Source organism: Rhipicephalus microplus, unplaced genomic scaffold (genome assembly GCF_043290135.1).
Source record: "Rhipicephalus microplus isolate Deutch F79 unplaced genomic scaffold, USDA_Rmic scaffold_22, whole genome shotgun sequence".
Lineage (NCBI taxonomy): Eukaryota > Metazoa > Arthropoda > Arachnida > Ixodida > Ixodidae > Rhipicephalus > Rhipicephalus microplus.
In genome coordinates, this window is record NW_027464595.1 from 2552769 (window position 1) to 2624857 (window position 72089).

Sequence of the window (72089 nt, forward strand, 5' to 3'; positions counted from 1 at the left end):
CCGGTCTGTTGGAAAGATGACCAAACTTGATCATTTAGAGGAAGTAAAAGTCGTAACAAGTAACATGGTGCCAGTCGTGGTATTTCGTGCACCCCACAAATGTTCTCTGATGCCGACAATACTTGCTTGGCCTCTGCAACGATACGAGGAAGCCACCGTCTACGTCAGACCACAGAAAATGACAATTGAACCTGTATACTCAGATGAGCGCACACCTTTACTTAAAACCAAATTAAAATATCCTATAGGCAACGCTCGTTACTAATAATTAGTCGGAACGTAGAAGTGGCCCTGCATGCAGGACTATCACTAACACAAGCACCTTTTGTTTTCGTATTTGGTGTCAGGGGTCCTTTAATCGAGTTATATATATTTTTGACACACTGTATGGAGAGTACAGGTTTAACCTAAGGGAGCACATCTTACTGCAGAAATTTACCACATCCAGAACAAAACAATACAGCCATATTACAACACTTAGCCACAGCACAGATTTATTCAAGCATTTTTTTGGTTCAGAGTATCGATGAATGGAATCAATTACCTTAGTAAATAGCCGAACGTTGCAATTTACAAAGTTTTGAAAAGGCTTTTTAACAATATTGGTAACCAAATTGCATTGCTCTTTCACATGTTTGCCCTTTAGTTGTTTTGTTGTAGGCGACTTATTGCTTGAACATGTTCAATCTACTATAAAACCTAATTTACTATAACCTAATCTTTTTTCGTGGTGTGAATAGAATGTATTCAAATATATTTTTTTTTTCTTTTTGGATCGGTAAAGCTGTCATAAATGCTGTTTGTAAAGATGGCACATTCTTTTCTATGTGGAAATTCTTCCATGGAGTGACAATATTTCGCAAGAAATGCTTCATGAGCAAGATAAAAAAGTAGTCAGCTCTAGCAGAAAGATTAGTGTTGTTGCAGACGGTGGTGTTGCAAACAAGCAGTTCAACATTGTTTGAAGTGCAAATATTGGATAGAAAAAAGCCTTAGAGAAGAAAAAAGTTGAACGATACGGCTTATCAGACACTGGAAGAAGGAAGAGAATCATGTTCTTGCGAAAGAGCTTGATTCACAAGAACAAAAAGTGATGGAAGGCACTATGCTTCATGGTCTCTACTGCTGCAGCAACGAGGTCGATCTTTGAAACTGTAAAACGATTGCCAATGCGAATAAGCCAGCTTTTCTTTTTGTAGATGCACATTTACTGTATTTATTAGTGTACTTATTATGAAGGATGGTATCAGCCTTCAGGGCATTATAAAATCGCATGGTCTGCATTTTCCCCAAGTGCTCCGTTTTTTTTCTGTTGGAAGGTTTTTTTGTGCTTACTGACCACAAAATTTCTGTCAAACTATCCTGGAACACCTGAAAAAGTCGGAAAAATTAAAAAAATAATTGGTTGAAACCCTGGTTTTTTAATTATAAAATTGTGAAAAGTATATTCTGTTGTAAAACCTTTACTTGTGTTTCACATGTTTCAGTTACAACAAAGGTTCTACTCCGTGGCCATGACGGAAGACAAGACTAGGTTCTAAGGAGCTTCGCCCCAGAAGGGGTGCGTCAGTCTATATTCAGTACGGAGTTAGTGACAATAAAACTTGCTTGATTGGACTCGTATCAATGTTTACTTTCTGCCCAGGAAGAGAATGAGGAGACATGAATGGAAATTCAAGTGTAAGCTACCGCTCTGCTAATCAGCCTAGTGGCTTGTCCATCATGGTATATCTCTCAGTGCCATCTGTGAGGACTTCAGTCTATCAGTTGCTTTACCGCAGCTTGAGTTTGCCAACTACTTTGCACGATAAGCTTCTGAGTGCCCTGCTGAATCTTCGGCAATCCAAGCACTGCGCTATGTCTCTTCAGTACCAAGTGCCTCATGCCGTGTTCTCTGTGTGATATGGTTTTGTCTGCATCAACTTTGCTCCTAGTACTCGTACAAATTTGTTCTCAACTTCCAAGTGCTCCCCATAATTGAGCCCAATGCTGTGTTTTTGTGCATTGCGCCTCACATGTGGTGTATATTTTTTAGTGCATTTTAAATACGTAAACGGGGAAACTCTTTAAACCAGCCATAATCTGTCCAATGCGAACGAAAAACGTCTGGCGAGTATGCATCACAGAAACTGGGTTATTACAGAAACCGGGTACAGCAGGTGCATGCATTGAACAAAAATGAACTCATTAACAAGAGAGAAAAAACAAAAAGATGAAAAAAAGAAAACTTATATAGGTGCTTTGAAGAAAGAGAAAAACAGAGAATAAGAAATGGAATAAAAAATGAAACATACGCAAAAAGAGAAAGAGATAAAAATGGGCCCAAGAATTTGTTAAAACAACAAAGCGAAATAGAAAGAGAAAAAAAGGAAGGGAACAAAGACAAAGATAGAAAGAATGATACTAAAAACAGAATAATTTAGAAGCCTACAAATTGAGGTAGAAGAAATGCAGAGAAAAAAAGAAGAAATCAAGAATCAAAGAAGGTCTCCAAAATCCACTCTTTTTTCAGGCTTTCCACTGCTACTATAATATTTAATGCACACTGTCATCTGAGACACTCGTTGGGGATTTTCGGTCATCTTCCTAGTCGCAATTTATGGGTTTTACATAGACTGTATGCTCACTAATTCGTGTGGCTGTATCTGAAGTTCAACGAACTTTACAAAATCGACAAACTATATTTCACTATCATCAATTTTGATGTGCTGGCTTTCTATATGTATACGTTTTTTTGCCATGCAATATTGTGGGAACCTAACTTTTTATGCTGCAACATGCATTACGTGAAAGCTAAAACTTCAAGACATACATAATGTGGGACTACGTATTCTGTTCATTTTGAAATCATTCGTGAAGCACGAAATATGACACAGAAAATACAAAAAGCTTATGAGGGTAGGACACCATGTATTCTTTGTTTTCGATTCCTTAGCTTGCTCTCTGCAAATAATTTCAAAATTAATCCTAACCAACAAGCCCAGCTGTCTCTTTTGTTATTCAATTTTGCAAGTTGTTTTTTTAAGCATTGCTGCTACACTTCATATATAACGTATATTTTTATTTTTCATTTCTCTGTTTCATATTTACTTGTGTTAAAAATTGGCAAGAATACCCTTCTGGCTTATTTGTGACAATACAACGTTGCTCGTTTTACTTTCCATCTTGTGCAAGGTTATAATTTCATGTGTAATTTTTACAATAAAGCTTCGCTGTGAAACCAAAGTTTCGATTCTAACATCATTTCTGTTCAAAATGTTCCAGGTAAACGTATACCACAATAAGTGAATTACATGTTTTCGCGCATTTTGTTTTAAAATTAAATGTCCAAATACTGTATCTGGCATTGACATCCATGCAACGTCCTTTTAGCCTAAAAACGTGTAAAAGCACATCGTTTTCCACATGAGGCATCACAATTCGGCTTTGCCGCTATGCTTGCACAAGTGTGGCATTCAGAATTGTCAGCTTAAATAGAGCAATAGTAATAGTTTTTCGGTAAATGTTGCGGAATATACTAGAGCTGAGTGCCCTGGTTCCGCTAAAACTATAAGACCAGAAAATGAACAGAAAATGGAAAGCACGGGTATGCATGAACGTAACATTAAACTACAGCTCCTACCTTCATAACTGCGCGAGATTCAACATAAAGTGAACCCATTTGCAAAGGAAGCGGCAAATGTGAACATTTACGCAATTGTTAGACCAAGAAATTGAGCCTTACGTGGCACATTGGGTCAAACCCAACGTTACGAATGTTACGGGTAACGCAGTATAACTTAAGTTGGGCCACACCACTTTGAAAACGACTGCGAAACGCGCGTAGCGCTGGTTGAGCTAGAGCCACCTGACTAGGGGCTAGGGACATCTCGCTCGGAATTTCCTACGGAAAGTGCCAAAAAAATTACAGCAAATCCACGGATTTCATGATGATGCGTGGGGCGAAGCATTTATCGGCCCGTCAGTGCTTCCGTCCGTCCATTCGTTATTGCTTCCACCCGTCCGCGCGACCATCTGTGCGTCCATCCATGCGTCCGTCTGTGAGGGCATCCATCCGTCTGTCCGTTTGTTCATGCGTCTATCCATCCGTACGTCCACGCGTCCGTCCATCACTCCGTCGGTCTTCTAGTCTGTCTGTCCATACGTCCACCTAGAGAACACTCCAAGTTCGCTATCTCGCATCTCGCATCCCCTGTGGCACATACCAACTCCGCGTGTCCGTCCATCCTCCCGTCCTTCTGCTAGCCTGTCTGTCCGTCCCTCCATGCGTTCGTCCGTGCGTTCATATAGTGAACACTTCAAGTACCGCCATCTCCCTTTTCGCATTCCCTGGGGCACATATCCATTCTAGAGTGGCTATGTGTCACTTTAGGCTACGTACGACATCGGAGAATCTACAGACCCGCGCCTTAAAGAGCTTCGCCCCAAAATGAGGTTTCGCAACTTGGGGATGTTTCGGTGGCTTTTTAGTCGCTCCACTGAAGTAGAGTGTACTAGAACAAGGGGAGTGCCCGGAACGGCCGCAGCACCAATGCATTAAAAGTGAAGCCCAAACAGGGTCAATCCGCTGTGCGCTGTGATCGGTAGTCTGGAATGTGTCATCGCTTTAAGAACCGCGAGCTCCTCCACCAAAGTGGTCGAGGGGTGGAATGCTCGCTTCAGACTCAAAACACCAAGGCAAGGGCTACCTCGTCTTCCACCAAGCGTCGCCGTGCTTGTCAGCGCGTGACTCCAGCTGCTGAGACATCGCCAGCGTCCGCCGCCTCAACTGACCAAGCCACTGGCACCATCAGCGCCACCGGTGACTGTTTATTTTCATAAGCATTATAGCTGGACAACTTACAGGACATGTTTTAGTTTGTCAGCTTAGACTAGGTGTATGTACATTGCAACTTAATCTCTTTTTTTTCCTCTTAATTATGCTTAAAGTTTCTACTTTTCTTTTCTTACATTAAACAGCTTCGTGATTTTTCAGCTCTGAGGCTTTCCCTCTGAGCAACAATTTATTAAACCGTAAACCTGCATCACACATATACAGTTTTGAGGGCAAACCGAGGAGAGCTAAGTTGAATAACATGGGAGATATCATGGAGCCCTGTGGAGTTCCTTCACTTCCTATGGATATCTCAGATGATGTGAGTGCGCCCACTTTGACTACCCCTCCACTTGTTGGTTTGTTAGGAAGTCGCGAATATAGTTATAGGTTCAAATTCCGAGATTTAAGGCGTTAGCCCGTTGGAGTATTGTACTGTGCGTAACATTGTCGAATGCTTTCTTGAGATCCAAACCTTGTATAGCTTTGGTTGAGCGGGACGTGGTGTCTATGATTTGGTGCTTCAACTGAAGCATATTGTCCTGACATGAAAGGTGCCTTCGCAAACCTAACATAGTGCACGGAAGAACGTCATTGTCGTCAAGGTAATCTGTTAGTCGAGCTAAGAAGGCGTGCTCCATGAGTTTCCTTACGCAGGAAGTCAGAGAGATGGGTCTAAGGTCGTGAATGTTCAGTGGCTTCCCCGGTTTGGGGATAAGAATAATCTTGGCAACCTTCCATTGTGGGGGTAAATGTCCTGTATTCCAGCATGCGTTAATATAGTCCGTAAGGTGACTAATAGATTCATCGTCTAAGTTACGTAATGTCTTGTTCGTAATAGAGTCAAACTCAGGAGCGGATTTGATATTACGGCGGTGTAGTACAGCGCGAATCTCTGCTTCCGAAAATTCTTCGTCAAGAGTTCCATTTGTCTGACCGGTATAATCTGGGCTTAGTTGAGGAGGTGCTTGCGAGATATGTGTGGGTGCTATCTCTCGCAAAAGTTCCTCCTTTTTACCTCTGTAATCATGGATGAGCTTATTGATATGTGGACGGTGGACTGCTTTGTTGTTCTCAGGGTCTAATAGACGACGGAGAAGGTGCCATGTTTTCCCGAAACCTATTTGCTTGTCCATGGAGTTGCAAATGTCATGCCACTATTGCTGGCTTAAATCTTTAGCATATGTTTCGATCTCTCTGTTAGGAGCGCTATACGTTTCCGAAGGTTCCTGTTTAATTTCCGGGTTTTCCACCTCTTTTGGAGTGATTGTCTCGCTTCCCACCTATGTAGAAGTCGGCTATCGATCTCCTCAAGGTGTGCCTCTGGGGGCACTGTTTGTGTAGCGTGATCAATGTGCAGTCTTAAAGTGTTGGTGCAATGTTCAATCTCATCGATGGGTGAGACATTATTTTCTCGTGACTTGCGGAACTTTGCCCAGTCGACTAGCTTATGTTGTTTTCTTGCCGGTTTGGGAGGGCCCCCTTTGATGTGCATATCGATGATGTAGTGGTCGCTACCTAAAGCCTATAGTGTGTTACGCCATGTTGTTGTGGGTGCATGTTTGACGAATGTGAGATCTGGTGTAGTGTCATTGCTAGAACTGGTGCCGGCATGGGTAGGCGTGCTTGGATCCGTGATAAGAGGTAAGCCTTCATTTCGGGTGTCGAGCCGGAGATCGCGACTGTTTCGGTGAGCAAAAGAATATCCCCAAGCTGTATATGGGCATTAAAATGGCCTCCTATTATAATGGAATAGGAACCAGCGATGTGGAGAGCACTCTTAAAGAGGGTACCAAACCTTTGTTTTTTGTGTTTAGGGTTCCAGTATATGGTAAGTAAGAAGAGGCTAGCGTGTGTTTTGCGGTGTGGTATGAGTTCAATTAGAATGTTATCGATGCGCCTATTTTTGGTATCGTGTTGTATGACAGTATGGTCTCTACGGACTAGGGCTGTAAGGGTGGTAGTATCTCCAGTGGCACAGCCGCTTGTGCGGTACCCTGTTAACTTGGCCAAACCATGCGACTCCTGTAGAATAATAATATCTGGCTTGTTCTTATCACGTATGTATTGGGCTAAAACAGCTGTCTTATTTGCGTAGCTTCGACAATTCTACTGCCAAATGTTGTACGTAGGTTGCTTAGCCATGGTGAGGAGTGGGGGGTATAAATTTTGCCGGCTGAATCAAACCAGTGGGTGGCGAAATGAGTTGCTATAGTTGAGTTCCGGGCACCATTCCGTTCGATGGCTGCGAGGAGGTCCACGACTCCACTGCTATCATTCTTTGGCTAAAGTGCTCATTTTGCTGTTTTATTAATTAAGTTAGCGTATATACACGATCGGTGAGTGCAGATGAGGCGAGACGTTGTGGTCATCCACGCACTAAATTCTTTACCAGATTTCTTCAGGTCAATAAGAGTGAGATTACTGATAATAGTGCGTGTAGGCTTGTCCTGAGTATTCGAAGTTTCCGCTTTGCGTTTAGGGGGAGGGCGTTGCCGCCTCCTCCATTTGTACCAGAAGTGTTTCAGGCATAATTTTTTTTGGGGGGGGGGGTATTTATTGGGTGTTGTTTTGAGTTCTTAAATTTACGAAGCTCCTCCTTAAGCAGGCGGTTTTCCTCGCTTAAAGTGTTCATTTTCTGATTGCATTGACTAAGCCTTTGTTTGAGTTGAACTATCTCTGACATTAACTTTTTCAATGAGCTTTGAGATGCGGCCTCCTCATACCTATGCGGCGTTCCCACGACCACGTCTGCCCACCTCAATTCGTGTGGTCCTGGTGCTCGGTTCCGTGACTTGGACCCGGACCTTTAACGGGTGCGGGATTGGGGCCGGCCCCGGCCTCGTTGTGGTGGAGGAGGAAGAGTGTCCTGCTTATTTGCATCGTTGCTGCTGGCTGTAGGCTTAGGTGAAACTTGTTGTTGGCGCTCCCAGCGGCGACGTGTCACTATGTAAAGAGTCTTGTAGCGTGCCCTGCAGGTCCTGTCAGCCGTCTGGTGGTTGCTTCCGCAGAGTTGGCATGTGGGTGTACACTGGTGGTCTTCCGAGGGGCTTGGCAGCCCGCTTTCTCGACATATACGATCTTGGGGATTCGGACACACATCCGCGCGGTGTCTCAGTCTGCCGCAGCGATAACATGTATCGACTTGTTTCCGGTATAGGGTGCATCGCACTAGAGCTCTACCGTAGTGAACGTACGTCGGTACCGTGAATCCCTCGAACGGCACGATCACTGCCGTTGTGTTACTTAGCCTTTTAGCGGCCAATGCCGTGGGATTTCTGAGTGTGACAACGCTGGCGGTGATGTCGCGGGCGCTATCTACCAGGGGTATGCCGCAGATTACGCCTTTGGAAGTATATTCTGGCGCCGCCTCGTGGGCACTGGTCTCATATATGTTCTTGCCGACCGTGATGCGGGTTATATGTTGATATTTATCAGCATGTGTCTCAATGGGTGTACTCACGACGATAATAGTTTGTTCTAGATTAGGGCAGACCATGTCCTCATCTGGAGCTTCTTTCGGAATTTCTGCTGCTTGGTAGACGATGGTCGCTATGTGGACAGCTCCGTGAGCAGCTAGGAGACACTTTTGTGCCGTCTGTGGATTGGTGTGGCCTTTATGAATGCTTATTCGTTTCGAATCGGAATGGCCAGCAGCCCAACATGTGACACCTGTGACTGCGCAGAGACTTTTTCCCATCTTCTCTTCGAGAGTCCTCGCTTCAGCGTGCCAAGAAAAGAACTGTCGAAAGCTTTAGATAGACTAGACAATCGCTAATTGTCGAAAGAAAAGGTATTAAGACATTGGCCGAGACCGTCCTCTGCACGCAAGGCATTGAGAGCGTTGTTGCGCTTTCTGCGGGCAAGTGGTCTTAGAGACAGACTGTAAGCAGCGTCGTGGATCGTCTGATGACCTTCTCTCTTCTTTTTTTTCAACGTCTCTTTTCTCTCATCTTTTATCCCCCTTACCCCCTTCCCCAGTGCAAGGTAGTCAGCCGGTCTGAGAACTGGCTAACCTCTCTATCCTTCCTCTTTCAATCCTCCTCCTCCTCTTCCTCCGTGAGCAGCGATGCGGAGCCCCCTCTTGGATGTATAATTATCTTGTAGTCGCCTCGAGGTAAATGTGGCATGCGACTGGCTTTGATGAGTTGTCGTAGACGCTGCTCGCCTTGTTTCTAGTTGTAGTTGTCATCTGCAGTCTCCACGCGGGGAGCCAACGCTTGCCCGCGATTTGATTTACGTGAGCCTACTGTCCGCCAACCTGCGTTTTCTTCGAGATCATCGACGGTGACTTCCATCTTGTTAGAAAAATGCGGCGTTCAGGCGTGTCGACCGGTGCTTCCTTGATACCACCTATCTGCTCAGCAGCGTTCGTGGCAGCGGCAGCGGCGGCAGCCGTTTAAGGGCGCGTCCCAGCTCTCGATCCGCAGTCTCCGATGTTTAAATGGCCGTGCAGAAAAGAAAACTTGACTTCCCACCTTGATTGCGGTGTCAGATGAGTCCTGGTGACGAGCTGGATCTTGTAGTACCAAATACTTGTGGGTATTTGGTGATTTTTGCAGCAAACTTATGCGTTGAAATCAGAGCTGACTCGAACATGCGTTCGCTCGCTTCGGCAATCGCAGCACCCTCCAAAAAAAGAAAGAAGGTCAATTTATTTTTGACACGCCCTACGAAGGGAAATACTATGGCTTTCATTATATCAAAAAGGAAGTCGACTCATGTGAACTTGTTAAAAATGAACCGGACTGCTTTTCTCGGCATTCCCTCCAAGCCATTGATGGTAGTTTGAGTGTATGGGTCTCATAGTTCTCTCCTGTATTCTACTTTATGTCCTAATAAAAAGTATTAGGACGTTATTTTAACTTTGATTGGGGCATCACAAAGGTTATTTTCTAGAAATGAGAGCTTTCTGAATGCAGTAAACAAAATAATTTTGATATGTTTATTGCACGATAAGGTAGCATTTATAGCTATCGACTTGCCTAAGTAGCGAAGAACCAAGCCGGTAAGTAAAAGGCAGGGGTGCTTTTTTTTACACGTTATAGGGAGGAGTACGGTTTTATCAGCGTTCAGAACTATTCCCGGTGTTTTGCGCCATTACAATAAGTTATTTAAATTGCTATTATCTCAAAGTGATGATCGGGGTGAAAAATTTCTTTCACTTTGGGAGCTCTTTTGTATACTTAACACATGTCACATTCTTGTATTCGCACCAATAAAAAAATCTCCAAGCTGAAATCTGAAATCTGAACAATACGCAGTCGTCTGCAGATAATCGGATTTGAACACCAGGCCATGCTACGCTCACAATATCATTATTATAAACCAAGAAAAGTAGTGAGCCTAGGGCACTGCCTCGGGGCTCCACTGAAGGGAGTGCTAAACTTTCAGAAAGTTGACTTCCAATGTCGCTATATTGCTTCCTGTCAGTCACGTATGCACAAAGCCATCTGATGAAGTGTTGAGGGACGCCAAGGATTCTAAGCTATATGATTAGTTTATCATGTAGAACCTTGTCAAAAGATTCGCCAGAATCAAGAAATACTACGCCTACTTGGCCATTAAAGTCAAGACACAAAGCGAATAAATGAACTATCGTTATGAGTTGGGTTATCGTCGAATACCTCTTTCGAAAGCCGTGTTGATGTTCTGTTATTGCAGCATTATTTTTCAGCAATTCACCTGCACAATCAACTATAATATGCTCCACTAGTGTGCAGCTTTGGGATGTCAGTGAAATTAGACGACAATTTTGTATAAACGTCCTGTCACCTTTCCAGAATGCAGAACCAACCCGGGCTGTCTTCCAGTCATTGGGCAGTTGTTCGGTAATGGCTGAGATGCGAAACAAATTTACAAGAAAGTTGGCAAGAAGCTCGGCATGTGGTTTGAGAAATATATTAGGGATTTCATCGCGACCACAAGAACCCTTAGTTTTCAAGTTAAGTAGCATAATAAATACCCCAGCATACGATACAAAACTCGCATCTGATAGTTCGGGCAATGTGCCGTCACAAGCGCATACAGTTGCACTAGAGATAGCACTTCTAAAGTAGTTATTGAATAGCTGAGCATTGTCTCACCAATCTGTCACCGGCTTCCCATCAACTGATATTTGAGTGACTGGTTTTTCGCTATCATTTATGTGCTGCCAAAACTTATCAGGCTCATTTTAATGAGGTTAGAAAGCGATATGTTGAAGTAATAATTGTTTGCTGGGCGAAGTGCACATGCGAACTAATCTTCACTCTGTCTTATTTTGTCATTCTGTGCATCTTTCTTTTTATATCTCTTTATCCTGAGTGTCAGGTAAATTATTTTTAGATTCACCAAGTAGTTTGCTTTTCGACTTTCTTCATTTTATTGGGGATAAAATTTTCGACGCAATAGTGACACACTTCTTTAAAGTAGTTCTAAAGCAATTAAGCATCGTTGCCCTCGAAGTCAATCAAACAGTTTTTATGTAATCAATAATGCTTGGGTCTTTGGCATGTGCAAAGTCTTTAAGGGAACGTGCAGAGACGTGCTTTACACTTTTGTAGTGACTGAAGCGGCAAAAATATGCTGACAAGATTTTGATGAGAGAGCCCTGGCTGGACTTCTACACTGCATCAGAAAAATCACGACTCATCAATGTCACGTCTTACACAGAGCTAGATGTATTCTGTACACCAGTTGGATCATGGACTCCCTGCATTAAATTATACCTTAAAACATTATTGAAGATAATGCTAGCGTATGTATTATATGAGCTACTAGCAGCAATGCTTTGTCAATCTACTCCCGGCAAGTTAAAATCACCGATAACATTTCTTTTTATTTTCGTGTGTTGAAATTTCACTATGCAGCATATTTGATACATCCGTTGTGGCATCTGGAGGCCTATAAAGTGCGTACATTTTAAAATTCTGGCCCCTGTTGGAAATTTTGACATGCAGGCTTTCGATACCTACTACGTCATCTAATAAAACCACCTGAACACTATCTTTATTGTATGACAGCCACACCACCGCCCCTAGCCGGTCAATCTTTACGACATACTGTGTAATTGATTGATGTGTGAGGTTTAACATCCCATAAACACCATATGATTATGAGAGATGCCGTAGTGGAGGGCTCCAGAAATTTTGACCACCTGGGGTTCTTTACCGTGCACCCAAATCTGAGCACACGGGCCTACAGCACTTTCGCCTCCATCAAAAATGTAGCCGCCACAACCGGGATTTGATCCCGCGACCTGCGGGTCAGCAGCTGAGTACCTTAGCCACTAGACCACCACAGCGGGTCAATTTTGTGTAAGAAAGGGGATTGTCACATATCTCTTCATTCAGCCAGGTTTCTCTTAAAACAGTCACATGAAGATCATACTGTTGCCACAAAGTTTCTATGAATTCAGTTCTGTTTCTTCGCACTGCGGGCGTTTACAATCAATATTCGGACTTGTTTAGGGCTATTACAATGCAGGCATCGTGCAAGTCGCAAAATAATGCCGACGTATCATCGCACTGACCTTTCACGTGCGTGGACTGTATGGTTTTTGTTGCTTTAACCCGTTTGTTCAGCGTTTGATCCAAATAAAAGTATTCCTCATCTATTCTTAGTCTGTCGTGAAGAGCTAGAGAGCTTCTTTCCGGGTTTCTTTTCACCCTTATGGCTTTCCAAGAGTAGTTTTGGTTTTCTTAATGTTGATGCAGAGTAGTCATTCTGTACGAATATCGAGCTGCATTTTAGCGTTTTTACATCAGCGAATATTGCCTCTGTTTTGTTGAAATCTTGGAGGTATATGATCACTGGGCACTCGCCTTTGTGATGTCCAAGTCGATTAATGTGACGAATGGATCTACATTTCATGTCAACTTTATCTTCGAACACGTGAGGCATTGAAATGAAAAATATGTGAAGCACTGAAATACAGTGTTCAAATCTATTTGTTTGATTTCGCAATACTTCCGACTGAAGTACCCGCTTGTTTAAACGCAGTTTTAGCCATAGAAGTTGGAAGGTGTTTAGGTGTGTTTCCCCTTTTGAAAGCTGGGAAAATGAAATTTTTGAAGCTGAATTTTTTTCTAGCATATATATTCATTTGATAGTGAAGAGGTTAGGAATAATTCCTTCTTTTTTATGCTCCGCACTTATTCATTGCTTCGATAGTTATCAAATGTGCTTCTGAATGTATTACACTTCTCTTCATTATTTAACACACGTTTCACTGCAGTCTAAACAACAAAGGATATCATTCTGTATAAGATTTCCTATGCGTAACCTACCACATTATTACGCTCAATAAAGCGAGCCAGATGGAACATACGCCCCTTCAATCACTCACTGTTGATGCTCAACTACAACATTACCAGAAATGCAATCATGGACCGCTGAGTTTCGTTCTCCATATGAACTGCTGAAACGTTTCGGTGAGAGTGATGATCCCAAGAGACCCAATTCACAGCCTAGACGCAATTCCTACTGGAACAGAACATGCATCTCGTTGTACGTTGAGGGATTAAGCGGCAGGACAGCGCTATATTCTAGGGGGATGCAACTAAAGCGGTTGTTTTTAACGCTGATCCGATAATGGGACGCTATTCACGACAAATCGCTCTGCCGACGATATGGTGTAGCCACCTTGCAGTGGCCTTGGGGTCAGCACAAGCTCATATTTCCCAACGGCACAGCCCGTAGGCGTTTTTAATTTACACAGTGCCTCTTGTATATTATCAATGTCATCCAGATGCATCCGATTTAACCTGAATGGGGTGCTGTTTGGGACAAGGCAAAACATAAATGTTCGCTTTAACGGCAGAAGGCTATGGCACTTCGACCAAGATCACAGTGAGGCACGCAGATACGCAGCCATATTTTTTTATCCAGCCAACGTCCAGTAACCTTTTGCTGCTGGTTACAGACATGCACAATACAGATAGAGTTCAAGTCTAACAAACGAAACCAACAAGAAAATGTAAACGCCTGTATTATAAATTTGCCTCTCCTTTTACTTCATCTTATTGTTATCCCGTTCTGTAAGAATAAAGTGAGGGATGCTTGATAACTGGTGCATTTCTCTGTGATGCTGCAACTTTTGCTACAGTATTGTCTCTAAATATCCCTCAGACACAGCACACTAGTTATTAAGTATCACTTACTTTTCTCTTAGTTAATAGGATATCAATTACATGCTATAAATGCAGAGGCAAACTTATAAAATTATGTTTATAGTTTCATATTTATTTTTCGTTAGTTTCTTTTGTTAGACTTGAACTGCATCTATATTGGCCATACGCGCAGCCAACAGAAAAAGGTTACTGGCGGTTAGGTCTATAAAAATGGCAGCATATTGCCACGTTCCATTTCCCAAGTTTTTGTTATCGTCCCAAAACACCACACCATTCTCAGCGCGAACCGCGCCTGCAGTTTTCGAGAAGGTTCCGGACTGTAGTAGATCATTTCGATAAGATCACGCCCACTGTGTGAACGGTACAGATTGTTCTGGAACCTACGCCACCGCCAGCGATAACGCTGGAACATTCGACGGCAAGAGTATAAATGCCGACGCGATTCGCCACTTGTCAGTTGTTGATCGAAGGCCGACGCTCCGTTCGCCGCTATCAGTCCGAGACTGCTATCTGTGCGAGACTGCTGCTGTAATTGGACTTTCCGTTTACCGGGCACAGGTTCGCCCAAATAAACAGTTAAATCCCAACATGAAGTCTCCTGTCTTCGGCCACATCACGACCCCGTGACATCTGGTGGAGGCGCTGCTTCGTTCATGTACCGGACGCCCCCGTCAAGCCGTGAACCCAGCCCACGTCGCGGAGAAGACACCGACGCCAACTAGAAGCAGCGAACAAGCTGCCGACAGCAAGGGCTACCACCGGAGTACGGGATTCTAGAAGACAAGGAGCGGAAGACCATGGCCATGACCGCGACTGCAGCGAAAATGACAACCGCCGCATCCCAGCCCACGATGGTCATGCATCAACCCAGGGAACCACCAATTTTCCATAGGTCATCGTTCGAAGACCCGGAGTCCTGGCTAGAAACATACGACCGTGTGGCCGCCCTCAACCACTTGGACAAGAGAGAAAAGCTCCGTCATGTGTACTTCTACCTGGAAGACACCGCAAGGACCTGGCTAGAGAATCGTGAGTCCACGCTCCGAACGTGGGATGTCTTCTGCGGCGCATTTCGCAAACGTTCGCGAGCGTCGCTCGCAAAGAAAGGGCCGCTGCTCAACTAGAGACCCGGGTTCAGCTACCAAATGAGAAGGTTGAAATTTTCACAGAGGAGATGACCCGCCTATTTCGTCACGCTGACCCAGACATGCCTGAGGAGAAGAAAGTTCGTTTCCTCATGCGAGGGGTCAAACAGGAGCTCTTCGCGGGACTAATCAGGAATCCACCGAACACCGTCCAAGAATTTGTATCCGAGGCGACCACCATCGAAAAAACCCTTGACATGCGCACCAGACAGTATAATCGTCACCTGACTCCAGAATGCGCTGCTGCTCAAACCAGTGACTCCGAAAACCTGCGTGAAACGATCCGAGCGATCGTGCGGGAAAAGCTGCGCAAACTGTTGCCTTCGGCGCACCCTCAAGTGGATTCGATCGCCGACATTGTGCGAGAAGAAGTTCGGCAATCACTTCGAATTCCCCAAACACTGCTGCCCGAGCCAGAAACTAGGAGCTACGCCGCTGCAGTGCGCCACAACGCTCCTCCCCGTCCACGCCAAAACGCCGCCCCGTCGCACTTCCGTCGCCGGACACCACCGCCGCCACCACCCCCACCGACGACCTACCGTTCACCAGCGGGCCAGCGCAGTGCGCCGAGGAAAACCGACGTTTGGCGCACCCCTGACCACCGCCCACTGTGCTACCACTGCGGCGAGGCCGGGCACACTTACCGCCGTTGCCAGTACCGACAGATGGGACTGCGTGGCTTCGCCGTCGATGCACCACGTCCGCCGCTAGGGGAACGGCCACGTGACATCGCCGACTACCTAACACGAACTCAATGGACACCCCGAAGTCCTTCCCGTTCACCGTCGCCCAGCCGCCGCATGTCACCGCACCCCCGGCAGTACTCCGGCCCAACGCGGGGCCGGTCTTCTAGCCCGTATCCGGGAAACTAAGGGCAGCAACTGGTGGAGGTGCGGTTGCTGTGCGACGAACTACCGAAGATCCTCCGACGACGACGACGCCGCGACGGAGCTTTCCGAACACAATGCCAACCAGGCAAAGCCCTGACGGCGAAAGCTCACTTACCGGAGGTGGCCTGACGACGCAACACGGAAGCAGCGGATCAAGCCGACGCAGCCGTGACCCGACGCCACGCCCTAACTGTAATGCGAGACGGCGAACTAGCGACATCGACGTTCTTATTGACGGCCACAATGTGACCACTCTCGTCGATACTGGAGCCGACTATTCTGTCATCAGTGGGTCGTTCGCCGCGAAGTTAAAGAAAGTTAGGACAGCTTGGAAAGGCCCTGAAATCCGCACAGCCGGAGGTCATCTTGTAACGCCTGCAGGAATCTGCACAGCGAGAGTCACCATTAACAGCCATATTTATCCTACAGACTTCGTAGTCCTACAGCGTTGCTCGAGAGATGTCATCCTTGGCATGGACTTCTTATGCCTCCATGGTGCTGTCATCAACCTAAAAACAAAGTCGATAACGTTATCCACAGAAGAAGCACTACCACCGCGCACGCCGTCAGGACACCATGCCTTGAATGTGCTGGAAGAACAAGTCACCATTCCGCTTCGCTCAAGCGTCATTATTTCAGTAGGCGCTCCTAAATCACCTGACTTGGAAGGCGTCGTTGAAGGCAGTCGGCATCTGTTGGTCACCCGAAATATTTGCGTCGCAAGAAGAATACCAGAGCTAGGGGAGGCAAAGCAACGGTTATGCTCACGAATTTCAGCAATGAGTACAAACATGTGAACAAAGGAACAACGGTCGCATACATCGAAGAAATTGTCGAAGCCACCAGTGCTTTCGCCCTCGCCGATTCTGCGGAACCTGCTCAGAGGGACCAAGCCCCTCCCATAGCTTTCGACGTCAATCCCAGACTACCGAACGATAAGCAAGAACAGCTCAAGGCCCTGCTCCTGCAATACGAAGATTGCTTTTCGTCGTCATCGAAAATTCGGCAGACCCCAATCACGAAACATCGCATCATAACCGAAGAAAATGCCAGACCACTCCGTCAGAGTCCGTACAGGGTTTCGACGCGATAACGTGAGGCCATGAAGAGACAAGTTGATGAAATACTGCGGGATGACATTATCCAGCCGTCCAAGAGTCCGTGGGCATCCCCCGTGGTGTTAGTGAAGAAAAAGGATGGGACCCTACGTTTCTGCGTCGATTATCGCCGCCTGAACAAAATCACAAGAAAGGGCGTGTATACTCTCCCACGAATAGACGACGCACTTGATCGGCTCCATAACGCCAAGTACTTTTCGTCAATGGACCTCAAGACTGGCTATTGGCAAATCGAAGTCGACGAAAGAGACCGAGAGAAGACGGCGTTTATAACACCGGACGGCCTCTTCGAGTTTAAGGTGATGCCCTTCGGCCTTTGCTCAGCGCCTGCAACCTTTCAACGCGTTATGGATACAGTACTGGCAGGAATGAAGTGGCAATGTTGCCTTGTGTACTTGGACGACGTCGTCGTGTTTTCTTCGAGTTTCGACGAGCATCTTCGGCGCCTTGAAGCTGTACTGCAAGCCATCAAGACGTCCGGACTCACACTGAAGCCAGAAAAGTGCAGATTTGCGTATGAGGAGCTCTTGTTTCTGGGACACGTTATCAGCAAGTCTGGAGTTCGTCCCGATCCACAGAAAACAGCCGCCATCGCCGACTTCCCGCCGCCCACTGACAAGAAGGCCGTGCGCCGATTTCTGGGCCTGTGCGCCTATTATAGGCGGTTCGTGAAAAACTTCGCCCGCATCGCCGATCCTCTCACTAACCTTACCAAGGCCGACGTGGAGTTCAAGTGGGAAACGACACAGGAACACGCTTTCCAGCAGCTTAAACATGGCCTCCAGACGCCTCCGTTACTTGCCCATTTCGACGAATTCGCCGAGACAGAAATACATACTGACGCAAGCAGCGTAGGTCTTGGCGCTGTTCTTGTGCAGATGGCTGACAGACTTGAAAGGGTTATTAGTTACGCCAGCCGATCGCTATCCAAAGCAGAAGCAAATTATTCCACAACAGAAAAGGAGTGCTTCACCATCATCTGGGCTACGTCGAAATTTCGCCCCTACCTCTACGGCAGGCCCTTCAAAGTTGTGAGCGACCACCACGCCTTGTGTTGCCTAGCCACCTTGAAGGACCCTTCAGGTCGCCTCGCACGATGGAGCCTGAGACTTCAAGAGTATGACATTACTGTCATTTACAAGTCCGGCAAAAAACACTCTGACGCCGACTGTCTCTCTCGTGCGCCTGTCGACCAACCGCTATCCGACGACCCGGATGACGAGTACTTCTTGGGAACGATAACTACCGACGACTTCGCTGAACGACAGCGGGCCGACCCAGAACTTAAGGCCCTAATGGAATACCTCGAAGGCAGGACCGCCGAAGTCCCGAAGGTATTCAAGCGCGCACTTGCGTCGTTCTTTCTACGAAACGGTCTTCTACAAAAGAAAAACTTTTCACCGCTTCGAGCTAAGTACCTTCTTGTGGTGCCTTCAGCTCTGCGACCAGAACTCCTGCAGGCCCTGCACGACGATCCGACGGCAGGGCACCTCGGTGTTTCTCGCACGCTCGCGAGAATACAAGAAAGGTACTACTGGCCACGTCTTACCACCGACGTCACTCGTTACGTGAGGACATGCCGGGACTGTCAGCGACGCAAGACCCCGCCGACAAGGCCAGCGGGACTTCTGCAGCCAATTGATCCACCTTGCCGACCTTTCCAGCAGATTGGTATGGACCTACTGGGGCCGTTCCCGACGTCGACTATCGGAAACAAGTGGATCGTGGTAGCTACTGTTGCGAACGACGGACCGATCCCGCCGAAGCCACCACTGTTGCGAAAGACGGCGACGCCAACACGGTCCCGCTGGCGCCACTGCTTCCAACTCCGCCGGGAAGGTCACCAGCCGTTTGGTAGCGTATGTTTATCAGCTCGCGACTGCTTCTGCGCAGAGCTGATAAGACGAGCGGACGAGACGACGGTGAGTTAAACAAGGTTTATGTACAGCATATTTACAGAGGCGTTACAATTTCGACACTGGGGCCGACAGAGACTCGAAGAGCCGAGCTCTCCTCTCTAACACATAGGTCAGCTTTTCGCCTAAGACCGCTGATCGCGACACGCCGCAGGGCTTCTTTTATTTGCACCTGGTCCAACCAAAATGTCCAATCAGAAGCGCCGCTGGTCGTCAGGGCAGATTCCTCCAATGGGGGTCGCCGCGCCATGCGTCAGACCACCAGACACGAGGACGCCGGCTCGCTGTCACGTGCGCAGCTGACTCAATGCACGTGGGCCAGGGAGGCGCCGCGCGTGTTCACTCCGTCGAGTTGATCGCGCCAGGCGGACTGCGGGCTGGCCTTGACCCAGATTGCCTTTTTCAGAGGCACGGACGTTTGACGAGGACTCGCTGGCATAACAGCACCCCCGCCGCCAGACAATGCACCGGAAAGACGAGCTGCTTCCACGGGGCTCGGATGTCTGGTGCGCTCGTTCGCCAGGTCCCTCCAGGTTCGTCTCCGGGGCCATGGGGAGAATACCGCTCCAGACTGTTCCGGAAACACATCCCATTTTTGACGACGGATCCCAGCTTCACTGGCTTGTCGCCACAACTTGCTGGCCAACTTCGCTCGTCTCTTCTGACCATCTTCGGTTTCAGCACTTGACAATGGTTCTGCAGCTTGCTAAGAACGGTTCGACAACAAACAACACACGACACAAGCAAGTGCCCTCGGTCACCCGACAGAACACCAGACAAAGTATAGTACAACATATACCTATCTACGTGTCTATCGGAATTTTGTTCCCTCTACATCAAGAGGCACATGTGGGACACAAGACTCTTAAAGTAAGAACTTGAATTTTTCACAATTACAACAACGCAACGAATTAGAATACCACATAAAGTTGGCCCCTTGAGATCACTCTGAACGAGAGCGCTCGGCCCAGGTCGTGATGAGGTCAAAATTTTGCCCCGAAGCGCCAGCGAGAAACCGAAAGGTTGAGAAGGTACTAACTAAACGCACGGCTCAATGCGTCGGCATTAGCGTTTAGCCTTCCTTTTTTGTAGCGAACGTCAAAGTTGTGCTGTTGGAGTATCATGCTCCACCTCAGTAACCGGCCACTTTTAGGCGACATGTTATTTAACCAGGTTAGAGGACAGTGGTCCGTTTCAACCACAAACCTCGAACCGGAGACATAACAAACTAGCTTTTGAACGGCCCACACGAGGCAAGCGCATTCCTTTTCAGAGGTACTGTACGCCTCTTCCCTGCCGCTGAGTTTTCGACTTAAATACAAAACTGGCCTTTCGTTACCAGCACTGTCCTCCTGGCACAATACAGCACCCATGCCGCGATCACTCGCGTCGCATTGAATCACAAATCTCTTAGAGAAATCGGGTGCCATGAGAACAGGCTTTTCGCTTAGGGCCTGTTTTAGCTGGCAAAACGCAGTCTCCTTTTTTGAGTCCCATACTACTTTAACCGGCTCGGACTTTCAAAGCGCGTCAGTGAGGGGGCTGGCAATGCTAGAGTAATTTTGCACGTAATGCTGATAGTGTCCAGCCAGGCCCAAGAATGCCCTTATCTCTGATTTTGTGGTTGGTCGTGGATAGTTCACGACAGCGGCTACCTTAATTTCTGAAGGTCTACGCCGGCCACGCCCCACAACGTGCCCCAGGTAAGACACCTCGCCACACCCTAGGTGACATTTAGCAGGTTTCACGGTAAGGCCAGCCTTTCTCAACCTGTTCAGCACGACGCGTAGATGCTCGACATGTTCTTCCCAGTTGTTGGAGAAGATGGCGACATCGTCAATATACGGCAGAGCGAACTCGGAGAGGCCTTTAAGAACGCGGTCCATTAAGCCTGAAAAACAAAAGGGTGCATTTTTCAATCCAAAGCTCAGCTTAAGTGGGCGATACGTTCCAAATGAAGAAACAAATGTGGCATAGCGGCTGGCACGCTCTGTAAGGGGGACTTGCCAATACCCTCGCACGAGGTCTAACGTGGAAATATAGCTGGACTGTGACACAGTTTCCACCCTCTCCTCTAGGTTGGGTATCGGGTAAGTTTGGTCTCGAGTTATTGCGTTAAGACGCCGGTAATCGATGCATGGCCTCGGATCTTTTCCTGGCACCTGAACCAATATTAGAGGGGATGTATAGTCACTCTCGCCCGGTACTATGACTCCCAACTCCAGCATTTTATCGCGATGTGCCCTTCCTTTTTGCAGTTGTAGCAGATTAGTGGCTTCCGTGATTCAAACGCCCGTGTGGTATCAGTGCGTTGTTTAGAAACCTCACTCGATTTTTCCGCTTCTGTTTTCCCTTCCTCTACAGTGTCCTTCGTAAGAGACGGGTCCTTTTTGAAATTACGGTGCGGAGCGGGTTTCCGTTGATCAGGTTTCTTTGAAAAGCCCTCTTTTCTTTCATCCTTTTCAACGCGCACTGCCCTGCTATGCAACTTTCGGCGAGTATAATACTCCTCAGCTAACTCTGCTGCCTCGTTTAGCTGTACTTCACCAAGTTTGTCCTGCAGCCAAAGTTTGACATCCTCCTCGATGCAGCGGTAGAATTGCTCCAATGCAACGCATTCCACCACTTTATCGCGGTCGTCATAAACACCTTCGCCCTTGAGCCATTCAATCAAATCGGCTTTAAGACGAAACGCGAAGTCCACGTGTGACTCATTCCCCTTTTTAGCATACCGGAACCTTTGCCTGAAAGCCTCGGGTGACAACTTATAACGTCTCAAGAGCACTTCCTTAACCTCGTCATAGCTCTCAAACGCTTCCCTCGACAAGCAAGTTATCGCGTCGGACACTTCGCCGGGAAGAAGAGCTAGCAGGTTCCGCGCCCAAAGAGACCGCTCCAAAGCGTTTCGCTCACAGACGTGTTCAAACTTGACGAGATATTTCGCCATGTCCTCGCCTACTACGAACGGTGGCAGTTGGTCCCGAATTCTAAAACCGCTGACCTGAATCGTCGGAGAAGCTACGCTAGGCGCCTGCGAACACTGTAGGATTGCCAATTCTAGTCGTTTCATCTCAAGGCGCTCCTGTCCCTCGGCCTCCTCGCGCTCGCGACGTTCGCGCCTTTCAGCTTCTTCACGTTCGCGAGCTTCGCGCCTTTCAGCCTCCTCACGTTCGCGAGCTTCTACTTCTCGCCTTTCAGCCTCCTCACGGCGTGCTTTAATATCCACCCAGGCCTCATCGACTTCCTCAGCCGACACTCCCTCATCCTTCATGATCTCAAGGATCGCTTGCTTTCGTTTCGCACGGCCCAAAGTAATGCCGAGTTCCTCACAAATTTCGATGAGTTCCTTCACTTTAAGGTTCTCCATCGTTCACACTAGCCTCTTGCTGTTTGCCCCTGTTAAGAATCTACTTGCCGTACCCACTATAAGCCTACTAGCAAGACGCGCAAGCAATTTTGCACACTCCCGTGTTTACCCCCTCCGCATTAACTTTGGTTTCAAAGCGCTTCGACTTGGCTTGAAACGATCAAAGCTCCCTTCAATGCTTCACACAGCCCTTCTCTAAACTACTACAACCTGAGCTAGAGTAGTCTGGTGAACTAAGGGGAAAACATCAGGCACTCACCGCATCGATGTCGCTGACGCCGGTCGATCCCGCAGCTGCCAACCACTGTTGCGAACGACGGACCGATCCCGCCGAAGCCACCACTGTTGCGAACGACGGACCGATCCCGCCGAAGCCACCACTGTTGCGAAAGACGGCGACGCCAACACGGTCCCGATGGCGCCACTGCTTCCAACTCCGCCGGGAAGGTCACCAGCCGTTTGGTAGTGTATGTTTATCAGCTCGCGACTGCTTCTGCGCAGAGCTGATAAGACGAGCGGACGAGACGACGGTGAGTTAAACAAGGTTTATGTACAGCATATTTACAGAGGCGTTACAATTTCGGCACTGGGGACGACAGAGACTCGAAGAGCGGAGCTCTCCTCTCTAACACATAGGTCAGCCTTTCGCCTAAGACCGCTGATCGCGACACGCCGCAGGGCTTCTTTTATTTGCACCGGGTCCAACCAAAATGTCCAATCAGAAGCGCCGCTGGTCGTCAGGGCAGATTCCTCCAATTGGGGTCGCCGCGCCGTGCGTCAGACCACCAGACACGAGGACGCCGGCTCGCTGTCACGTGCGCAGCTGACTCAATGCACGTGGGCCAGGGAGGCGCCGCGCGTGTTCACTCCATCGAGTTGATCGCGCCAGGCGGACTGCGGGCTGGCCTTGACCCAGATTGCCTTTTTCAGAGGCACGGACGTTTGACGAGGACTCGCTGGCATAACACTACCGATTACCTCACCCGCTACACCGAGACAAAAGCCCTGCCAAAAGGCAGTGCATCCGAGGTAGCTAAGTTCTTCGTCGAAAAATATCGTCCTACGTCACGGCGCCCCGGAGGTCCTTACCACCGACAGAGGAACGGCATTCACTGCCGACTTAAGCGATCTTGGCATACAGCCAAACAAACCACCGCCGGACGACAGCGTACCACCCACAGACCGACGGCCTCACCGAGCGGCTTAAGACGATCGCCGACATGCTGTCAATGTACGTCGATGTCGAACACAAGACGTGGGACGCCATTCTTCCGTATGTGACCTTCGCATACAACACGGCGGTGCAGGAGACGACGCAGATATCTCCATACAAATCGGCCTACGGAAGGAGCCCGGCAACGACGCTCGATGCCATGTTACCCAACGTCACCGACGAAGAAAACCTTGATGTGAGAGAGTACCTTCAACGTTGTTGATCAAAGTTGTTGATCGAAGGCCGACGCTCCGTTCGCCGCTATCAGTCCGAGACTGCTATCTGTGCGAGACTGCTGCTGTAATTGGACTTTCCGTTTACCGGGCACAGGTTCGCCCAGTTAAATCCCAACACGAAGTCTCCTGTCTTCGGCCACGTCACGACCCCGTGACAATATCCATGGAGTGAACTAAGATGAGTGCGTCCGTCCTTTCGTGTGTCTGTCTGTCTGCCTGTCTGTCTGTCTGTCTGTCTGTCTCTCTGTCTGTCTGTCTGTCTGTCTGTCTGTATGTATGTCTGTCTGTCTGTCTGTCTGCGTTTCTGTCAGTCTGTCTGTCTGTCCTCCATCCTTCTGTCTGCCTGTCCGGCTGTGTGTCCGTGCATTGACCCGTCCAGGCGCCCATCCATGCATTCATCCGTGCTTCTGCCCATACTTCCATCCGTTCGTCCATTCGTGCATCTGTCCGTCTGTTTGTCTGTTCGTTGGCATATCTGTCTGTCTGTCTGCATGTATGTAAGTATGTATGTATGTATGTATGTATGTATGTATGTATGTGTGTATGTATGTATGTATGTATGTATGACTGTCTGTGTTTTCGTCAGTCTGTCTGTCTGTCCTCCGTCCTTCTGTCTGTCCGTCCGTGTGTCCGTGTGTTCATCCGTCCATGCGCCCATCCATGCATCCATCCGTGCTTCTGTCCATATTTCCGTCCGTCTGTCGGTTCATCTGTCTGTTCGTAGGCATATCTGTCTGTCTGTCTGTCTGTCTGTCTGTTCTCCGTCCTTCTCTCTGTCCGTCTGTGTGCCCGTGCGTTCATCCGTCCATGCGCCCATCCATGCATCCATCCGTGCTTCTGTCCATACTTTCATACATTCGTCCATTCGTGCATCCGTCTGTCTGTCTGTCTGTCTGTCTGTCTGTCTGTGTTTTCGTCAGTCTGTCTGTCTGTCCTCCATCCTTCTGTCTGTCCGTCTGTGTGTCCGTGCGTTCATCATTGCATCCGCCCGTCCATGCATCCATCCGTGCTTCTGTCTATATTCCCGTCCGTCTGCCCATTCGTCTGTCTGTTCGTTGGCATATGAGTCTGTTCATTGACATATCTGTCTGTCTGTCTGTGTGTCCGTGCGTTCATCCGTCCATGCGCCCGTCCATGCATTCATCCGTGCTTCTGATGATACTTCAATCCGTCCGTCCATTCGTGCATCTGTCCGTCCGTCTGTCTGTTCTTTGGCATATCTGTCTGTCTGTCTGTCTGTCTGTCTGTCTGTCTGTCTGTCTGTCCGTCTGTCTGTCTGTCTGTCTGTGTTTCCGTGAGTCTGCCTGTCTGACCTCCGTCCTTCTGTCTGCCTGTCCGTCTATGTGTCCGTGCATTCATCCGTCCGTGCGCCCATCCATGCATCCATCCATGATTCTGTCCATACTTCCATCCGTTCGTCCATTCGTGCATCTGTCCGTCTGTTCGTTGGCATATCTGTCTGTCTGTATGTATTTATGTATGTATGTATGTATGTATGACTGTCTGTCTGTCTGTGTTTCCGTGAGTCTGTCTGTCTGTCCTCCGTCCTTCTGTCTGCCTGTCCGTGTGTCCGTGAATTCATCCGTCCGTGCGCCCATCCATGCATCCATCCATGCTTCTGTCCATACTTCCAATTGTTCATCCATTCGTGCATCTGTCCGTCTGTCTGTCTGTTCGTTGGCATATCTGTCTGTCTGTCTGTCTCTATGTATGTATGTATGTATGTATGTATGTATGTATGTATGTATGTATGTATGTATGTATGTATGTATGTATGTATGTATGTATGTTTGTATGTATGTATGTATGTATGTATGTATGACTGTCTATGTTCTCGTCAGTCGGTCTGTCTGCCCTCCGTCCTTCTGTCTGTCCGTGCGTGTGTCCGTGTGTTCATCCGTCCATGCGCCCGTCCATGCATCCATCCGTGCTTCTGTACATATTTCTGTCCGTCTGTCGGTTCATCTGTCTGTTCATTGGCATATCTGTCTGTCTGTCTGTCCATCTGTGTTTCCGTCAGTCTGTCTGTCTGTCCTCCGTCCTTCTGTCTGGCCGTCCGTTTGTCCGTGTGTTCATCCGTCCATGCATCCATCCGTGCTTCTGTCCATCTTTCCGTCCGTCTGTCGGTTCATCTGTCTGTTCGTAGGCATATCAGTCTGTCTGTCTGTCTGGCTGTCTGTCTGTCTGTGTGTCTGTCTGTCTGTCTGTCTGTTCTCCTTCCTTCTGTCTGTTCGTCTGTGCTTCTGTCCATCTGTGCTTCCATCCGTGCTTCTGTCCATACTTTCATACGTTCGTCCATTCGTGCATCTGTCTGTCTGTCTGTCTGTCTGTCCGTCTGTCTGTCTGTCTGTCTGTCTGTCTGCCTGTCTGTCTCTCTGTTTGTTTGTCTGTCTGTCTGTGTTTTCGTAAGTCTGTCTGTCAGTCGTCCATCATTCTGTCTGTCTGTCTGTGTGTCCGTGTGTTCATCAGTGCATCCGCCCGTCCATGCATCCATCCGTGCTTCTGTCTATATTCCCGTCCGTCTGCCCATTCGTCTGTCTGTTCATTGGCATATCAGTCTGTTCGTTGACATATCTGTCTGTCTGTCTGTCTGCCTGTCTGTGTTTTCGTCAGTCTGTCTGTCTGTCCTGCGCCCTTCTGTCTGTCCGTCTGTGTGTCCGTGCGTTCATCGGTGCATCCGCCTGTCCGTGCATCCATCCGTGCTTCTGTCTATATTCCCGTCCGTCTGCCCATTCGTCTGTCTGTTCGTTGGCATATCAGTGTGTTCGTTGACTTATCTGTCTGTCTGTCTGTTTGTCTATCTGTCTGTCTGTCTGTCTGTCTGTCTGTCTGTCTGTGCGTCCGTGCGTTCATCCGACCATGCGCCCGTTCATGCATCCATCCGTGCTTCTGATCATACTTCAATCCGTCCGTCCATTCGTGCATCTGTCCATCGGTCTGTCTGTTCGTTGCCATATCTGTCTGTCTGTCTGTCTGTCTGTCTGTCTGTCTCTCTGTCTGTCTGTCTGTCTGTCTGTGTTTCCTTGAGTCTGCCTGTCTGTCCTCCGTTCTTTTGTCTGCCTATACGTCTGTGTGTCCGTGCATTCATCCGTCCGTGCGCCCATCTATGCATCCACCCATAATTCTGTCCATACTTCCATCTGTTCGTCCATTCGTGCATCTGTCCGTCTGTTCGTTGGCATATCTGCCTGTCTGTCTGTCTGTCGGTCTGTCTGTCTGTCTGTATGTATGTCTGTATGTTTGTCTGTCTGTCTGTCTGTCTGTCTGTCTGTCTGTGTTTCCGTGAGTCTGTCTGTCTGTCCTCCGTCCTTCTGTCTGCCTGTCCGTGTGTCCGTGAATTCATCCGTCCGTGCGCCCATCCATGCATCCATCCATGCTTCTGTCCATACTTCCAATTGTTCATCCATTCGTGCATCTGTCCGTCTGTCTGTCTGTTCGTTGGCATATCTGTCTGTCTGTCTGTATGTATGTATGTATGTATGTATGTATGTATGTATGTATGTATGTATGTATGTATGTATGTATGTATGTATGTATGTATGTATGTATGTATGTATGTATGTATGTATGTATTTATGACTGCCTATGTTCTCGTCAGTCGGTCTGTCTGCCCTCCGTCCTTCTGTCTGTCCGTCCGCGTGTCCGTGTATACATCCGTCCATGCGCCCGTCCATGCATCCATCCGTGCTTCTGTACATATTTCTGTCTGTCTGTCGGTTCATCTGTCTATTCGTTGGCATATCTGCCTGTCTGTCTGCCCATCTGTGTTTCCGTCAGTCTGTCTGTCTGTCCTCCGTCCTTCTGTCTGTCCGTCCGTGTGTCCGTGTGTTCATCCGTCCATGCGCCCATCCATGCATCCATCCGTGCTTCGGTCCATCTTTCCGTCCGTCTGTCGGTTCATCTGTCTGTTCGTAGGCATATCTGTCTGTCTGTCTGTCTGGCTGTCTGTCTGTGTGTCTGTCTGTCTGTCTGTCTGTCTGTTCTCCGTCCTTCTGTCTGTCCGTCTGTGCTTCTGTCCATCTGTGCTTCCATCCGTGCTTCTGTCCATACTTTCATACGTTCGTCCATTCGTGCATCTGTCTGTCTGTCTGTCTGTCTGTCTGTCTGTCCGTATGTCTGTCTGTCTGTTTGTTTGTCTGTCTGTCTGTCTGTGTTTTCGTAAGTCTGTCTGTCCGTCCTCCATCCTTCTGTCTGTCTGTCAGGGTGTCCGTGTGTTCATCAGTGCATCCGCCCGTCCATGCATCCATCCGTGCTTCTGTCTATATTCCCGTCCGTCTGCCCATTCGTCTGTCTGTTCGTTGGCATATCAGTCTGTTCGTTGACATATCTGTCTGTCTGTGTTTTCGTCAGTCTGTCTGTCCTGCGCCTTTCTGTCTGTCCGTCTGTGTGTCCGTGCGTTCATCGGTGCATCCGCCTGTCCATGCATCCATCCGTGCTTCTGTCTATATTCCCGTCCGTCTGCCCATTCGTCTGTCTGTTCGTTGGCATATCAGTCTGTTCGTTGACTTATCTGCCTGCCTGTCTGTCTGTCTGTTTGTCTATCTGTCTGTCTGTCTGTCTGTCTGTCTGTCTGTCTGTCTGTCTGTGTGTCCGTGCATTCATCCGTCCATGCGCCCGTTCATGCATTCATCCGTGCTTCTGATCATACTTCAATCCGTCCGTCCATTCGTGCATCTGTCCATCGGTCTGTCTGTTCGTTGCCATATCTGTCTGTCTGTCTGTATGTATGTATGTCTGCCTGTCTGTCTGTCTGTCTGTCTGTCTGCCTGTCTGTCTGTCTGTCTGTCTGTCTGTCTGTCTGTCTGTCTGTCTGTCTGTGTTTCCTTGAGTCTGCCTGTCTGTCCTCCGTTTTTTTGTCTGCCTATCCGTCTGTGTGTCCGTGCATTCATCAGTCCGTGCGCCCATCCATGCATCCACCCATGATTCTGTCCATACTTCCATCCGTTCGTCCATTCGTGCATCTGTCCGTCTGTTCGTTGGCATATCTGCCTGTCTGTCTGTCTGTCTGTCTGTATGTATGTATGTATGTATGTATGTATGTATGTAGTTATGTATGTATGTATGTATGTATGTATGTATGTATGTATGTATGTATGTATGTTTGTATGTATGTATGTATGTATGTATGTATGTATGTATGACTGTCTGTCTGTGTTTCCGTGAGTCTGTCTGTCCTCCGTCCTTCTGTCTGCCTGTCCGTGTGTCCGCGCATTCATCCGTCCGTGCGCCCATCCATGCATCCATCCGTGCTTCTGTCCATACTTCCGATTGTTCATCCATTCGTGCATCTGTCCGTCTGTCTGTCTGTTCGTTGGCATATCTGTCTGTCTGTCTGTATGTATGTATGTATGTATGCATGTATGTATGTATGTATGTATGTATGTATGTATGTACGTCAGTCTGTCTGTCTGCCCTCCGTCCTTCTGTCCGTCCATCCGTGATTCCGTGTGTTCATCCGTCCATGCGCCCGTCCATGCATCCATCCGTGCTTCTGTACATATTTCCGTCCGTCTGTCCGTTCATCTGTCTGTTCGTTGCCATACCTGTCTGTCTGTCTGTCTGTCTGTCTGTCCATCTGTGTTTCCGTCAGTCTGTCTGTCTGTCCTCCGTCCTTCTGTCTGTCCGTCCGTGTGTCCGTGTGTTCATCCGTCCATAGGCCCGTCCATGCATCCATCCGTGCTTCTGTCCATATTTTCGTCCGTCTGTCGGTCTGTCGGTTCATCTGTCTGTTCGTAGGCATATCTGTCTGTCTGTCTGTCTGTCTGTCTGCCTGTCTGTCTGTCTGTCTGTCTGTCTGTCTGTTCTCCGTCCTTCTGTCTGTCCGTCTGTGTGCCCGGCGTTCATCCGTCCATGCGCCCATCAATGCATCCATCCGTGCTTCTGTCCATACTTTCATACGTTCTTCCATTCGTGCATCTGTCTGCCTGTCTGTCTGTCTGTTTGTCTGTCTGTGTGTCTGTCTGTGTTTTCGTCTGTCTGTCTGTCTGTCCTCCGCCCTTCTGTCTGTCCGTCTGTGTGTCCGTGCGTTCATCGGTGCATCCGCCTGTCCATGCATCCATCCGTGCTTCTGTCTATATTCCCGTCCGTCTGCCCATTCGTCTGTCTGTTCGTTGGCATATCAGTCTGCTCGTTGACATATCTGTCTGTCTGTCTGTCTGTCTGTCTGTCTGTCTATCTATCTATCTGTTTGTCTGTCTGTCTGTATTTCTGTCTGTCTGTGTGTCCGTGCGTTCATCCGTCCATGTGCCCGTCCATGCATCCATCCGTGCTTCTGATCATACTTCAATCCGTCCGTCCATTCGTGCATCTGTCCGTCCGTCTGTCTGTTCGTTGGCATATCTGTCTGTCTGTCTGTATGTATGTGTCTGTCTGTCTGTCTGTCTCTCTGTCTGTCTGCCTGTCTGTCTGTGTTTCCGTGAGTCTGCCTGTCTGTCCTCCGTCCTTCTGTCTGCCTGTCCATCTGTGTGTCCGTGCATTCATCCGTCCGTGCGCCCATCCATGCATCCATCCATTATTCTGTCCATACTTTCATCCTTTCGTCCATTCGTGCATCTGTCCGTCTGTTCGTTGGCATATCTGTCTTATGTATTTATGTATGTATGTATGTACGTATGTATGTATGACTGTCTGTCTGTCTGTGTTTCCGTGAGTCTTTCTGTCTGTCCTCCGTCCTTCTGTCTGCCTGTCCGTGTGTCCGTGCATTCATCCGTCCGTGCGCCCATCCATGCATCCATTCGTGCTTCTGTCCATACTTCCAATTGTTCGTCCATTCGTGCATCTGTCTGTCTGTCTGTCTGTTCGTTGGCATATCTGTCTGTCTGTCTGTCTGTCTGTCTGTCTGTCTGTCTGCCTGTCTGTCTGTCTGTGTTTCCGTGAGTCTGCCTGTCTGTCCTCCGTCCTTCTGTCTGCCTGTCCGAATGTGTGTCCGTGCATTCATCCGTCCGTGCGCCCATCCATGCGTCCATCCATTATTCTGTCCATACTTCCATCCGTTCGTCCATTCGTGCATCTGTCCGTCTGTTCGTGTGCATATCTGTCTGTCTGTATGTATTTATGTATGTATGTATGTATGTATTTATGTATGTATGACTGTCTATGTTTTCGTCAGTCTGTCTGTCTGTCTGCCCTCCGTTCTTCTGTCTGTCCTTCCGTGTGTCCGTGTGTTCATCCATCCATGCGCCCGTCCATGCATCCATCCGTGCTTCTGTCCATAGTTCCGTCCGTCTGTTGGTTCATCTGTCTTTTCGTTGGCATATCTGTCTGTCAGTCTGTCCATCTGTGTTTCCGTCAGTCTGTCTGTTCTCCATCCTTCAGTCTGTCCGTCTGTGTGTCCGTGCGTTTATCCGTCCATGTGCCCATCTATGCATCCATCCGTGCTTCTGTCCATACTTTCATCCGTTCGTCCATTCGTGCATCTGTCTGTCTGTCTGTCTGTTCGTTGGCATATCTGTCTGTCTGTCTGTCTCTCTGTTTGTCTGTTTGTCTGTGTTTTCGTCAGTCAGTCTGTCTGTCCTCCGTCCTTCTGTCTGTCCGTCTGTGTGTCCGTGCGTTCATCGGTGCATCCGCCTGTCGATGCATCTATCCGTGCTTTTGTCTTTATTCCCGTCTGTCTGCCCATTCGTCCGCCTGTTCGTTGGCATGTCAGTATGTTCGTTGACATGTCTCTCTGTCTGTCTGTCTGTCTGTCTGTCTGTCTGTCTGTCTGTCTGTCTGTCTGTCTGTCTGTCTGTCTGTCCATCTGTGAGTCCATGCGTTCATCCGTCCATGCATCCATCCTTGCTTCTGATCATACTTCAATCCGTCTGTCCATTCGTGCATCTGTCCGTCCGTCTGTCTGTTCGTTGGCATATCTGTCTGTCTGTCTGTCTGTCTGTCTGTCTGTCTGTCTGTCTGTCTGTCTGTCTGTCTGTCTGTCTCTCTGTCTGTGTTCCCGTCAGTCTGTCGGTCTGTCCTCCGTCCTTCTGTCTGTCTGTCCGTCAGTGTGTCCGTGCGTTCATCCGTCCATGTTCCCGTTCATGCATCGATCCGTTCTTTCTTCCATACTTCCGTCTGTCTGTCTGTTCGTTGGTATATCTGTCTGTCTGTCTGTCTGTCTGTCTGTCTGTCTGTCTGTCTTCCTGCCTGTCTGTCTGTCTGTCTGTCTGTCTGCCTGTCTGTCTGTCTGCCTGTCTGTCTGTCTGCCTGTCTGTCTGTCTGTTGATCTGATTCTGGCGGTTACGCCTTACGCATGACAAGGTTAGACTAAGAGGACCTTTGCCCCTAAATTTGGCCGTGCATCTGCGCGCTTCTCTGCAAATGTCATAAGGAGATTGTCTTCTGCCTGCCAAGCAATGATTTATGTTTTGCCTTGCCTCAGGCAGCGCATCCCTTATGTTGAATTGGCTCACTGGCTGGCTTGGATAAACTAGAGGAGGCGCTGCATAAAATTGGGAAGCCTTCTGGCAGTTCCCTCGGGAAGGGTGGCTTTGCTCGTTACGACAAAAAAATTAATTGCCACGTCGTCCCTGATTTCAGTAAGATAGAAGATGATTATGAAATACTGACAGTGTAGTTTAAAGATGAGCTGATCTCCGTAATTTACCGCCGAAGCATGGCAAGTGTCATGCAGTTTTATGGTAACTTTTTGAAGTATGCTTGTTGTAATAACAACCTCCTTATTTCTGCTGAAGATTTTAATATTAACGTACTGGAGCAAAACTGTGTCACCCGCGAGCTAAATAACCTTTTACTCTCTAGTGGAATTAAAAATCTAATAATTTCGCCTACACAAACACCGTGCTCCACTGCATCAGCACTAGATGTTGTCATTTCCAATATTAACACAGTAATTTATAGCGCAGGTACATTACCATCTGATATAAGTGACCATTGTCCTGTGTTCATGAACTATTTATGCAAACCTCTTGATAAAGGGACACTGCAACTGCTGCATATCATACATGGCAGTACATCTCGAATTCTTGAATCTTTCACTCTCGATATATTTAATCAATCCTGATCATCTGTATTTAAAGAAAAAATAACGATAGCGATAATGATGCGTTCATACACATTTTTCAATTCACTTACGCAAAGCATATTCCTTTCAAAACATTAAAATCTTCAAGAAAAGCAAGAAAATCCTGGGTCACGCGCGAACATTTCACAATGATAAAGTGTAGGCACATCTGTTATCACATTTGTTTAGGTACGCGCTCTGCTGAAGTTATGAAAATATCTACAAAACTTCGAAATAGAGTAAATGCTGAACTTCAGCGTGCGGAGAAAACCTAATATCAGCGTATTTTTAACACATCCATCGGCATTGGTCAAGTGCAACGTGGAAGCTAATTAATACAATACTCGGTCGTGATAATAAAAATGTTTTGCCTTAGTTTATACAATTTTTGGATAAATATTTAAATGGCGTGACACTCGCAAATCATTTTAATGAATACTTCATAAATGCAGTTGCAGTGTGCAATGATAACGCGGAATTCGTCGCCAGTTGTAGTCACGTAAGCCGAAGTGCCTTTCTCGACGCAACAAATGAAAGGGAAGTATGCAAAATCTTCAAGAATCTAATAACTATAAATCTCTTGATGCAGATGATTTGCTGATCACACCAATAAAATACGTCTTATATTCACTTAGTGATGTACTAACCTAAATATATAACTTAGCTCTATACCATGGCTTTTTTTCCAGAAGCCACGAAAAAAGCTGGAGTACCAGTAATTTTTAAAGGTGGTGACCGCAGCACAGAAAGTAACTACATGCCTATATTGGTCTTTCCCGTTTTCTCTAAATGTTAAGAAAAAATTGTTCATGTCCGCATTACGAAATTTTTCAATAAACATGATGGGTTAACAGATACGCAGTTGGGCTTTAGATGCTATAAGTCCACTGAAACTGCGTTGGTGACATTAACGGAAGCTATACGTCAAAACTTAGAACAAAATAAATTAGCACTTGGCATTTTTCTGGATTTCAGTAATGCATTTGACTCGCTTCATCATAATATATTGTTAGAGAAATTAGAATCATAAGACATTCGTGATGTTGGCAAATCTTTAACTCAATCATATCTTAGCAATAGGTGCCAAAGTATTAACAAGAATGGAAATAGCTCGCCATTTTTGCCCTTCGCTTGTGGTGTACCGAAAGGCAGTATACTCTGTCCGCTGATGTTCAATGTTTATATTAATGATATTGTTCAAGTCGACACCAAAGTCAAATACGTGATATATGCGGACGATTCAGCAATAATCCTTGATGGCGTTAATTTAGATGATAAGTAAAGCAAATAATATACTATCAAGGATTTCATTGTGAGCCAGAATAAACCGGCCTAATATAATCAAAATAAAACCAAAGCCATTGTTTTTCGTGCCAAAAATAAAGTACTCACTTCTCATCAACCTTTAGTTCTTTAATCAGTGCCGATAGATATTGTTGATATCCACAAGATACTTGGAGTTAATTGTTCTTCCAACAGTGGCTGGGATAAACATGTAAATTATGTTTGTAAGAAGCTTTTTTATGTAGGAGGAGTGATGTCTTTTTGTCATAACATTTTGCCTCCCATGCTCAAACTTCAGATATAATACGCGCCGTTCAATTCACAACACATGTGTTGTACTCTTGTATGAGCCACGACAAGCAAAGCAAACATAAATAAAATCATCACTACGCAAAAAAAAAGATTGTCCGGCAAATTGTAAATATTGACCCGTTCAGAACGACGCGCGAAGCTTTCCAAGAATTCAATATAGTACGAGCTGACAACCTTTATACATTTCGCTTATTGCACACACTTTATTTCTCAAATAGGGAGCTCTCCAACCTCATTAAATCGCTTTCATGTCTCGAGCGTCGTGTCATTTCAGTTCCCACAATAAATACAGACATTTGGTATGTACCGCATTTCCGCACCACGTATAAATGCCAAGCCTTGGCCTACAACGTTCCCAAAACACTTAATATGCATGAAAGTAAGATCACCTGCAACAAGAAACAATTACACTCTCATTTCTGCTCTCTGGCGTCATAGGAACATGTGCAACAACCTTTTCTCGTAATCTCTTATTTTTTATAGTTTCGTCTTGTGCTAAATACATTGCATCATGCTACATCTTGTTTTCTTGCATATGTATGTGTTTAGTGTTTCACGAAATGTATATAGGTGTGCTTCAAAGTGCATAAGTGTCAGTGTATGTGATGGTTTATGCATGATGTACCTTGCTTCTGCGAGACTCTTTTTTTTATTGCACATTTATAACATTTGTTTTAAAATATACAATCGTGAAATCATTTTTGAGTTAGTGTGTAGTTTTCATGGTTTATATTAGTACTTGCAAGTTATGTACCTCTAATCATTTCCGCGCTGCTGACATGTGTATGTACAGGGTCTTCGTCAAGCCGTTCTCACGGCTTTTAGCATTGGCGACCTTCCAGTTTTGGTCTGGTAAGTAAAGTTTGAAAGAAAGTTTTAAGTTTGAAATGTGAACCTGTGCAGAACTGAGGGCCACTGCCAGGTGGCCACATCATACCTTTGGCAGAACGCATTTTCGTGCATAGCTTCTCGTTATCCCAGCTTGGGGACAAATATTATCTGCAAGCTCTGATATCCACATTATGAACTTGGGGATAATTTTGACAACGCAGAGATGTATTGACACGAAACAGAGGAGCTGTAGCTCAGATGAACTATCAGTTCAGTAAAGTAATCGCCTTGAAGTGATTTGTCGTGATATGGAGAAGGTAGGCAATCTTTAAGAGTGCGTCAGTATTAAAGTTGACAACAAAGAGACAATCAGGCATGTACAGTGTGGCTTGTACAGTGATCAATGAAAGGGCTAACCACAACCACGCAGATATCGCATGAACCTACAATGAAATTCTTCCAGCTTTCTCAGGGAGACAGCTTTTTATTCGCCAAAAAAGTTGTCCTGGTTCTAAATCTAAGCAGGAACTGCATTCTTCCTGAAGTTGTTTTAATACCACATCCGCTAACCAGGAAGATAGCGATGAACGTGACTCCCTCTACCACTGGAATCACATGGAAGCATTACATAGCACATGTATTAACGGAATTCTGCAATATGGCGGAAAATAGTGAAATATCGTAAGCTCCTTGGCTGTAGTAATATATGTTTAACATCAGCATAGTTCGTTTAATGCTGTAATGCGAGTGTTCTGCAAGTATTCAAGAAACAGATAAAAACTATTGGCCCAGTGCAAATTTCTGAAAAGGTAATGAAAGTACGATGAATGAGAGTGAAATAATCTTCTCAATAGAGTACTGACGTAACTGGAAATGCTTTGGTAAGTTGTTACACTGGGACTCACTTCATGAAAAAATGGTCATGTGTTGAAGTAGAATGCCATGAATCAGCGTGATTGTGAAAGTCACAAGACAAAAGTCAACCTTCGTGTTGCATGTTCCTGATAATAACCAACTATTGGGGCGTGGAATCGTGGAATGGAAGCACAACGTAAACGTTTATCACAGCTATCTACTTCTTCTCGTCTAGTTATATCATTTTTTTTCTGGTTCCGCAGAGTAGTATTGACATAGGCATGAGGAACTAGGTGGGCCGACAGTGGTGTCTCCATTTGACAGATGTGGCGTATAATCGAGGAGTCGTGAAGCTTTCCTTAATACCCCGTGCCATTAGTCATCCTTTCCGGCTTTAAAAAGAGACACAAAAAGTAGTGACAACAGTGTACTGGCTTTCAGTTGCACATCTCATCTCTATTGTGCTATCACCGCTCTTCGCCACGCTTACAAGCTTTCCTCTTTGTGTGTATAGAACGGAGGGGGGCGTTACATGACTGTGAAGACTCCCGACCCCGGACATAAAGTAAATGTCAAATAGGAGAGCAAGGCAGAGAACTGCCTAGTGCCGGGAGGTCACCGATGTTAGACTGGTACGGTCGCTAGTGTGCCGTATATTCCATCTCCCAAGTGGTGTGTATGTTACCAGCCCTCCTTGCGGAACTCTATGGTTTGTGGGGTTGGCCTTCTCTTTAAGAGTAGTTCTGGGTCATTAAGAAGTTGTGCAATTTTGTATTCGAGTTGCACAGCGTCCTTCCTTCAAATATACCTTAGACCTCTTTATCATTTCAGATTTTCCTATTTCCGCAGTAGAGATTCTTGCCACGTATTTATTTAGCTCATATTGTCACTGCTTTTTTTCTTAATACGAGTCTCACTTTCAAGCGCAGTAAGCCGCATGCTGCATGAAAGATACACGACAAATAAAATAACAAATCAATTGAGCTATTACCTGTGTGCTCCCTCCTGATAGTCTGGGCAACAAAATATTGGATAAACGTTAGGAACTGTCTTTTCTATAACACATTACTTTTCTTGCATTGTCACATTTTTGAAAAGTTATTTTCTGGGTCATTTATTCTAGGAAAGTCTATCTATGACAAATATGAAGAATTGGGACAATACTGCATCACTGTGGCAGTATTATTTTGGCATTCCCCACGGTGAGTCCGAGTATGAAATGCGGAAGATGTGTCATTACTATGCCCTTTATAAGACAGGTTAGGATATGTTGCTTTCACATTTTTTCTGTGCCTCTTGCTTAAAGTCATATTATTTAATAGAACTTAAGACCATGAGAGAGGCCTCCACCAGATGGCTGAAGCGCTGCGGCCACTTACCTTTTCTCCGAGAAGGCTGAGTCACAAGCATTCCGGCTCCTGACGTCAGTGGAAAGTGAATGCTCATTGGTGCAGACTTGTTAGCTTCCGCCTTCGACGAGGAAACGGCTTGGGCTTTAAAGCTTGTACTGGGATATTGTTAGTTCAGATTGCCGATGGCTGCAGAGCCTCGTTAAAAATTATAAGAATAACATTAATTGAGGCATTAACTTCCTAAAGCCACGAAGTGATTAGTCCGGACGCTGCAAACTCGAGCTCCAAAAGCTTCGACCATCTGGTGTCCTTTTACGTGTACAGACATAGCATTGTACATCAGCCTCTAGCATCTGGCCACCAACAAATTGCGAGCAACTCGGTGGGGATGAAAATCTCTACCTTAGGGTCAGAAGCTGGGTACCATAACCACTACATTACTGCGGCAGACTCGAAGAATTGTCTTACGAGAACATTATTTTGTGTAATACTTCTGTAGTGAAATTCGCCAGATATATTACAAAGAAAGGTAACTTGCTTCACCACTGCGAATATTGCATCGCAGGCGCATTGCAGGTGCAACACAGGCGCATGGCAGTGCTAGCTGTGCAGCGAGTCACGTGCTCTGCATGCTCTACCACGCGCTCTGCATGCTCTACCACGCGCTCTGCATGAACTGCATAATAACGACAAGCGATTTATATACACCACTTGTCAACGGCGCTATGCAGATCTCGGAGGAGCTATAGCGTGTTCTGCGTCACTCTTGACTTTTACAATTTCTATCAAGTCGAAAACTATTTTAATGTGTGCACGGAATAGTGGTCTTTTTCTGTACCTATTGGCTATATGCAGCGAAAAAAAAAAGAAAAGGAGAATGGCAGACGCATCACGAGTTACTCTACATCACTCTCAATGAAGCATACACAGTAACTCTTCCCCATCTTGAGCCCATCTTGAGCTAGATGCCATCGCGTGGCTCTAGTGGCAGAGGGGTCACTTGAAGTACCACAGTTGAATGGAAAAGGCAATGTCTAAAAGCGTGACGTTCTGGATAGTTGACACTTGCCACATGCTGCTCAAAAAGAAGGATGTAATAAATGTGACAATCGCTAGTTCGCGCCTTTTCCAGTCAGTTCTTTTAAAGAAGCTTTGTGCTTGGGGAGCTTTAGGTGTGGTACTCCATTTTTTTGCTATCACGTTCCTTGCTGGGGCCTTGCTGCATAACTGACTTTTTTCAGGGGTGAAGCTCCTATAGCCATGGGTCTGTATATGCATGTGTTTCTTGCGACCGGTTTGTAGCCACCTAGTTGTATGACTCACTCAGTCGGTGGCGCTAATACGGCCAGCCGCATGAACGGACGGACAGACAGACAGACAGACAGACAGACAGACAGACAGACAGACAGACAGACAGACAGACAGACAGACAGACAAAAGGATGGATCGATGGATGGATGGATGGATGGTTGGATGGATGGATGGATGGATGGATGGATGGATGGATGGATGGATGGATGGATGGATGGATGGATGGATGGATGGATGGATGGATGGATATGTGGATGGATGGATGAATGAATGGATGGATGGATGGATGGATGGATGGATGGATGGATGGATGGATGGATGGATGGATGGATGGATGGATGGATGGATGGATGGATGGATGGATGGATGGATGGATGGATGGATGGATGGATGGATGGATGGACAGACACAAAGACCGACAGTCAGATGAACAGAGAGACAGACGGACGGACGGATGGATGGACAGAAGACAAACATACAGACGAACAGGTGGACAGACAGACAGATAGACAGACAGGCGCACAGACAGACAGACATACAAAGAGATTCATGAATTACCGATGAACCCTTCGAAGTTTTGCCCTACTCACCATCAATCACTCCTTGTATATGCTGTATTTTTTTACCTAAACACACAACTATGTCGAGGTATCTCGCATAGAGGCAAGCTATCTGACAAACTTCGAAAGCCATTCCATCACGCTCTGGTACTCCAGCGTGCCTTATCAGCAAACAATATTAAAGCAAATAAAAGCAGAACAGCGTTGGCACATAAACAGCGTACATACACAAACACTAAAGTGTGCTTGTGTGGATCAGCCCTGTCAACATTCATATTATGTGATTATGGGCTTGCTAGGGGTGGTACACGGTGAATGCTCGCCCGCCCTTAGAAGGACAAGGACACAGAACGTGCAGAAACGAAGAGCAAATCGTCAAAGCATGACTTTCTTCAAGAGCGTCCTTATTAGTGCTCTATAATTTTGCCCCCATGAACAGCTTCTCTGTAACTATCCGCCCTGGATGTCGGCACCATTGTATAAAGGCGAAGCATTTATTCGCGTACTGCCGGCTGTTTGAGCATCTATCTATCTATCTATCTATCTATCTATCTATCTATCTATCTATCTAGCCAGCCGCTTTCACCTAGGTGCCCTCATGATCAACCCCTTAACATGGCATTAATCACCCCTTTAACTCTAAGCGCCAGACAGTTGCAGATACCCAGCCGCGGGTATGTGCCACTGGTATGTGGGTATGTGCCAGGGCTTGCTGGCACTTCATATCTACCCAGGAACGAAAGAACACACATGGGTCATTTTAACACGTGAGCATTAAGGAAAAGCTGACGTCGGGTTCTCAGCAGGAATCAGGTCCCCAGCAGGAAGCGAACTCCAGCATTCTGCGAGGCATCCAAGTACTTTACTACAGAGCGACGCCAGGTCTCAGAACTACTTTTCAAACATAAAGCAATGTTCGGAGAACAAAAATTGCAGTTGCATTGCTGGCTGTCCAATTTTATGGACATTACATATGTACTACTATGATAGAAGGGTCAGGTCGGGTTAACGTCGATTGTAGTTAGGCGCCATTCATTGAAGTTGATTTACGTAGGATTGCCCTGGACCACCATTCTTGCGAGCACCCGCTCTTAATATCTGCTTACCACTTTCATGGTTGCTAACATTGCCACAGAAAATTGCCAATGCACCGCACAACGCGGACGTCGTGAACAAAGAAAAGCGCTGATGGCACAACTACGAGCGATGAAGCCAGCCGAAATGCAGCAGTCGGCCCTGCATGTGCACGGGACTCCACCGCACTGCCAACGCGCGTGAAGAAGAAGAGAACGAGGACTACTGACCTTCGGTTCTTCTTAAAGGGCCACTCACCACGTTTGACAATTTGAGCTGACAAGCGCAACGCGTAGACGAGGTGTTCATGGTCACGTCCGCTAAAATAAGTCAAATTTCAAATGAACACTCCTCCCCCTCCCCTCTGCCGGCGCACGCCTAAAGAATGAGGGCATGACGTGGGCGTATGAATGGCCCTAAGTACACGGCGAGGCCTTTACGTTGGTTCTTTACGTAGACGACTATGCTCTGACGTTGTCAATAGTATACCACGTGACATAGCAAAAATTATTTAACACAACATGCGTAGTTTATGTATTTGTTGCTTTAAGACATTATTAAAACTTCAAATAGATAATGAGACGCAATAGAAACTTGTGCGCATTTTTCTTTCAATTTTTCCCGTGGAATGCAACGGGATGCGGGGCTAATGTGCCAGCGTTTCGCATGCGTTCGTGTCCCCGCGGTCAGTGCATTGAGCAGACGACCACCATGGAACGCTTATACGCGTTCGCGCACTTATTGTGCTCATCTTCACTACCGCGTCTAAGCCAGCGTTTCCAAACCATCCCACAGAAACAGGCAGAAGACCACAAAATAACGCTGGTCAACAAAACAACGCCACTCACGTGCTCGGGGGTTGGACTTGTTTGGGCTCGTCATGCGCACGTCAACACTTGGTCGGATAACGAAGAGCATAGGGAAGAGATTTGGCTTGCGAAGGCTACGCGGAAGAGCGGCAAGGGTTTCAAGCTCACCTCCTCTCATCCTCGTTTCGCGCCGCTTCAAAAAACCTGTTTTCTCTGCTCGTGATGAACAAATTCAAAAAATTTTTGTGGCAAAATGTTCCTCATCGGGCACCCAACAACTTCCCCTCTCTAACTAAAATTCGGTGTGGGGCCTGGTGAGTGGCCCTTCAATTGTTGTGCGTCGTTCACTTTAGGCACAAGTTCGCCTCTTGATAAACAGTGTAAATTGAACATCCTTGTTGTGAGTCTGCTACATTTGTTAAGAAATCTTTGTTGCTGTTTCCATCGTTACGCAGCTTTAACAACTGGTTATGTAAAACTTATGCACATGTTTAGGGTGTGCCTGTGCTTGAAATTGTACATATAATAAGAGGCACTTTGTAACTTTTCGCTAAAAAATAAATAGAACAATGGTCTTACATCAAAAAGTAACATTGCAGTGGTCATGTTGTTTAGTATTCCTTCATGATTCTCATCTCTCTGCGCTTTTCCTATGTGAACATCTTCCATCCGCATGCTTCGCATGAAGTTGATTCTCAAGGTACGTGGAATCTGCCGAATTGTTTTTTCACAGTACACATTAACAAACTGCGCAGAATATTGTGTTTTTTTCGATTACTGCACTTTTTCAATATGTTTAGCTTGCCTAAATACAAGAAAAATCAGAAAAACGAATAACACGAGCGTTATTCCTGCTTCGAACCCGTTCTCAACGAGGGGCATTCTCCCCACGATGAAGTCATTTGGCGCGCCACCTACTTGCAGTCTCATGTGACACTCGGCCTTTGAGCATCTTAGCCTAAAATAGGGAGAGAGACATTTCAGTTATATGGTGCTCGGCTACCCAGCTACACCTCCCCCCCACCCACTTAGGGGTAAAATATAACTCATTAACGTGAACTACATTTTGTAACGTTTGGGTGTGTTCATTGAATGTTTAAACGGTTACTTTGAATGCTGATCACTTTATGGGCTTGGAATGACGTTTGCTCTCGTCCCTTGACGTGATTCTGGAAAAATTACGTATAAAGGGAAGAAAGCAAGCGAGAAGTTGAGAGAGAAATAAAAAGATGGATAGAAAGAATGAAGGTAGGAATTCAAAATTATTCGAGGGAAAAACGACAGCAAAAACTCGAGTAGGGACAAAGATAGAAAACTGGGAGCAAGGAAAGAAAAAAAATTGCGCCATCTTCCCCTAAAAGAAACCATGAGTAGCATGCAAAGCAACGCATGGGTCGACCTAAAGTTCCGTCTCTCATGAGCAATTTCCCCGATGTCAACACGTCCTTGCAAATGGGGCTCATCATGAATTCACTGTAGTTTTTAATCATATATACGCAAAACACAATAAAGAATATATTGGTTATAATAAATCTCCTGGTAACATAGGTAATCTAGCAATAGGTTCTTTGACGGATAGTATAGTATTATACAATAATGCATATATAAATATCAAAATACACCTTGGGCAAGTATCACCACAGGAATCACCACTAAGTCCTCTTTTTTGGAACGATGTAAATACAGATTTATCAAAAATGCACTTTCTCAAAAACGTTAAAACTCAAGCCTTCCCAGATGACTGATATATTCCAATAAACAACCCACAATTCGATAAACGAAACATCAAAACAGGCTTTAGGCTTAATTTATCAATAATAAAGAAATAACTTACATTTACCTTATCAAAAAAGTAATTTTCAAATAAAAGAAGATACTACCACAACAAGCCTCCGATCATCAATCTATGTGGAAGAAAAATAGTACGCGCCAACTCTTTTAAATATTAAGTCTTAATCACGACAGCAAAATTTCGTTCGGCCCTCACTAAGAATCGGTCAAACTCAAAGCAAAGAACTTACTAACCAATTTAGATAGATTTTCGGGAAACACATGGGACATGACAATCAAACAAATAGGAACATGTCATAGCGACAGACAGGATGATAACGTATGCGACACCCGCTTGGTACAGGCCACTCACATATAATCCACAAACTACAATCAATTTAATGCATACCTCTCTTCAATATAACAAAAGCCTTTCGTACAACACCAAACATAGCCTTGTCAGTCATCCGGAAAATCTTTGCTGCGCACTTTACTATACAAATAAAAGTCCAAATATATCAAAATATAAGGGATTCTTCTGATGAAGAACACATTTACTTGGGAGTGAAGTTTTTGAAAGCTATCGAAGAACTAGTAAATTTGATATTAGAAGAACTCACCCAGGGAACCTAATAGGTATGCCGACGAAACAAATAGACTATACATCAAACTCATTTTTAAATCTTATATATACCTACGGTTCCAAAACTGACAGAAATACTGGTACATTTTTTGTATACATGGACAACAATAATACAATTATAAACACATGCCAATATTCTTTAGCCATATACAGCTAAAATTTTGAAGCGGAGGCTGTACCAATATTTAGGTCACTACAATATATAGAAAGTTTACAAAAGAATGAAAGTTTTTGATTTAACACATAGAGCTTGTCATGTCTGAGGGGAAGAAACAATCGCATTAACACTACGCATTTACTAATAAAAAAGACACTTATTACCACTATAGAGCCAACAAACAAGGTCATATTTTCTTTTAGTAAAGGCCATTCAGGAGACTTCGGCGATGACTTAGCATTTGAGCTTGCCAGAGAGAGAAGAGAGAGAAATAACGTTTATTGCACCCGTCTAGAATGACGGGGGAGGAGGCTTCGGCCTCTGCCCCCAATCATCCCCCTAGCCATCGGCCGGAATCCCTTGGGACTCGGCGGCGGTCAGGGCGAGACCGATGACTTGACGCTGTTCTTCGGCGTCACGGCTGTGTAATAAGGCCTCCCAGTTTTCTACGTTTCTACTTGGATCATTTTAGGATGGGCAGGTTCATACCATGTGCACTAAACCCGCAGTGCTGTTGCAGTGCGCACATCTGGAGTTGAACACTTCCGGGTGCCATTTACTGTACAGGTGAGGGTTTGGAAACACCCCGGTTTGCAATTTTCGCCATGTAATTTCCTTCTTTTTGCTCAGCTGTTTAGCTGCCTCTGGATAAATGTTACGGTGGAGTTTATAGTGTGCGGTGATTTCCTGAAACGTTCGTAGTTCGTCTTTTGTGGAGAGGGGCTGCTCGCGCGAAGGTGGCGGGTCAGCGTCGATCGACCGGAAAGGGAGCCCTCGGGTGATCGCGTGCGCCTTCTCATTCCCCTTCAGACCTTGATGGGCCGGGGACCATTCTAGTGAGATTAGCTCTGCGGGTACTGGACCTTGTTTTAGAACTTTGGCGGCTGTTGAAAAGATCCTGCCCATATCGTAGTTTTTAATGGCTGACTTAGAGTCGCTAACAATCACTCGTGTGCCTTTTTGAGCTATTGCAAAAACAATCGCAAGTTCTTCTGCCTCTGTGGTGGTTGTGCTCTTAGAGGTGCAGCACGAGACCAGGTCCCCGTTCTCGCGAACCACTACCGCTGTGTGTGCTCCCTTTCTTTCGTATTCTGCAGCGTCCGTGTAAAGCACGCCAGAACGACCTTCAAGTTTCGCCTGCATGGCTACAGCTCTATCTTTGCGTCTCCCTTCATGAAACGCCGGATGCATGTTTTTCGGCAGCGGTATAATTTTCACTCTTCCCCTAGTTGATTTAGGTATGCTAGCGGTCTGCCTGGAACACTGCCTGGAACTGTCTGCCTGGAACACTGACCAGGGTAAGGTCTGGCGTCGTGTCTTGAGATACGCTATTTCCTTTCCTGGTTGGCTGCATTTGGTATGTTATAAGTATGAGCTCATGTTTTTCAATTTCGTTCCACAAATTTCTGCCCTTAACCTGGGTGAATTTATAACCCAATGCCGTATGATGCGCATAAGAGTCGCCCAAAATCAATAGTAGACCGTTTGCTGAAATAACCTTTGTTTTCGTGAAAAGATCACCAAAGTTGATTTTGCACTGCCTGGGGAAACTATACACATTCAGGATAAAAAGACTCTTGTCTTTGCGCTTGTGAGGCACAAGTTCGATTAAAACATGATCGATCTGCGAGTTCCCCGTCTCGTGCTGAAATGTCGTAATGTTTCTCTTTACGAAGGTCGTAACTTGGGTATCATTACCCGACCCGGCAAAAGATTTGTAACCTGCTAATTTTGCATTTTCCCACACTCCTGGATCGCAATAACCTCCGGTTGATCGGCGTTGGTAAGAAAAGATTGTAAAACCGCACGTTTGCACGAGAAACCCCTATGGTTCCACTGCCAAATCGTATTACTGTAAAGGTGCAGAGCCATCATGGTTTAGCTTGAGTGCTTGGCATAGCCATTCTATCTGTCGGTCCCTGCTAGCAAATTCAGCCTTAATTTGCTCAATAGCGTTCCCTACTTGTTTCCTCTGTTCTAGTACAGCTTGGAGCATACCTTGTAATGACTTTGTTTCCACCTCAAGCGCTTCAATTCAGGCTCCGTGATTTTCTTCAATTTCGGTTTCTTCAGCCTCTTCTTTTTTAAAGGCGGTTGGTTTGCTACCTGGGGTGTTTCCAACGCCTTCCCTGGTTTACTGGTTAGATGAGCCTTAATCTCATCAAGCTGTTTGCGTAATTCCGCATTTTGCTCCTGTAATATCCTGTTTTGCTCTTTAAGAGCATTAATCATCTCTGTATTAGCATCCTGGGGGACCTTAGGTAGCCAACCAACCTGTGGTCCTGTGGATTTTGACTTCTCCTGGGTGCAATCACCACCATCATGGGATGCCTTGTGAGAAACTCCCGGCTTCTCCTACGGTGGCAATCGAGAGAGGGATTCCCAGCGCCCTCTCCATCTACTTCGATGCTTGGGTTTGCGCCTCGAACGATCTTGAACCCCGTCTGTCCTGCTGTGCCGCTGCGTGCCCTCTTCGGCCTTGCGTCGTTCTTCTTGCTCCCGCGCTTCTTCAAGCTTTATTTCCCACTGTCGCTTCTTCACTATATAAGGTGTCCGAAAAAGCTCTTTGCACCTTTTGTTTCCGGTCACGTGCTTCTTGCCACACAGACGGCACCTCGGCGTACATTTATGGTCCTTGGGTGGGGAGGCCACCCCACAACCTCTGCATTTTTCGTGCGGGCTGTCACATACGTCGGATCGATGTCCCAGCTCAACACACTTGTAACACACTTCATATCTCTTCTTGTAGAGAAAACATTTCATCGGCGTCCTAAAGCAGATCATCCATCTCGGCACGTAGTCGTCAACAAAGATGATGATTACCGAAGTGGAGTTGCCCATCCTTCGCACACCAAGAATAGGACGATTCTCTTCGTGTGAGAAAGCCAGTTCCAACTCTCTCTCAGAGAGTCTGATATCAAGTCCACGTACCACACCTTTGCCACAGCTTTCAGGCGCAGCCATGTATGTCTTCACCTCGTACTCCTTGCCGTCGAACTTTATGACTTTCAGGTCCAACATTTTTTTGGCATCATCCTCCCTGGGCGTGCTGTATATCAATGTTCCTTGCTTCTCGTTGACAACGATCCTGTCCTCCTCCCGACCTTTCTGCCATGGAATGCCTGCTGCCAACCTTACTGCTCCACCAATCACAGGTGCCGAGTGTCTGGTGAGCGTCAGTCCTTCTTTGGGCCTGATAATAACGTTGTGATCCACGTTCGGAAGACGCGGTAGATGCGACGCTACTGACCACTCCGCGAGCTTTTTTCCCGCCGCTTTATATGAGGGTCTCCCGCTTACACCATGCTTGTCGCCATTGAAGCCGGCCGGCATCGTCCTGCCTTCTTTTCCGCATCCACTGCTGGTAGACGCCGCCCTGGTGGCGCCATCGCGTTCCCGTTGTTGACTCTCTTGGAGCTCCGCCACGCGTTTCGACACTTTCGTCACCCAGTTCGAGCTTTCGAATTCTTCTTGATCGGCATCTCTACCATTAACAGTCACTGCCATCGTCATAGTGCCTCCACAGACGCTCTATGAGCCGACGCCTGGAGCCTCGAACGCCGATCCGACCGCCTCGGCGCTAGGCCGAACGATGTAGTTGGCGAGACGCACACCGTAGCCGAACACCGAAGGCGCAATAAAATCCTTTAAAATCTACTTACAGTTCTCAGAATGGTAGCCACAGGATCCTGAGCACGTCCGCAACCACACACAGCACTTTATCAGCTGGCTGTTGTCCTTTCCGCGTGAAAAAGTGGTCATTTCACGGAGCCGACGCGGAGCCGTGTCTCACGCCATTGCGAGCCTCGCGCGTCTCCTTGAGCTTGCCAGTAGAGCTTTTAGGGCTGGGAGAGCTATTACGATACCCGTAACGCTTCATCAACGTCCAGCTAATGAAAGAAGCACAACATAAACGGAACGCAACGTTGTAAAGAGTGATTAAAAAACTGCACTTCATGATTAGATCAAAAATCACATCCCACAACATTTTCTAGCTGACTTTTATAAAAAGAAAATATAGAAAAAGAAAAGCAAAAAAGATGCAGGTAGGTTAACCCGGCTACACCGGTGTGCTACCCTACACAGGGGAAGTGGAAAACGGGAGGAGAAAATTAATTAGGAGAGTAGGAAAGAGAGCACAAGTTCTACAACGCTACTCACAGCAGTGCGCGTACCGCGCATGCCTAGACGCTCATGTGAGCAGTCACAGGTCGAATCGACTTCAGATGTCTTGACTAAAGGGCACTGCACACTATGATGTTAAAAAAGGTTTGCAGGGACTAGCTCCAAGGTATCCAGTACTTGCAGTGCGCTTCGCGCTGATGGGGTTGTCAATCCAGTGCGGAGGGGGCGTATTGTGCGAATCAATGACGTCAACAGATCGATGACACGCAGATCCTCGTTGCAGAGATCATTTGCAGAATCTTATGTCATCTATCTGTAGGCGTGCATTTGCGGCAACGACGGTCATGCGACATCCGCTACCATTTTCATCTCTTCTACGTCTTTTTGGCGCTTCGACTGATGGTGGTGGAAGCGAAGGCGTTGGTGGTGGTTTTCGGGAGAGATTAGTCTGATGGTCCACTGGAATATGACGCCGCTGTGGTCAAGTAAGAAACTTCACCAAGAGACTGTCCAGTGTGGAATAAAAATGGAGCGTAATAAAGCAGATAGTAACAGATGGCTCAACACACAAAAAAGCAGCTGACGTTGTCAAAAAGGAAAAAAACGTCCTTTGTGTTAACGACGAAGATATAGGAATACAGCTGCTCAATCTGAACAAACATTTATGCGAGGCAATTATTACCAGGACATCGATGATGTCCTGGTAATAATTTTACCTGCAAAAATAATTTTCCCTGCAAAACTTTTGAAAAATTGAACGTTGATGTACGTGTTTGCAGAGAAAATGTTATGAAAACTGGGTTTTACATCTGTACATCGAAAAACGCACTCAAATTTCCGCATCAAATAAGTAAAACCACGCGAAATATTTGCAACTATAAACCCGAAATAGTAGAAGACATACATCATTTTTGAACATTCAAACGTTTTCGCGATCTGGAAGTGTGATGAACCTAACGAGGCGGCATTGTCCCCCACTCTCTGCCAGCTTAGAAAGGACATCTTATTTGTTTATAAAACGAAAATCAACAAAAGCGTACGCCATCATAGGGTTCTTCTCATGCAAACACATTGATATGGATTCTGCAACTTCTCGCAGAACTCCAACAAATCGAGCAGTGAACAGCCACCGAAGGAAATTCATGGCTCAGGAGTCAGAACACCAACACCCGCAACCAAAAGACCCTTCTGTCTTCCTTTTTTTAAATATTTTTGTTATTTAACTACTTTCAATTAGTTTTCTCATTTTTTCTGTCCCTCTTTCTTGTCAGCAAATTCTTCTGGCCTCTCCCTATTCATTTATTTTACATGATTCACGTCTGGTATACTTATGGCAAGGAATGGAATAATTTCACTTATTTTTTTTCTTTGTGCCATACAATAAATGTGCGTATGTAGTTCCAGTTGCTATTGCTCGTCCCGAACTATTCTTGGAGCGCACCTCGTGGGCGCACGTGAGCTCATCGCACGCCTGCAGAATCTCGTTCCCCTAACCCCTCAAATAAATTTTGACAGATTGTAAGGAAAAGGGGCCACAGGACACACCGTCTTAGCCCCTTACACAAGCCGCAATGCGCTTGCAAGTGAGCACGTTCTGGTAGCGCTTGGAACAGATGTTGGTTGCTTGCGTGCAGTCACGGTGGTCACGCCGCACGCCGGATTCAACTCCGCCATAAGCTGCTTCACATCTAAACACAAAAATACAAAGGACGCTTCCAAACTACAATTTCCCTCTAGTGGAAGTGCCATTCGTAAAAAGCTGCCTTATTAGTATTTTTAAGAGGAAGCTCGTTAGGGTGTAGGTCGTTTCTTCGCAGTTGTATGTTGTAGCAGTAGCTACTTCTAGTTAGTTTGAAACTTGCTCACCAGATGGCGTTGTGTCAATATATTATTGTAATTAACATTCGTAGACGGCGTTAGGGGTTTTCGTATAGTTTCGTAAAGGGGTTTTGTAAAGAGGATAGCTGGCGTTGTTAAATAAAAAAAATCACAGCATATTGATGGAGGGAATGACGATGAGTGGGGCGAAGCTTCCGTCCATCCGTGCGTCCGTCTGTGTGTCCCAGACAAGCAAACTGATGAATGGGCGCTTCGTCCCCCTCATAATCATTCACTCCGTGGATATGCTTAGACTTGTTTACTAAACTTTAACGTTAGGGCATGCTATAGGCAATAACTGAGCCTAAATACATGCATTAGGCGGGAGGAGTGTTACGTTGTGATCAAATTGCTTTATAATTGCATACGCTGTGTTGAGTACCGTGGCTATGCGTCACTATTCGTGTTTAGAAATGCCCCGACCTCCAAGTAGGGAATCACGACGAATGCGAATGCATTGCATTGCATAGCATCCATCACGCCGCTTCGCACATGAGAATCCAGCGTTACAAGATTAATGTTCACTTTGTTTTCTTTCACCGGGTAGCCAATAGCGCCGTTCGCCGCACGTGGCATTTTTCTGCTGCTAGAAACGTGGTATGCCTTTCCAGCTTCAGTGCCTAGCGTGCCCTGTAAAAAATACTACGAATGGAGCAAAACGAACAGCGTTCTCGGCTTGGCGTTGGTGTTTCATAATGGTGTCTCGAGAACACATTTGCAGGTATTCTTGAGAGGCGCCAAGCCAGCGAATGGTTGAGAGAGAGGCGCAAGCGAACGGGAAATCAGGGCGCAAGAATGAGAGAGAGCAAATAGCGAGAAAAGGACTGAAGCAACGCCCCTACCCTTTTCTACACTATCTTGCACCACATGCTCTCGCTGCTGGTGGCGAGGATAAGCGCGCGCGCCCGAAGCTGTTGCAATGAAAAAAGCAGTGAAAGCAGAGAGATAACACCTGCTGCTGCGCCGACACCGTCGCAGACAACGCTGGATGCCTGACATAGCCCGATTAATAAATGCGTTCGCACTTAAAAGAATGTTCAGTGATGTATGGTATGACGTGCTGAACAGTTTGAGAGAATCGTATGAAGCCGTTTATGTTCTTAACTGTGAAAGTGCCTAACTCTGAACGCTTTAGAGCCCTATTACACATTTTACCACAGGTGAGCCATAAGCTGTCCCAGTCAGTTACAGAAAGGTTGTGGAATCATTGTGTGTTCAGAAACAGTGTTTAACACCTTCAAGTAATTTGTACTCAACTATGGGAGAGCAGTGAGCCGTCCAGATTGAGGAGAAAAATTGCGACATAAACTGACTGAGTCTCATCGCTGCCAATGTACGCATGGACCGTCGACAGGCAATACTTATCATCTCCTATAGAAGCCTTCATATTTTCTCTGGCTAGATGGCAGATTTTATCGCTGTTTCTAGCTTAGACTACAAGGAACGGCTGCGTACATTGTGGAATATGAATCTTTTTGTCACTTACATTTTTTTGAAACAAACATTTACACGCAGTGTTTATTTAAGGCTGCAGCGCCTTTATCATCATCATTATCATCATCCATTAGACCTCATACTACGCCTCTCGCGCTGCTCGTGCTCAGAGCTCGAGGAGCGTCCTATAAGAGATGCGAGGCCTCGCACCTGGCAGCTAGAATGCAGGTGGCCGTCGGTGCTCAGCGCGTCCTGCCAGCAACGACCAGTCTCGCCCTCACAGTCTCCCACAGCTGAAGTTAAAGCCACCAGTCATCAACCGTGGTCAAGCTTGCAAGATGCCCCACCACGGTGGTCTAGTGGCTAAGGTACACGGCTGCTCACCCGCAGGCCGCGGGATCAAATCCCGGCTGTGGCGGCTGCATTTCCGATGGAGGCGGAAATGTTGTAGGCCCGTGTACTCAGATTTGGGTGCACGTTAAAGAACCCCAGGTGGTCAAAATTTCCGGAGCCCTCCACTACGGCGTCTCTCATAATCAAATAGTGGTTTTGGGACGTTAAACCCCACAAAATCAAATCAAACTTGCAAGATGCTTTGACTATGACTGGCGCTCCTCAGAATGACGTGCCTGGTCCACCTGTGACACAGCAGACCACAGATGCGACGCTTGCGAGAGAGGCTGCCATCAGCCATGCCGACCTGCGCATGAGCCCTCGTGTGCCGACTACTGAATGCGCTGCCCCTATTCAATGGGTGCTAACTGATCTTCCTTCAGTGTCTACAACTACTGGGTCCTATGGCACGCCTTCTTAACCGAGGCCGCAGATCAGCAGGCGCGTAACTGAAACGCACACTTGCCCCTCTACACGCCACAGGCGTCATTCACCTCTCCCCAACACATACAACACTACTTACCCACTACCATCGTAAGCCATCAAGTCGGGCCGTTGTCGTACACAACTCAATTTATGCATGATACCTCCTTACTCACATCGGTGTCAGCGCTCTGCACACACAGGAAAGCACACTCGCAGCAGTTACTCGTCGATATTTAGTCTTCGAGAACTCACTGAGCCACTTATCATAGCTTCCCTCATAGGGCCCACAGCGGTTATTGTGCATCTGCCCTCACCTCCAGCTAGAACGACCGCTACCAAGAATGCTCACTCGCAACAACCGGTGCTCTCCTGACAGGCCCCATGAGGTCATCCTGACACCCGCTGCGTACGACCTCAGCATACTTTCGCCAAGGTCGTCGTTCACCCTACTTTTCCCAGAACCCCCCGCCAGAGATCCACCAGTTCCCTATTACCCATACACGCCGAAAACCGGCACTTCCCAAATGGACACCCTACGAATTGTCGTTCATGTATGTAATTTACATACATCAAGTCTTAGTAATATACCCTTCAAATCGCGCAAAGTGCTATGGAGGAGCCCTGTAGTGCCTTCATCCTCGTCATCAACATAACGCATTATACACTGCGCTGCGCCTCTCGCACTACTCGTGATAAGGGCTCGAGGAACGTGCTAGAAGAGAGAACTAGTCATCTTGCCTGGCGGCTAGAACGCAGGCAGCCGTCGCCACTTCACTTTGACCTTCAAGAATATAGTAGCGAGATTCCACACGTCTCTCTGCCTCTCGCTACAAGGCCATTGGTTACTATATGACTCGTCAAATATTTTTTGGGTATCTAAGCGCTTCTCTCAGTGCTCTTCGATTTTTTCGGTGAAACCTTCAGTTTTGTATGGTGCCTCGGCTCCACGTCTCGCGGCCATGAACTCGGCGCCTTCTGGAGGACTACGTGGCCAGTATTCATTTCGGCTGAGCACCGTGAAGAAGACAGGAACTTCACTCAGTGACAGCAAGGACACAGAAACATACTCAGCCGCCTCAAAAGTCGACTAATCCGACAATGATTTCATACCTGCCCGGAGAAAGAGGGCGAAAAGGAAGATCGTCAACGCGGCATCGCCTACCTCTGTGAGTACAGCGGCTATAAAGTCAAGGCATGAACGCTGGCCACACGTCATCATCTTTGTGGCAGAGGAGTCTTCAGGCAACCTGTGACGGCTGAACAGGCAAGTACTCTCCGCTTTTTTGGAACGTGTGCTACCTAATGAAATGAAGGAAATCAGAGTAAATACGCGAACGAATGTACTCGCCATAGACGTATTCCACGTCAATGTGCTTGGAGCACTCAAACAAAAGATTGAGCTAGGCGGCATCAAAGTGCGGCTCTTTACATCGATTGACAACTCATCCATAGCTGGTGTGATATACGACGTAGACATTGTGATTCCCGAAGCTGACTTGCCTACCCTCATAAAACCGGCAAATCAGGGCACTGTCATCACTCAGGTACACCGCCTTGGGAGGTCATGCTGTGTGAAACTGGTCTTCAAAGGCGATTGCACAACATCCTATGTCAAAGCCGGACATTTTCGTCATCCGGTTCGGCCTTGTGTGCAAAAGCCACTTCAATGCCAACAGTGCTTTAAACTAGGTCACGTCAAGGCCGTATGCCCGAACTGACTACGGCGCCCCCGGTGCACAGCGCCCCATTCGGAAGATGCGTGTCAGTCCACATTTCTTAAATGCGGTAACTGTAACGGCTCACCCACTGCCTCATCGAAAGACTGCCCTCGAATTAAGAAGGAGTGCGCGGTGCTTAAGCAAATGGTCACAGACAATTCGACCCACAGGGATGCTGCCGAAACAGTCTGGCAGTGGCGTTGGTGCCGTCGTTCGACCTCAAAGAGTGCACAAGCTCAAAACGACAGTGCCACCTCTACTGCTGTACCGTTAAGCCAAGCCGCAACAGGACCGACAAATTCAAAGAAGACTTTGAAGAGGAATATCTTTACAGAGCAATGGCCTATTCTTCCAAGTCATCCGCTAACCATAGAACGTCAGCAGACCACGCCCACTCAGGGTTCTTCACCAGCCACTGATGACACACATAAGAAAGATGGCAAAGTCATAACTATGCTTCGTTCTCTCATGGATGCCATCCGGGAGATCTTGTAGGACATGAGGAAAATGTCTGCTCGAAGCGCTCTCAAAGTACTGAACATCTAAAGCCCAGTACTTGAATCACTCGAGTAGAAAGATGGCTAACGATCACCATCATTTCTAAGAAGTCAAGGAAGCATCCATCATTCAGTGCAACTCCAGTAAACTAAAACCGCGTCTTTTCGGACTTTTGCCAATTAGTATGCGTCATTATGTTCCAAGTCATCAGCATTTGTGAACCCAACGCCTGTGCGAGCTCTCCTTTCTCTCATTTTTTCCATCTTTCAAACTCCCTCATCCCTATCCCCAGTGTAGGGTAGCATACCGGTCGCCCCTGACTGATTAACATCGCTGCCTCTCCCTCCTCCTCCTCCTCCTCCTCCTCCTCCTCCTCCTCCTTCTTCTTCTTCTTCTTCTTCTTTTCTTCTTTTTCTTTTTCCTCTTCTTCCTTTCCTTTTTTCTTGTCCTTCTTCTTCTTCTGCTTCTTTCCTTCTTCCTCTTCTTCTTCAAATATTTGCTATGAATGAATGTTATTATGAAATATACGTTGTTCGTTATCCAGCGTGGCACGAAGGGGTACCTCGGTGCTTGGTACTAGTCTTTGTGGGTGAAAAAAAAACACAGTATACTTCCGTGCCAGTTGTTGCGTAAGTATGGTATTATTAGATGTGAATCATCTCTTTCACTCACGTGTGTAACGCCGTATGAACGTCCGTAAGAACGCGCCGCAACGCGTTCCTGTCGCTGTAGGTGATGGAGTGGTGCCAAGTAGGTCAAGTCGCAGCTGCGTGGTGTCGTCACGCTCCCCTCGTACGCTTTTCTCGCAGGAACGTGCTCACGTCACGCTCTCCCTGACCCGCAGCACGCTTTCCGCAGCGCCCACAGCTGCTGGTTCCTCCGCCCACTCGTAACACCAATCCTCTGTCTTGCTTCACCCTCTTCCCTACCTGCACACTTGACTGCACGTTGCATGAAAACACTTTTTCGGCTTGTTTATCTGCGGTGAAACTTGCACGAAGCCCAACCAGCCTCGTGTGTCTTTGCGTTTCAAACAAACATTTACTCGAGTAAGTGCTACACAGAGTTTCACTTCAAACCGTTCTACGGGCCCCCGCATCGATGCCCGTTGCAGCCGTGTCAACGCTGTGCACACCGCTGCTGCCTCGCATACCATCAGGATTGCCTTGTAAGACATGGTTCATAATGTGTAGTAAAGTATGGCTGCGGCCCTTCCACGAATGTTGTTGTTGGCGTTGTTCGTGCTGTCTTTCCCATTATTTTTTTTCAACTTGAAAGTGTTTTATGCCGGGGTCCACCACAGCTGCGCTGACGTATTTCTGTCGTTGAAAAGTGACGTTGAAAAGGTATAATGAGAGAGTGCAAAGAAAGAAAAACAGCCACAAGAATCAGTCGCGCGAATTAGGGCCAGCGACCTTCACTTCAAAGCTTAAAGAACAGTGTATCACTTCTGTACTATTTGCGCACATAAGATATTCTGGAAAGTTAAAGCGATTTGACTTTCGGGCAAGTGTACAAAAACTATTCATAGAATAACTTGATCATTTTGGCTCTTCATTCTTTCGTTCTTAATCTCACTACAATCAGCAATTATTACAGTGAAACGTTAGACCACCAAAACAAACAAATATCTTCACCGAAAGTCACAAGTTTCTTACTGATTGCTTTCATTTAAGCGTAACACTGTTCATCAAATTTGTTTGGCCACTTGTTGAAGAAAACGAGAGAAAACTCCGATCTTTTGGAGATCGGAGAAGCCCTTGATGCTAAAACTGCCTCTTCAATTTCACTATATGCTGCTCCCTTACCTTCGTAACTCTTTTTCTAAATCAAATCTGCACTGGGTGTCGGAGCTGTGAATAGAATCGGGAAGGCTGAAACCTCTGGTTAAGTCAATTGCTGTAATCACGAAAGCATCTCCTTATATTGCTCTTTTTTTTTCAGCTGCACGTTGCAGCCTATATTAGGTGCAGTTGCAGTCGCAAATTCAAAAAAAATAATACATTGATAATAACACCAGTTACCCATTGACTGTCACCGTTCTTTGTCAACGTTGATCGGGGACTACACGCCGTTGTTTTTCTAACACACGCAGGTTCACCGAGCCATACGAAACAACGATATTTTCGCATTGCGTAGTTTACTTCACATGCACTTACCAGGTTAGCTGGTAAGTGCACTGGTGCGGCTTATACGATCTCACAAATTTCTCGATTGAAACTTTCCTGCTCGTACAGTAGATCACTACTCGGTGCAAAATGCCCAAGAGTATGGCACTGTGACTGTGGGATAATCGCGCAGATTATGTGTGCGAAATTAATTGCTGTTCTGGGTGTGCGTAGCAAAAGCAGAGGATTGACAGTTAATATCATCACACTTATAAATTCAGTGCACTGCATTTAGTACAAGCGGGACCAATGCGGGACATAAACACGTCCCACTGTGACAGCAAGTGAATAATTGTTTGCCGAGTCATCAAGCGTAGGTGAAGGTACGGTGCATTGCCAAGAACCTCTGATTTTGTAGCTTGCCAAATGAGCATGTCCAGACACCGCATGAGGCTTTCCCAATCAGTAAATATGAGCGGCAACACAAAACACTGACAGGAAAGTCTAGACGAACACCATACCTCAACTACATAAAAATTTCACCGACGATTATAATGTTGCCTTATGCGTATTCTGAATGCAGCTTCGTGTTAAGTCATGGCCAGCTGTGTTCAACCTCTTCTATTGACTAGCTGTCGACTACAACATCATGATTTTTGTGAATAGAGCACAGAATTCACTGGGCATTATTTCTTTCGGTGAATAATTGAGGTACGCGCTACACATCTATGAAATAGTATGCACACTCCATTGATGCTGCAAGTGGCTTGATGACAATGAAGAATTATGGCTGAGTGCTTTGCAGTAGTTCAGAGGCATTACACCTACATGGCAAGCACAGTTCGCATTTTGTGAAGACGGACTGTTAATAAATGCTAAGCATTTTTTAGTTTTACGATGTCGCACTTCGGCATCGGTGGCAGCGCTCTCCACACCCCCCCCCCCCCCTGCCCTTGCTCGCGTCTCATGTCACATTCTCGCCTGTCGTGCCAACAGTCGCTCCCTTTCCACTCTCTCACCTAGCAACGCCGACGTAGGCAGCATCTGCTAGCAAAAAAAACGACTGCTTGTGCTGGAGAACCGTTCACTGGCCACTCAGCATATGTGGGCACTGGATTGCACGTTCAGAACTCAGTCAAGGGCGTCTTGGCTTTCGCATGACTCAACTCTAGTTGATGTGATAGAAGAAACGGTACCTACAACCAGTAGTGTCGCACAACCCAACATCAACGTCCCATCGCTAAACGGACATACGGACAGGCGGACGAACGGACAGACGGATGGACGCACAGATAGATGGACGGACGGATGGTTGAATGGATGGATGGATGGATGGATGGATGGATGGATGCATGGATGGATGGATGGATGGATGGATGGATGGATGGATTGACGGACGGAAGGACGGACGGACGAACGGACGGATGAACAGACAGACAGACAGGCAGACAGACAGACAGACAGACAGACAGACAGACAGACGACCGGCAGATGGAGAGTTTCCTAAATAAGAGTTTTCTAATAATAACTAGAGGAAACACTGGTGCGGTGATCGCCAAGCACCCATGGGAATTGTGGATATGACATAGAATCGCCTAATCTTCGTGCTTGTGGGCGGTGAATACACTTGTGCCTTTCTTCGGCGTTTTGGTTTTGTTTCGAAGGAGAGAACAAACCGTTTTCCACTTCATGACCCAAAATTAAGTGGCAAGCATAAAAGATTAAGGTGGTGAAGGGTAACTGCCAAACCATTGGCAGTTGTTTTTTCGTGACAAAGCAGCCTCAAGCCACACGAAGCCTAAACGAACATAAAGTACGAAGACTAGGCAAATCCATGTTATACTCATAATTCCCTTGCTCGTTGAAGCGCAATGCGCTGCAGCTCCCATAGATACTAGCACCAGAGTTCCTTCTAGTGTATATTTGGGAAATTCTATGGGATGGGCGGACGGATGGACATGACCAGCTGATGATTTACGGTTCACCGATAAAACCCTTCGAAGCTTAGCCTCACTCGTCATTCACTCTGTGAATATGCAGTGATTTTTTTTACCCTTGTCTGACACATTGGCTTAACATGCCATGGGGAACTAGGGGTGACGGTGGTTGGCTGCTGGCTCACATATCGTGGGAGGAGATTTCAGCAGCGGCTACTGTTTTTTCGATAAAAATGAAAATGGTTGAGGCAAGTTTACTTATATTTAGGTGGACGTTAAAGAAAGCCAGGTGCTTGAAAGTTCCAGATCTCCCAAATATGGTGTCTCTCATAATAATATCATGTTTTGTGACATTCAACAGCAACAATTGTTCGTAATGCGCAGGTTAGAGCTATCGTTTGCTCAGCATGACACCTTTATAAAGTCCTTTTTCAGACCAGTTTAAAGCACTATCGTGGCTTTATGGTAGGCTACTCTTCTCCAGTGCAGGGCCAGGGTTGAAATGCCATTCTTTCATTGGTATTTTTCTCGTTTTATCTTACCGCGCCAATCGGTTACTTTTTCACTTTTGCAGTGCACTTACGCAAGGGACAGATTACAAAGAACACAGGACATAGTGTTATTAAAATGATCACAGTATTTTGCTATGGTTTTACTCAAGCGTAATGAATGTAAATAAAAATACACAATGGCACCTGGAAAACAAAGTGCACATTTATATCAACTACACAAGAATATAAATAAACCAGCTGAACTTCACGCTCTTTTTGCTAGCACTGTGTCCTCTGTATTGCACAACGGTACCAGAACACGAGCAAACTTCAAACGTTTTCATATCAAGAGCAATTATATGAACACTCTCAGCTGAATTTTGCTGCCGATGTCGACGTCGACGTCATTCACCGTAAATGTATACGTATATATATGAAAACGCAAGACAGAAAAATATTCCACTAAAAGACCCTGGTGAGCAAACTCGAACGCATAACCACTGAATTGTGAGTTCAAGGCGATAGCCACTGAGCCACGAAGGAACACCTCCTTCAACGTTTAAACGGCAAGCTATTTATATCTGCCACCTACCACTGGCGACGGGCATCTCGGGGAGAACTATCGTGTTTTCAATATTACTAGCGAGATGGCGCAATGAGCACACGTCGTTGCACGTCGCAAGATCGTCACGCTTACTTTCCCTGCGGAGTGGAGACACTGACGCGTGCGCTTGCTTATCTCGTGGTTGGACAATTTTACGCCTATGGCTTTCTCCGGTACGATTCTGTTCGCGTTCATCTGTACCTGCCAAAACGTTTTGTGCGTCATTTGTGCGTGATAAACGCTGAGCTCGTTTCCATGTACTTGCCATTCTTCGTGTGACCTTCCTATTTGTTGCCATCATGTTCATTGCATCACCTTTGTTGGCAAAGCTGTGGCTTTTTTCATTTATGCATAGTCGGTTTTAATAAAAATACACCAAATTTCATCGGAAAGAATGTGCACATTTACATTAAGTACGTATAAAAAAGAAGTTGGCGTTTGCTCTGGCCCTGCTAAGACTGCGTCGTGTGTTCCTTCTAATCTGTCTGTAGAGTAAGCCTATCACAAAATACAACACGAACGAAGTAGCCCCTCTCGACCCCTTACAGTTATTTTTTTTTTGTCTGTCAGCTACTCCAACATTGTTTAACACCGGAATGGGTGCCTAAAAAATTCGCTCTAAAATGTGGAAGTGACCCTGATGCTTGGCTTAAAAGTTTGGTAGTGGCTTGAGAACGTGAACGTACATGTGCCGTCGTATATTTTTAAGGTTAACTATGCTATGCTTCGTCACTCTGCCGAAGTAGTAGCAAAACTGCTTGCCAGCCTATTACATGTAACTGCTTCTCATGGCAGTACCTTGCGCACAGTTGTTAGGTTGTGCTTGCCCGTGCGTCTCCTTTCTTGGTCCTAAATATCCTCAGTACTTTCATGGTGCCGAAAGGGATTTCGGAAGCCCTGTAGACATCGGCGAATGGTCGGGATCTGCTCCGCTAAATACCGCAAAAATGCCAGTTACTCAGCTATTTTTGTGAAACTGTTTATTTTTCTGACGATTATGAAAGTTCATAGGCGTTTTTTACAGGGAACTTAGGCTCGAATATTGCGTTTAGCTATAGGCGTACGCACAAAGAATTAGGGGGGGGGGGGGGACCCCTCCTTAGTCACTCAAGCAGAGTATGTGCAAAGTCACCCCCACACCAGTGACATGACAGGAAGGGGGTGCTGCGACTCGGAGGAGAAAAGAAGGCACGAAGTCGGCCTCATACATTGGCACAGACGAAGAGCTAGGTGCTGCGATAAACCTTTGCCCGTCCCCCGTCCTGCTGGAAAACTTTGCACACTCCTATGCATGTATCTAGTAAAACTATGCCAGAACCAAGGATTAGGCCCCGACTTTTGTTTCATTTTTATATAGCGTTCTCTGAAACTTCAGAAAATAATGCAGAAACACCTTGGCCAGAGGGGCTTAGGAGAAGAAAAAGGTCGTCGCTCACTGCTCGTGCCAAGAAAAGCACTCACTCGCAAATGAAACTTAATTCCTAATTAAACTAGTATTCGGCAAGAGTGCTCAATGATAATGATTGTGCGTTTCAAGCTCCTCTGTGTCGGAGAATCGCGTACTTCATTATTGCGAAGAAGTGATAATTGAGCTCACTAAATTGCTATCTAATACATCAAAAATGATGCATAGTTTCATCATCATCATCATCAGCCTGGCTACGTCCACTGCAGGACAAAGGCCTCTCCCATGTTCCGCCAGTTAACCCGGTCCTGTGCTTGCTGCTGCCAATTTATACTCGCAAACTTCTTAATTTCATCTGCCCACCTAACCTTCTGTCTCCCCCTAATCCGCTTTCCTTTTCTGGGAATCCAGTTAATTACTCTTAATGACCAGCGGTTATCCTGTCTACGCGCTACATGCCCCGCCCATGTCCATTTCCTCTTCTTGATTTCAACTATGATATCCTTAACCCCCGTTTGTCCGCTAATCCACTCCACTCTCTTCTTGTCTCTCAAGGTTACACCTACAATTTTTCTTTCCATTGCTCGCTGCGTCGTCCTCAATTTAGGCTGAACCCACTTTGTGAGTCTCCAGGTTTCTGCTCCGTAGCTAAGTACCGGCAAGATACAGTTGTTATATATCTTCCTCTTAAGGGATAATGGCAATCTACCTGTCATACTTTGAGAGTGCTTGCCGAATGTGCTCCACCCCATTCTGATTCTTCTAGTTACTTCAATCTCGTGGTTAGGCTCTGCGGTTATTACCTGCCCTAAGTAGACATAGTCTTTTACAACTTCAAGTGCACTATTACCTATCTCGAAGCGCTGTTCCTTTCCGAGGTTGTTGTTCATTACTTTCGTTTTCTGCAGATTAATTTTAAGACCCACCTTTCTGCTCTCCCTGTGTAACTCTGTAATCATGAGTTGCAATTCGTCCCCTGAGTTACTCAGCAATGCAATGTCATCGACGAAGCGCAGGTTACTAAGGTATTCTCCATTAACTCTTATCCCCAACTGTTCCCATTCTAGGCTGCTGAAAACCTCCTGTAAGCACGCGGTAAATAGCACTGCGGAGATTGTGTCCTCCTGCCTTACACCCTTCTTGATTGGTATTCTGTTGCTTTCTTTATGAAGCACTATGGTAGCAGTTGATCCCCTCTAGATTTCTTCCAGACTGTTTATATATACTTCATCTACGCCCTGATTCCGCAGTTTCTGCATGACGGCTGCTATTTCTACTGAATTAAACGCCTTCTCGTAATCTATGAAGGCTATGTATAGTGGTTGGTTATACTCTGAGCATTTCTCTATTACCTGATTGATAATATGAATGTGGTCAATTGTTGAGTAGCCTGTCCGAAATCCTACTTGTTCATTTGGTTGATTGAATTCTAATGTTTTCTTTACTCTGTCAGCAATTACCTTTGTAAATAGCTTGTACACTACAGAGAGTAAGCTGATCGGCCTGTAATTCTTCAAATCCTTGTCATCTCCTTTCTTATGTATTAAGATGATGTTAGCGTTCTTCCAAGACTCTGGTACTCTTCCCGTCCGGAGACACCTCGTAAACAGGGTGGCTAGTTTTTCTAACACAATCTGTCCTCCATCTTTCAGCAGATCTGATTTTACCTGATCCTCATCAGCAGCTTTGCCTCTTTGCATGCTCTCCAAAGCTTTTCTGACTTCTTCTATCATTATTGGTGGGGTGTCGTCTGGGTTACTGCTAGTTCTTATAGTATTAAGGTCGTGGTTGTCTCGGCTACTGTACAGATCTCTGTAAAACTCTTCCGCTATTTTAACTATCCTATTCATATTGGTAGTTATTTTGCCTTCTTTGTCATTTTGTGCATACATCCTACTTTTGCCTATCCCAAGTTTCTTCTACACTGCTTTGAAGCTTCCTCCGTTTTTCAGAGCGTGTGCAATTCTCTCCATGTTATACCTTCTTACATTTCATACTTTACGTCTATTAATCAACTTCGAAAGCTCTGCCAGTTCAATTTCGTCTGTTGTACTTGACACTTTCATGGTTTGACGCTTCTTAATTAGGTTCTTCGTTTCCTGGGAAAGCTTGCCAGTGTCCTGTCTAACTACCCTGCCTCCAACTTCCACTGCACACTCCGTAATGATACTCGTCAGATTATCATTCATTGTATCTACGCTAAGGTTGGTTTCCTCACTAAGAGCCGAGTACCTGTTCTGCAGCGACACTCTGAATTCCTGTACTTTCCTTCTCAGTGCTAGCTCATTGATTGGCTTCTTGCGTATCAGTTTCTGTCATTTCTTCTTCAAGTCTAGGCGAATTCGAGACCGTACCATTCTATGGTCACTGCATCGTACCTTGCCAACCACTTCCACATCCTGCACGATTCCTGGGTGTGCGGGCATTATAAAGTCTATTTCGTTCTTATTTTCGCCATTAGGGTTCCTCCATATCCACTTGCGGTTTTCTCGTTTTCGGTAGAAGGTATTCAAAATCCGCAAATTATTGCGTTCTGCGAATTCTACTAGTAGCTCTCCTCTGGCGTTTCTAGTGCCGATGCCATAATCTCCTACTGCCTGTTCTCCAGCCTGCTTCTTCCCTACCTTTGCATTAAAGTCGCCCATCACTATAGTGTATTGTGTTTTTACCTTACTCATTGCCGATTCCACGTCTTCATAAAAGCTTTCAACTGAAGCGTCATCATGGCTGGATGTAGGCGCGTAAGCTTGTACTACCTTCATCTTGTATTTTTTATTCAGTTTAATTACAATACCTACCACCCTTTCATTAATGCTATAATATTCCTCTATGTTGCCAGCTATGTTTCTGTGAATTAGGAACCCCACTCCCAGTTCTCCTCTGTCTGCCAAGCCCCGATAGCAAAGGACGTGCCCATTCTGTAGCACCGTATAGGCCTCATCTGTCCTCCTAACCTCACTGAGCCCTATTATATCCCATTTAACACCCTCTAGCTCTTCGAATAGTACAGCTAGACTTCCCTCACTAGATAAGGTTCTAACGTTAAACGTTGCCAAGTTCAGGTTCCAATGGCGGCCTGTGGTCCAGAGATTCTTAGCACCCTCTGCTGCGTTGCAGATCTGACCGCCGCCGTAGTCAGTTGCTTCGCAGCTGCTGAGGACTGAGGGCCGTGAGTTATTTGGCGTATCCATGTGGGAGGTAGTGGCCAGATACTGCACCAGGGTGGCCAATCCTTCTCTGGTGAGGGAGTGCGTTCCCGGCGGTGGTTACCGGTGAGGCCGCACCTCAGGCCTCTTATTGTAGTTCCATCAACACGTGATTTTTTTTTCCGGTTGGGAACTGCGTGGCACCGGGCACGTGGTCCGACTGTTGTTGTTTTCACAGATTCGCACTGTTTTCCGTTCCTATAATTTAAATTTTCGTTTGTAATAGCAGCGTTTGTAGCGGTTGAACTCCTTGTATCTTCACAAACAAATAGACACCACTCTGACCCTCTTAGGACCGAAATTGCTAAAGTTATAGGTAGATATGTTATAGGTAGATATGTGCAGAGCTCACTTACCCGTGCTGCTGACGCGGCCGCTCCCGCTCCCGCAGTTGGAATAATCTGTGCTTATTGGTTAAGAGGTGGAGGAGCAGTTCCGGTGGGCTTAACTCGCTGTGGAAGCTGTTTCGCCAAACCCAGCTCAAGCAGTGACAGCAGTCCGGCAACACTGAGTGTGTCTTCTGAATAAGTCTTTTTTGACGCTCTCAGTTGAATTGGGCGCTCGCGGCTTTTTCAACGGCTATCTCCGGATTTTAACGACTCAATTGAGACCTGATTTGTCGTCCTGGGGTGTGTAAAAGCCGCGATATGACTCGTTGTCCTCAAAGTGGCTTGGTCCCACACAAGATGGCGGCCCCATATGGTCATAAGGTGGGAAAAATTGCTTGCGGGTTTGTTTTCGCCGGTCAGAAACTTGTAAGATTGAGCTCAGAGCCCGAAATCCTCCTTCTGCGTGGTTTAATATTGTTACCAATATTTGTTGTGATCTTTTGCCTTTTCATTCAATCTCTGAGCACGAGGGGGCAGGTGCTAAAGTCCCCTGTCAACATGGTAGCCCCCATAAGGCGGATACACGTGTTACTCACAGTTGATTTTCGGTGAAGAAAAACCATTTTTTCCCGCAGATGCAAGATAAGATGGTAGCAGCGAGGCTCCGGAACGTCACAAGAAGAATCGAGGGTGGTTTCTCAGGTGCGTAGTAGCTTTTCTTGCGGAATTCCTGATTTGATCGAAGTGAAGCCTGTGGCTGCTGTTGTTAGGCCTACGCGAAGTATGAGTCGTTAATTTTTCAAGTTGTAACTGATTTGGGTGGCTAAACCTTGCTCCTCGAAGTGCTCCGAAGCCTCATAAAACCATGCGAGGAAATTTAGATTATTACTCACAGGTTTGACGGAGATTTGAGGTCTGAATGCTGAGCTGTTGTGAAACCGCTCAACCAACCCGGGCCCCCTGGTGGCCGAGACCCATGCATAGTTTAGACTTCTTCAATTTGATGTATCGTGTTCAGTCCTTTTTTTGCTATCCCTACCTAGACACTACATCAGGTGCACAAATGCTGTTTTGGCTGAAACACGTCCTCCCACTTCCTGCACGTCCTCTGCGTTGTTGTACTATTTTAAATAATGTTGTCCATTCATACATTCATTCTTTTTTTTCTGTTTCCGCAGGGTTGTTCGTGAATACCCAAGTCAAAGTTCATTTCACCAGAGAAATTTTGGATGGCCTTCAGGGCGAAAAGCTGCTCTAGGCAGCTTTGAAGTCGTCCCTGAACATCCTCTACGATTGGCAGAATACAACGTTAACAGTACAAAAGGGCTTGTGAGATCATACTTGAACATACATGAGTAATACTGTAAAAGAAAATTGCAGTTTGGACTAGATAAAGCAATAGGAGTAGCGTACAGAGAGTCATAGTGAGGTTTTGCATTAAACGTCTAGTACACCATAAACAATTTCGCATTACAAAAGGTACAACAAGTACAGAAATGCTAAGGAAGATCAAAATTTGCGTAACGTATATAGACAGAAATATTGAAATAGAAAATGCGATAGGGCAAGATAAGCTGAAGTTTGCATAATCAAGACATATCACCCCAAGGGATACAACACAGACGCGGAAAATTCACGCAATAGCCAGTGTGTAGCAGTAGTAAGTTTGGTGTATTTATTTTAGATGGATGGCGAATTGCGCTGTTTGGCACGTAATGGGCTTATTCCGCGTGAAAATCCTGCTAACGATGCAGACAGACGAAGACCAGCCCATAGCAGTTTTTAGCCGCATCAGAAAGAGCCACGAACCTTGAGACTAACGAAGACGTCGGCGCATGACTCAAGCATGACAAGCGGGTAAGCCACTGCAAATTGGGTGCTGCCCCCCCAGCTATCCCTCGTTAACTTTTACCTTACCGATTTGTTACTCGTCTAGTACGAGAACCAACATGGGAACGCCTTGTTCGGGGAATAACGTAGTGTTTGAATAACAGAGCTGCAAAGAAAAAGCTTGCTGAGCAGACTCTTGAGCAAAGGTCCCTGTTACCTGGCGAGACCTGCACAATGTATAAAGAACAGGATTCGAGGCTCTGTAGGCAAACAGACGCTGACATGGGGGAGGAAGACAAGGTGAGGTATATATTGCAAGGTATTGCAGAGGATGTCTATAACTTGCTAATAAGCAAAAAAAAAGCCTATGGCTTCCGTGACAGATGTAATTCGCCACTGTTGGGCGTGTCAGATATTGAAGTCACCTGGGCAATGCCACCATGGCGATCGCTGTAGAAACTACAGCAACAGCTGCCCCTGCTACAACCATCCGTCAGATCTCTCTGAAAAACTGACGCAAACATGAAAGCATGACACTTAAAATGGTCGCCACCCCTCTATGCTGCTTCCTGCAAGCTGTGGCTACCCCACCGCTTGAAGATTTTGACATGTTGTTCGTCAACGCAGCAAACGTTGCGAAATGCCGGCTTGTTCAACGTTCAAGCTCGACTTATTATCAGAAATTACGGTATCCTCAGCGTTTTTCTTCCGAACATTTATACCATCCTGAGTAGTCTTGTGCGACCTGCAGGGGCTTACCTTCCAAACCATCTGTCAATAAACCCCAAACCCCGACTGAGAGCATAATATCTAACCCAAACTTGGTACTAAAGCAGAGAACGATGCTCTCAGAATATTTTTTTTTCACGAAAAAGACTAGAATGGTATTCTGCGAAACTGAACAGGCTTCGACGTGACCGAAAAAAATCTTTCTTTCTGAACTATTCTAGCAATTCGCTATTTTCAATGCAGCATAATTTTTTTTTCGAGCACATTTAAAGTTGTCGCCGAAACCGCTGATACAGTTGGCGTGAACTGAACCAATGGGTAATCCTTGCAAAGTAGGACTACAGTGGCTTATTGCTTCCTTCATTACGAGCACAGTGTAATGGCACTGTCTCGCTCATTCCAAAGCTTCTTGGTGAACAAGTGTATGGCTTCAGCTTCGGCGATAATCCAGCCTCCGGGCAGCCTCCGGGCACTGAAACGCACTGATTACTGACAGGAAAATGCGGTATGTGGGTGACCGCGACCCACCGACGACTGTGCAGCCGCTATTTTTCTCCCACCACCCCGTAGTTTGTCACCTCAACCGACGCGTGGCGCTCGACAATAGGGGAGCAATAAAACATCACTAAAGAGGTGGCAATAGTACAATAGGAGACGACGCGTAGGCTACGCCATTCTGAATTTTCGTCGGCATTTATTTTTATTTATTTACTTTTTGTTCTAGATGGCCGGAAAGCAGAAAATGAGACATCGCATTAGGCTTGACGTTCGCGTGTTGAATTCGTGCCGTATGCCCTCTGACTAGGGGAGGGTTGTAACACTTTCCGCTTTTCATGTTTTTTTTCCGTTATATGCGCACATACTCTGCGTAAGGCCGTCATTAATAACGAATTCAACGAAGGGAGCTTTCCGCTACGCAATAATCAATATGTCTGATAGTTTCGATGCAGGCGAAGATGTCATAATAATGTTGGCTGTAAGGCAGCTGGTGAGCATGGTGCTGTTGACGCTGTCAAGCTTCTTGTTCTTAATGTTTCTTCGAAACCAAGCCTGTTTAGGAATGCATCACGTAAGAATCGCATTTACAATATTGGTTCCTGGACAACGGCGTTTCTTCAGTCATCACGTGTTTCGCATATGTTGCCGACCCCTTACTCCTATGTCACGACTATGTTGCATATGTTATCACCGCAATTCGTTCCCGATTATACGAACGATTTTTCCAGCAGATGTGCGAAACGCTGCACTATGCAACTTACAAATGACACAATGTTGTGTTGCACAGTTTGCCAAGTCATTGCGACATCTCCGGCAACGACCTCGTCAACGAAATTGTCAGAAAAAAACACACGAATGAACAAACCATAATCCTATGAAATGACATAATTACGTTTTCCAAAACAGACGCAGCTTGTTACATATGTAAGCTGGCGACGAACATGACAATGGAGAAGTGGCAAAAATCACAGTTCACGCATCGTGCACTGTGTTTCCTCGACTTATATATGCGACTACGGCTGCTGCCTGGTGTTTTTTTGCGAGGAAGACAGTCTCGTGCCGTCTGCTTCTGGCTGCAGCATTCACCAACGCCTAGTGACCTAAAATTGAAATAAGGGGTGTCGGCGAGTGCAGTTACTGTACCATCGTTGAATATATTCGGAACCTCTCTTATTACTGCTCAACTTGGAAAAAATGGCACAACTTCGTACTGTTTTCAATCACACAAACGAGAAACCTTTCTCTGTGAAGAAAATATGAGGACCACCGGGCTGCCCATCATAGTTCCGTAAAGTAACGAAAACACTGTTGCGCTTTCTCAAGGATGCCGGACAGATTCGCCGTTTGTCATATGAAACGTCGAACTACTAGATAGGCTGTAGCTATTACCATTATATAACTAACCAAGAGTTCGACGGGTGGTCGTCTGGAAAGAGATGTTATTTTCCTATTTCTGAACATGTTACAGTGCAATTTTTCCCGTCAATTATGTGATTATGTTGATGTCCATGCTGAGTAATGGCCAATTGATGTCGGTGCCCTTGAAGGCGTCTGAAGAACTTTTCTCTTTCTCCTATTTGCACTTGATGGCAATCAGTACACATTATATATGACGTGGCAGCTGGGCGCAATTTACTTGACCACCTGCCATTTACATAGACGAGCTGATTTTAGAACGGCGAGCTGAAATTATGCGTGAAAGTGCCTCGTTGACTCGTTCTGCGTCCTTATGCGCAAAGTAGGCCACATAAGCTCGGATTGTCAACTCGGTTTAGATGTGTGCTGGACTGTAATATCCACTTCTCAATTTTATAGATGAAACAATCAGGATAGCCACTTCGGCGTAGCTCCCAATGGATCGTCCGAAGCTCTCTCTTCAATGCATCACTTTCTGGGCACACCGGTACTGTGCATGTTGCCACGGTTGACACTACGGACGACATTTGGCCGATGGGATGACGCGAACTAAAACTGAGATAACAACTAGTGTGCGTAGGCTTCCTACATAGTGACAATCTGATGGTGCTCCCAACCCGGTGAACCTGAACATCAAAAAAAATGTTACTGCGTAGTCCTCGTGTTCAAGGACAAACTGCATGTTCGCACTCTGCGTGTTCAGGCCTTCCAAAAAGCAATAAATCTGCTGCTTCTTCACTCGTCAACGTACCGGTAGAGCAACTTGGGTGCCAGGGTAAACGGTGCTAGGACCTTTCTTTCGATAACTTCCGTTAATATATTAGCCGTATTAAGTGCAATAGTTGCTCCAATTGCCGTAGGATGTATTTGCTCATAAATTAGGCCATCGCTTAAAAATATGGTTTGTTACGAAAACCTGAAGCAACTCGGTAAGTCCAGAAAGGGGAGAAAAAAGGAGGGGAGGGAAATATGCGCAAGTTGTTACTGCCAAATTCACTGGAACACATTTCAAAGAAGTGACATCGAACAAAGCCCCACCTTCATCGCCACTCAGGGGGACGTCGTCCTTTACTTTTGAATTGAGTGCCTTTCTACTATTATAATTTTCTCTTTCTCTCTGTGCGACCACACACACACAAACACACATCATTATTTTTTTTCCTTCAGTAAAGTCCTTAAAACAAGAACAGTTTTCGCATTGGAGCACGTTCAGTAACGCTGGGAACTTCGACTAGAGCGCTTGCGATTGTTCTAGCAGACAAAACTGAAAAGCGACCGGTATCTTATGCGCAGTACGAAACGTTCATGCTTGGTCAGATTATGACCATAGCAACTAATCTATCATTGTTCGTTTTCATGGTAGCCCATCCGTGAATTATGTCGGGTAGCAAGCAGTCATTTCTCTCTGAAAAGTACCATTTGCAAATGGACACCACCAATATATTGAAAGGAAGAAATAGGAGGGAGAGTGAGCACATGGTAGATTACGTTGTTTGTGTTGGTCAGCGATGGCTGTTCATGCTAATTTGCATATCGTGTGATTTACTGGTCTTCTGAGAAGCACTGATTGTTTCTGTCTAAAAAGCTCTGCCGTTGAAAAATGCCTTCTGTGGTCCTGTTTCTCGTTCTGATTTTTGCACAGAACACTCAACGCTTTAACCGAGAGCTTCAGGCATGCGAGGTGAAATACACACTCTTAATAGAACGAAGTTGTGTATGAGTCGCATTATAGAGACCGAAGTCAGATTCTTAAATGAAAATTACTCAGCTAGCAACGGCCAGCGGGAGGATGAATGGACGGTAATTTATTATGGGGGCTGAGCGGAGTAATAATCTATGGCATAATTATTTCTTGCAAAATTTTTGGATATGAAACATTCTAAAGGTGTAAATCGACCTGCTAGCCGCATTTCGTTGTCCCTCATTGATCTACATTATATATTTGAAATTAATTTTCTTACTGTGCCTTTTGTTTCGTAACTGCAGCTTATGAGATAACATATCCCTAACAGCAGACAGGTCGTGTTTAGCCGAATGAGAAATATAGTTGCCCAAGACATTTTTTTGTGCCTGGCGTGTGTGGGAAGTCCGCAAAAAAAGGATAAATGTTCGTGTTCCTTTAGTCACATAATTACTCACATCTAAGCTCTCACACCTGATCGCGTGTGACGTAAGTATATGGCACGAATATGAGTGATTTATCAAATGGGAACACACCTGTAATTTGGAAGCTCTAATGGCTGCCTTAATGTAGCGCTCGAACAAAGCGACTGCATTGCTGAGTAGAACCACTGAAAGCACGTTGCGCAGCAGCTCGCTAATGGTACGAGACAATGGTCAAGAACGGGACAATGTACGCGCTTTTCGAAGGTTAACTTAAAATTGGGAAAGCAATTATATCGAAAGTGGTGGCACATTTTTATCATGGCCGTCATGTTCCTTATGTTCGAATTGATGCATCATTATCCTGCACCATCGTGTGTGTGAACGAAAGCTTGCAGGGGCTGCAAACTGGGGCGGCATAAAAAAATAAAACATGGTGGCAAGTGCCATTGGGCAAAAAAGCATGAAGTATCATTATGAGGGGGGGGGGGGGGCGGGAATGGAGGAGGGACAGAATATCTAGTCCGGGTAGCGACTGCGAACTTTGATCAATAAGACTGAGGGTTGGGCTATTGGTGACTCATTATTATAGTGTACCGCAAGGTGAGCGTTTTTTATGCAGACAGAGACAAAACAGGCGCTACGATTGCTACTCCCACAACGGAATTGTCTTAAAGTGCAGACGTAAAAAAAATCACAGCGTATCCACGGAGTGAATGATGATTGGTGGGGCAAAGCGTTCATCAGTCCATCCGTGCTTTCGTCCACCCATTCATTCTTGCTTCTGCCCGTTCATGCGTCCATCCGTGCGTCCGTTCATGCGTCCGTCCATTCGTGTGACCGTCGGTGCATCCGTCCATCCGTGCGTCACTCCATGCGTCCGTTCATACGCCCGTTCTTCCGTCTGTTCGTGCAGCCGCCCCTCAGTCTGTTTGTCCAGCCATCCGTCTATCCGTGCGTCCGCCCTCTTGCCTATGCGTCCGTCAATCCGTCCGCCTATCTCTCGGACAATCCAAGTACAGCGATCTCACATCTATTCGTCATGTATTCCTCATATACAAGTGCCGCCATCGAGTGCACATTCTAACGACCACTCTTTCGGGTATGTGCCATCGGTAGCTACATACACCATCGGCTGGACAAACCTACACCCTAAAGAACTTCGCCCTTAAAAAGCCCGTCAATTTATTCTCC